At 39.0% G+C, this 72,089-nt stretch overlaps 1 protein-coding gene across 1 annotated transcript; it reads left to right on the forward strand.

The window, feature by feature from the left end:
• The first annotated feature begins 8,620 nt into the window (after positions 1 to 8,620).
• On the forward strand, positions 8,621 to 54,810 carry TMEM47 (transmembrane protein 47). Its single transcript, XM_014067951.2, has 3 exons — positions 8,621 to 9,096; positions 47,855 to 47,995; positions 52,726 to 54,810. Exons 1-3 carry the CDS (start codon positions 8,871 to 8,873, stop codon positions 52,902 to 52,904), a joined length of 546 nt encoding a protein of 181 aa, XP_013923426.1. The 5' UTR covers positions 8,621 to 8,870; the 3' UTR covers positions 52,905 to 54,810.
• The last annotated feature ends 17,279 nt before the right edge of the window (positions 54,811 to 72,089 follow it).

Raw genomic sequence — 72,089 nt, forward strand, 5'->3', positions numbered from 1 at the left:
TCCCACTGTATATATAGTTTTCTATAAAATCCATCTTGTTGTTGATTGGGAGCATATATTCCCAATATCAATGTCCTTTTCCCTTCTAATACCAGATCTATTGCAATATATCTTCCGTGGGGATCTGCTTCGATTAGTTCAGCTTTCATGTCTTTTCTTAAGTATATAACTATACCATTTTTCTTTTCCGTAGCAGAAGCTATAAAGTGTTGACCAAATCTTGTATTAATCAAATATTAAACAAATTATATTGGTTATAAAATCACACTAAAGATACTTAAGGAAAAAGCATAAGGAAAAAATAATTGAATCTGCCATTTGAAAGCCTGAGGCTGAAGTTTTCGCCTGTCTTGAAACAATGTTTCCTTTGTTCTTTTCTATTTGACTTCACTGACTTTGCAACAGAAGGGTTTGGAACATGTTTAAAACCTGATAAAGACTCAAGGGCATGATCAGTGTTTTGCTGGTGCTCTTGTAAAATATTTTGGTAAGAGAAGGAAAAGGAAAAAAAGAGACAAGAACCCTTCTACTTTGAAAACCACAAAAGAACATGTGTTTAAGACTGAAAATAAATATAGATATATTCTTCAAAAAATTTTTGACAGACTAGAGTTGTAGACTCCTCTTTCTTTTTCTTTTTCTTTACATTCCTTTGCATTTTAAAAAATGGATCAATATTCAGATGAATAAAACTTAATAATCCATTTTCTAATAATATAATCCATTTTATAATAATATAAAATCAATCCTAGAAAAGGATTGATGCCTATCAGAAAAGAAGGTAAAGTCATATTCTTCTGCATTTCTTTCTCGCCAGATATCTCTCAGTTCAAAGTCATCCATCATATCAAAAAAGGATTTAGGTAACTTTGCTCGCATCTGAGTATGTGGGCGAGAAACTTTCTTATCTCTCTTAGTATCTATTAACACCATTCCAGTCACCCAATAGTATGCAAGACCTATAATCCCACTGTACTAATTTAGCATGAAGATTTCTATAGAATCCATCTTGTTGTTGATTAGGAGCATAAATTCCCAAAATCAATGTCTTTTTCCCTTCCAGGATCAAATCTAACGCGATGTATCTTCCATAGGGATCTGCTTCAATTAATTCAGCTTTCATATCTTTTCTTAAGTATATAACTATACCATTTTTCTTTTCCATAGCAGAAGCTACAAAATGTTGACCAAATCTTGGGTTAATCAAATATTTCTGATCGGTTGATTTAATATGAGTTTCTTGCAAACAAATTATATCATTCTTGAACTGTTTAAGATAGTGAAATATTTTCTTTCTCTTCTGTGGAGAGTTCAATCCATTGACGTTCCATGTTAGAATCTTAATTGTCATCTTTGGTTTCCTGAAGCTTTTTTAGAGCCTCCTGCATAGCCTGTTTAACCTTTGGCCTGGCTCCTCCCACTGCTTCTGGACTGGTTGCTGTAGCTTCTTGACCGATGGCAGGTAATTGTTGGAGTTGTTGTGTTTTGGCTTATTGCTCCATTCATCTGGTAATCATACGGCTTGGTCTTTGTTCCATAACACCTTGCGCTTCTAGGAGAGAGAGATGATCCATCTTATCTGGTAATTGTGTGATTTGCTGTCTATCTTGTCCTTCTTGTGATCTTTCTCTGGGTCCAGATGGTGCAGGATGTCCAGCCTTCAAAATATTGTGGTAAAAATCTCGAGCTTTCCACACTGAGTTGAGACGGTATCTTTGCCTATCAAATGTGAGTATAATGCCGAATGGTGCGTCCCATCTGTACTGTATCTGATGATTTCTAAGCTCTTCAACCAAGAAAGCATAATCTCTCCTGGCTCTTAACATTTGAGGTGGTATCTCTTTCAAAACAGTCAGGTCTTGACCCCCAATTTGGAGCTTAGTTTTATAAGACTCTTGTAATATTGTGTTTCTGAGCTCTCTTGTGGTAAAATATATAACAATGTCTCGAGGGAGCTGCTTCTGCTTTGCCACCCAAGAATTAACGTGATAAGCTTTATCAATTTGCCAGTCAAACTTAGCCCCTGGTCTTCCCAACAGACTATCAAAGGCTTCTGAAAAGATCTGTTTCAGGTTTTCCTGCTTATCTTCACGCCACCCCCTTACTCTTAATGCCAGCTCCATTTGTCTGTACTGTATCATAATTTCTTTTTCAGCATTTTCAACTTTTTGTTGCACCACCTCTGTTTTCGATGTCACATTAATATTGGCTTCATTAAGATCCTCTAGACTATTTTCAATTCTGGAAACATGTTCTGTCAGTACATTTACAAGCCCCAGCATATCATCTTTGATTTTAGCAACCCTGGTATCAATTTTGTCATACAACTCCTCTTTAAGTTCTTTTATCTTCTCTTTTATCTCCTCTTTAAAATCTTTAAGTTTGTCTTCCACCTTAATTGTCTGAGTGTTAAAAGCCTCATTCAATTCCTTCAGGAAATATTCTTTCGTTAGTAGATCGCCAGTAGGGGGCGTAGGGAGCGGAGGCTGCAGCTTTGTGCCAGATATTGGCAATGTGCCAGCACTTCTGGGGGCTGAGGGGGGCATCTTCAAATTAAGATTTGGTTTTGAGGCCATTCCGAGTTTTATCTTCAATCAATTAGTAAAACTCTACTGGCCAGCTATACAGCTGTGGAAAGAGGCAATAAATCACCCTTTTCTTTTGAAATTTTTAAGGCTCCGTAGGGCTTTGCAAAAAGTTTCAAAAGATAAAGATTGTAATGAGACAGTTCAGTGTGCTCGTCGCCATTTTAAGTGTCTCTTTATTAGCTAGGTTAACAGAAGAAAGTCTTGTAAAAATGAAGCTAATTAGTAAAACTCTGCTGGCCGTCTGTGAGGCAAAGTAATAAATCACTCCCTTCCTTTGAAGTTTGAAACTCCGCAGAGCTTTACGAGGAGATTCAGAAAGTAAACATAGTTATGGAGCAATTCAGCAAGCTCGTCGCCATTTTAAGTGCCTCTTTAAGTAGCTAGATTAACGAAAGAAGATCTTGTAAAAATGAAGCTAAGATTTGAATAAGCAGTTAAAGTTCTCGCATACGAGTCCTGCTCGTGTTAAAATCAAATAAACACTTGTCCTCTTAAAGTGTCACTTTTGTCCTAAAGATTTTGCTTTACACTTCTGCAAAGCTCAAGGTTTTAATAGCATTTATATCCATCCTATAGTCAAAGAGGGTGCACAGCAACTATGTAAAATTCCAAACAAATCCACGCTTGATACCTCACTATTGGATCTTCTGTAGCCCTGTGCTCTGGCTGCTGCTGAATGCAAAGTTGGCTTATAACAAGACTGCTAATTTTTTATCATATCAAGTAATAGGGCATTTGATATTACTGCTTTGCAAGCCGGACTAGTTGCCAGTATGCAATTCAGTGTAATGGTTATCTTCCATAAAGCCCTACATGGCATGGGCACTAAATATATAAACATCCTTCTCCCATGGTTTATGCCCATATGGCGAGAGCCAACCAACTGATTATGCTCTGGGTCAGTTGATCAAACAGGGTAGGTCTCTTTCTGTCATCACAAGGAACAGTGTAGAATGCACTGAAAAGTAATGAAAAAACTGTTCAAGGAGTGCAGTAAGTTCAAATATACTCTACATTTAATCATGACTGATCTGTGTCCCTGTCTGTGTGATTCCATTGTTTCTCATTTCTGCTACGTTTTCTGTTGAGTTACAAATCTCTTTGTTGGGTCATTTGAAGGCTCATTATAAAGAGCTTTATAGATTTTGGAAGTCTTGTGCCTGGAATCATTAATGTTATTGGAGGTATTATTCCAAATATTTCTTCTTATTTCCATGTGGAAATGGCTGGAATTCATTCTTATCACCAATATAATATAATTCACCACAATTTTTATGTATCATCATTTTTTTTGTCCCTGAAATATCTCTTACTTTTTGGTAAAACTTTTTTATCTTCAGATTAGGTATAGCCAAAGTCATGCATTATATCTGATGCAAGAATACCAATCACAATATCTATATTTTTGTACTCCAAAAATACTTCATGTTTTTGAAAATACAAAGTAAGCACCATTGCGAGAATTGCACAGTGATCAGTTATTATTGTGTTGAGTATTATTTAACTATCTCTAATTTTCACTTTGGGAGAAAGATTGTTGAGAAGGTAGTAGGCTGCTGTTTCAAAGTGAATTATTTCAATCTCTTCAGCCAGATTTCAGGCCTGGGTTACATACCGAAATGACATTGATTGTATCTATTGGTCAGAGGAGGATGAATATTGTTTGTTTGTTTGTTTATTTATTAGTTTGTCAAACATATACAAAGTAGCAGGTATAAGTATGAACATGGATATGAACAAAGGAAATGAATACAAATAAATGGGGACATCAGGACAGGGGACTGTAGGTATGCTGGTGCACTTAATGCATGCTCCCTTTATGGACCTCTTAGGAATGGGGTGAGGTCCACATTAGACAGCTTCAGATTGAAGCTGTGAGGGTTTGAGGATGTAACAATAGAGTCAGGTAGAGCATTCCAGACATTGACCACTCTGTTGCTGAAGTCGCATTTTCTGCAATCAAGTTTGAAGCGGTTTACCTTGAGTTTGTATCTATTGTTTGCCCATGTATTATTGTGGTTGAAGCTGACAGGTAGAATGTTGTAACAATTTTGTGTACTATGCTTAGGTGCAACCACAGGGGGCACAGTTCCAGATTGTCCAAGTTCAAAATTTCAAGAGACTGTCAATCCATTAGTCATGGTATTCTTCTAGACTGAAGTTGGAAATTGCGTTGTGATGGTTCTCCTCCTTCCTCCAGAGCTGGTTCCAATTGATATGGTTGAAGGAAGAGAATCAACTCAAGACCCTTGGTTTGTGGGATATCTTGCAGGTCAATTCTCTCCCTGCTGTATTTAAGATCCATGTGAAACCTCTAGGTGAGGTTATCCATGGTGGAATTTAGGTATTATGAATATGCTGATTATACTCAGTTATATATATTTAACCCTAGGCTGCCTAAATGATATTCTTAAGATTCTGTCTTGGTATCTAAAACTTCTTGTGGGTTTTGGATTAGGCTCAACCTTAAGCAAGACTAGATGTTTGTGGAAATTGGAGCCACCTGGATCTGGAAACTTAACTTTGTGGATTGGGCACACTGCTCAAAACAGAATTTGTCACAATCTGGAGTCCTTCTTGACCAGGGGTATCAAACTCACAACATCATCATGTGACATATCGGGATTTTTCCCCCTTTGCTAAACCGGGCATGGGTCTGAGCAGCATGTAATGCATCTGGCCCTCAGGCCAGGAGTTTGATAGTCCTATTCTAGACTTATGGCTTCTGCTAAAAGAGTAGGTGGCAATCATATCTAGAAGAACCTTTGCACAAATCCTTTGCACCTATACCTGAATTTGGGAGCCCTTGTCATTGTCTCTCTTGCCGTCTCAACTTGTATCTTGGCCATACTGTGCACATTATCTATGTCTACTTTTGAAAATTATTTGGACACTACAACTAGTCCAGAATGAACTGATGCAAGCAGTTACAGGCTATGTGACACTGCTACTATTTTAACTCAACTAGTGGTTAGGTGGCTTCTGGCAATTCAAGGTGTTTGTGTTCGTGATAATTGATATGCTCTAATTTCATCACATAAGCAGTGTCATTTTGTAGAACCCAACAATTGTTTTTTCAGTTGCCACACCTACTATTTGGACATCATTCTCCTCAAATAGCTTTCACTCTGCTTTAAAAAGACGTTCAGTTCTTGATTCTTCCCTTCTTTCAGAAGGATAGGCAAGACTATTTAATCACCTGAATGTATGGAACTGTCTTTGTGTGACATCTTATAATGCTTTGTTTTATTTTCTGTTGTATTTAGTTTAGTAAATCTACTCTGATTTACATAGTAAGTTAGGGAGTTGTGTAAATCAAAATCACCATCTGATAGTAGCATACAGACTGCAGACTTTTGCACCATTCAAAAGTAAAAAAAAAGAATCCAAATTACAATGATTTCTTTTTTTAATTGAACATTTAAAAAAAGCTTTTACAAATATTTACCTCCCCTCCCCCACCCTCCCCACCCGAACCCAACTCCCCCCAACCTTCCCCCCCCCCGACTTCCCAGAGCAAATACAGGGTATAAATCTTTAACAAACATATTCTAGAATAAACTAAAAGAAAGTTAGTATAATCTTTCATTTGTGCTTTAACTCCTCTTTTGTTGGGCTAACTCTAAACAGATTATATCATTCCTCACTTTTTCAGTCATAAACTATCTGGAATTTCTTAGTCCCATATTTATTTTGAATATAGTCAATCCATCTTCTCCACTCCAGTTTATATTTCTCATCTGAGTGATCCTTAAGATATGCTGATATTTTAGCCATCTCTGCTAAGTTCGTTACTTTTAATGTCCATTCTTGAATAGTAGGCAAATCTTCCTTCTTCCAGTATTGTGCCACCAACAATCTTGCTGCCGTTGTTAGGTTCAGGATAAAATTAGTCTCTATAACAGTACAATCAGTAGTTATATCTAACAGGAATAACTGAGGTGTAAACTTTATCCTCTTTCTAAAAATATTTTGCATAATCCACCATATTTTTATCCAGAATGCTTTAACCTTTTTACAAGTCCACCATATATAGTAATATGTAGCATCAACACAATCACATCTCCAGCATTTAGGTTGTAAATTCTGATACATGCAAGCCAGCTTTTTAGGATCTAAATGCCATCTATAAAACATCTTATAAAAATTCTCTCTCAGATTTTGGGCTTGCTTACATTTTACATTTCTTACCCATATCTTTTCCCATGTATCCAGTATTATTGGTTCTTCAAAATTTTGTGCCCACTTTATCGCACAGTCTTTAACTAATTCTGTTTCAGAATCCATTTCTATTAATACATTATATAACCTTTCTATATGCATTGGACTCTGATCCCTAATTTGTTTTAGTAGATTGTCCTCATTTTGCATAATACCAATTTTCTGATCTTTTTTCCATCTGGCCTGTAACTGTCCATACGGAAACCATGTTTGGATTACCTTTTCCTCTTTTAGTACATTCAAGGGTTTTAGCTGTAATACACCTCTTTCTATAGTAAGAAGCTGTCTATATGTAGTTACATCCTGTTTTTGTGCTATACTTATGTTCTCTATTGCATGTCTGGGAATTGCCCACATAGATATCTTATCGTTTAGTTTATGTTGATATTTTTTCCAGACACGTAATAGAGCATTCCTTAAAATATGATTTTTAAAATTCTTATCCACCTTCTTGTCATATATCAGATAAGCATGCCAACCATATACCAAATCATGCCCTTCGATGTTAAGTATTCTATCCTCTGTTAAATTAATCCAGTCACTGATTATTGATAAAACTACCGCTTCATAGTATAGTTTTAAATTTGGCATTTTCAAGCCTCCTCTCTCACGTACATCTTGTATTATTTAAGTTTTATTCTTGGCTTTTTCCCTGCCCATACAAATTTGTTAATACCCTTCTGCCATTCAAGCAAATTTGCATCTTTTTAAAGTATTGGTATCATTTGAAAAAGAAATAGGAATTTAGGCAAAACATTCATTTTCACTGCTGCTATTCTTCCCAACAAAGATAATTGTAGTTTTTCCCAATTTTTCATCTCTGCCTGTATTGATTTCTTATTGCAAATAGATTTAATCTGTGATTGTAGAAATCCATGAGGACCTTGGTCTAAAATTCCTATTTTTGCCTCATACTTTGGCACAAAATTGTAAGGATTGTGTTTGTGGTTTCTTATTACACACAGCCAGCTAAACTCTGTAATATAATGGTGGTTTTATTTATACTATGTTTAGACTTCATTTGGATCTATACTGTGAGGTTCTGTGTCTCATATCTTCAGTCTTGTGTCTTTTGTTATTTGAATCTGTGTTTAAATGATGGATTCATGTGGACACTATATAAAACAGTGGGGAAAACAAGGGGATCAATGCCTTAAATCAGCACCATTCCCCAACCTTTAGGCACCAGGGACCAGTTCCATGGAGTTTGTTTTTTCTGTGGACCAGGGGGCATGGTTCACGTATATGGTCCTTTGATCCCATGTGTGCGGCCTGGCTTCTGGCAGGCTGCACACATGAACCAAGGATTGGGGACCACTGCCTTAAATCATTTTGTGTGTCATGGAAAATAAAAAAGATCATGATATTAAGCATGCACTTCATATTGACAAACACATGCTCTATTTTCAGATCTATTCTACCTAAAATTAATTTCAAGAAACAGAAGCACCAGATTAGCTTCCTTCCCTTTCCAGATGAGAGTTGCTTCCACAGAAGGTTGAACAGAATCCCGAGACTGAACTTCAGGGAGCATGTCAAGTGCTTCTAAATCCACCAAACTACATCCACTAGAAGAGCAGCACCGGGGAAAGTGATCGACGCTATCCTAGGCGCTCTTAGTCTCGCAGGAGCCAAGCGCAGCCAGGAATGCATTGCTGTCAAAAGTTGGGGATTGGCCAAATATCCTTGGGAAGAGCCCGAGGAGGGATCTTTTGGGAAGAAAAACCTAACTTCGCCATTCGAAGAAGATCCTGCTCGGGACTGGTAGAAGCTTCTCACCTTTTCTCTCCTGGAGGAAACCCTGGGAATGACGTCCACCGCTCGAGGCTGCCCTCGTGCCACTCGTCCCGCCCATTCCCCAGAGGGGGAGAAAAGATGGGAGGAGTGATGTGGTGGGTCGAGCCGGGCGGCGCGATCCACGAAGTGGCGACTAGAGAGAGTGGCCGCCTCCTTTTCTGCCGCCACCGTCGCCGCACCTGATCGGCTGGGGCTGGTGGAGCAGAAGCCGCCTCCTTTTATCTGGCTCCAGTAGGGCACCAGTCTCTCAGAATCGCTTCTCCCATGGCTTCAACCGGCAGTGGCGTGGAGGAGGTGCGCGTCTCGGTGTTGACCCCGCTCAAGTTGGTGGGGCTGGTATGCATCTTCCTGGCATTGTGTTTGGATCTGGGAGCCGTACTGAGCCCGGCCTGGGTGACGGCCGATCATCAGTCTTATCTGTCCCTCTGGGAGTCCTGCAACAAACTCGGCAACCCGGAGACATGGCGCTGCAAAACTACCTTGAACAGCGGTGAGAGAGGCCCCAATAAGTCCAGACTGCTTTGGGTGGTTCCCCATTCTTCCCCTTCCGCATCCCAAGCTTTCGGACCCCACCCAATGCAGCAGCGCTCTCCCTCCGACGCCTGGCCACGGTCACCTTTCCTGCTGCCGCTGCTCATAGCCCCGTCGCCCCACCCCGGCATCTTCGTTTTCTTCCCCTCTCTCCTTCCTTTTGCCTCCAATCCTTACCTCTGCGCTTGTCTTCCCCCAGGAACGATCCCCCCCCGCGCCTTTCTCGCAATTTCTTTCTCCCCAAGGAGCTGTTCCTCCCCCCTTTTAGTTCACGCCCAAGTTTTCCGGTGCTCAGATGGGCTTCCATAGCTTCGCTGGCTGTTATGACCCTCTGCAAGCTTCCTCTTTGCCCCGCCATTCGGCCAGCACTCGGTTGCCACCCTTACAAATTACCGGCGCAGCATCGCCTGTTTGGCGAGTCCTTCTTCATTGGGTAGCCACTTTAGAATTAGGTCTGACTTTGACACCAATACACCTTTCTTGACATTATGGCTGAAGTCTTGAGATTCTTCTCTCATCCCAGATTCTACATAGTATCCGCTCTTTATTCAATGATGCAATTATTGTATTATTAAACAATCTTACCTTATTTCCTAACCAACCTCCCTAAACTCAATTTTCTATTTTAATCCTCTAGTGCTTTCTTCTGGATTTAGGCTTTCTGTCTTCTTCCTATTTTTTCAGCAGTCCTCCCATTTTTGTAGCCCCAAGTGAAAGGGGGAAAACCTACATTTATTTAAAAAGAATGCTTTTGGAAAACATCTGTTTTAATAGATTTAATATAACATATAATCTAATAATATAGCATACTCTCTTTGTCTCAGAAATAAAAATGTTGGAGAGATTTAGAGGAGAAAAATAAAGTTTGCAAATCCTTTATATCAGGTGATCACTTGAGAGATTCCATTTGAATATGTAATTATGGAATGAGTTTGAATCATGTCTAATCAAGTGTGCAGGTGATTGAATCAATATTTGGATGTTGTTTCAATTCAGGTCAGTGTTTGTACCTAGCACCTGTTTAACAATCCCTAAACCAACTGATGGCAAAATTTGGCATTCAGCTTCCTTATGGAGCCAAAATAAAGTCACATTTTTTTTTTCTGTCCATGTATGACCTCTTCTATGCCTCATTTCTCATTTCTCTCTCTCCCTCCCCCCCCCATCCTTTGGCTGATTGGTATTTCTCTTATAGTATTTTCTCCAGGGTATCCATGGGTGGGGGGAGAAAGGGAACCTGTCCCAGTGTAAAATCTCTGTAGTTTCAAAGGGGGAGGTTGATTTTTTTCTTCCCTTCAACCAAGTACATGGTTTGCTCAGTCCGCAAACCTGTAGTTTGGATTGTTTTTAATTTTCCACTGTATACAACAATTTAGTAAGTTTAACTCGACTTACCTTAGGTCTAATTTTATTTCAAACCACATCATTATACAATAAAATATGGGTTTTCTATTGGTCCAAATGTGTATCTTACATTTTGTTCTGGCACAAATGGAAATTATTTGCATTGTTCTAAATAACTTTGCTTGGAACCTGTATTGGAAGTCATTTTCTTGTATTTATACCTGTCACTAGTCCCTGAAACATTTGGCCTGAGGTCTTTCTATTGGGTCCTTAAGAATATACATATATTTGAAAGAGACCTTGTACAGCTACTGGGGAGCCAACTTTGTATGAAACGTTTTTTTTCTTCTTTTCTTTCTTCTCTCTCTCCCCCTTATTCTCTTGCCCTACCCTACCCCAACACTGAAATTTATGTAGGAATGTTAGCCCAGACATCTCCTTAGCAACAGGGTTTCTTTGCCCCATTTCTTTCTCTCCTATATAATACCCCCTTGATTGCACAAAATCTTTCAAAAGAATTGGTTGCAAATGTGGGGGGATGAGTTTCAAATCTAGCATTCCTTTTCATCCCCCATATTCTTTTCTTATCTTTAAATAAATTAGTAAATGCTAAATAGTGATTAATAGAGAGTTAAATATTTCCTAACTGCTTCTGATAATTATCCACCTTTTTAGCTGAGGAACTGAAGGTGGTTGCTATGGGTGGCAGATACACTTATGGGCTCATTCCAATTTTCCAGACTCTGAAATTCTCTTAAATTATACTGTACAATCAGTTTACTTATTTTTGTTTTGTTTTTAAAGTATCCTAGGATTTACAAGTTATTAGGAATGAATGTTGAAGTTAATTGAACAAAATTATTCATTGTATTTTGGCTGAAAGTCTGGCTTTGATTGCTCTCTGCAATCTGTGAATCTGCTCATTTGACACATCCACATACGTATATGCTTACCCTTCAAGGACAGTAAGTCCTGTCTATGTACTGGTAAAGATTCTCATTGTGCTTGGTGAGTCCATTATGTGAGTCCATTTCAGGTCCATTATGCTTCATTAGGTTAGTTTACATTGATGCTTATTCTTTTTTATAACATCTTCTATTTTCTCATTCCCATTCCTGCAAAGCCTATTTTGCATAACAAACCTCTTTCCAGGAAGACATTGTAAGTTGTATAACAATTAGATGTGCTTGAAAGGAGAGAGGTTTTCTGTGAAAATGCTTTTTAACTAAGGCCCCAGAGCAAACAATATTGTGAGTGGAGAAACAGAACCACAAGCATAGGGCACTGCCTTAAAATATTTGCTTTGTTTTCTCTTGAAAAACAGCAGCACAAGGGACATTATAAAGGATAGGAATACACTAGAGCCTGCTAAAGCATATCAAAGCTTTAATTGAAAAAAACCCTCTCTCAATTAAACTTGAAGCCCCGATTGCTCACAGAGAGGGCAAATCCATTGTTTTGAATCAAAAATGGTCTTTCTCCAGGTTTGCAGTTCTCTAAGTAATAAACTCTGATCTTACAGGTTTTTTTTAAAATGCAGACTGAATATCAATATATCTCTATTAATACAGAAGAGGAAAAAATGATTTAAAAGTTTAGATGATTTAGAAAAGACCAGTTATAGTTTATTTTCCTGAGAGTAAAAATGATCTATAGCTGGCATCGGTGGGTAGGAATATTTGATAGATTAGTAAAAAATACAATCCCATTTCAATATACCATTTAAAACAAGAAAAATATATCAAAAGGTTTTAATGAAAATCATGTAACTTGTAAATCAGAACAGCCCCTTGATATCTATAACTGTAAATGAAAATCACTAATTAGGATTCGATGCAATTGAGAGCAATAAAATTGGCCACAGGATCCATTCCTATGTTACAACTGAATGCCTTTACACGTATGTTTTCTTTCTTGCAGCATTTAAAATGTACATAATGTAGTCTGGGTAGCATAATTGTACAACACTGTTAAATCCTATGTTCAGAATCCTACATTCCTGAGTGATCCAAACTTTGATGTACCAAGAATAACTACAATGACTAAATGTGGTCTTTCCAAAAAATGATTATTTTGGTGTAAACACATATAAAAAGTCTATGGTGTGCTAAACTGACAGCATAAAACATGCAATAATAAACATTAATAAATAGTATGATAACTTTTTATAATACATTATTATTATTTGGAGTTGGTTTCCTGGTGTTTTATTATATAATGTTTATGCAGCATTTAGATTTCTAAAGATACATTTCTTATTTTTAGAAGGTGTACTGTGCAAACATATATTAATGAATACTTTAAATGTGGCATTTAAAAAATCTTAATTATTTTGATTAATCATTGCAGCCAATTATTTCTTTAAAATAGTGGAATGTGAAATATTTCAGATTCAACTTTCATGAGTTATTATAATACAACATGAATTATACCTGTTGGTATAAGTTTCTGTAAGTTTCTGTTTGTGTGTGTATTCGTAGATTTTCACAGGTGTAGGTATGCTGGTCTTGTTGTATTTGGGTCTTTTCCTGTGTTAGATTGAGATTGTCTTCACAATTTTTCGGTGAGGTCTCACTCGCCATCCTCAGGCTGGAAGGTTGGCTACTGGCCAACCTCCCAGGATGTTGCAGCACAGGACTCAGGATATCACTACACTAGAGCTCAGGATGTCATCACACAGCCCATTACCCAGATCGTTACAACACAAAAGACTAATGCGCATACAGCTAGTAGCTCAGCCACACAGGATATTACGAAACAGCCGACTAATCTGCATACATCAACTCCATCAACTAATCAAGATGTAACAACACAGCCAACCAACCTGCTTACAGCAACAAAGCCATCACTCCACACACCCCCACCAATATTTATAGAAAGACGACAGCTCTGATCATGCTTTGCTCGCACAAGCACGAAGCCGAAGGCATCAGCCTGAAGATGGCGAGTGTGACCTCGTCGAAACGTCACCAAGATACTCTCAATCTTACATGGGAAAAGAACCGAATACGCCAAGACCTGCATACCTGTACCTGTGAAAATCTACGAAAACAAATGTATGTATTTTGTATGTATGTATATATGTATGTATGTATGTATGTATGTATGTATGTATGTATGTATGTATATACACTATATTGCCAAAAGTATTTGCTCACCCATCCACATAATCAGAAGCATTTGTGAGCGAATACATTTGGCAATATAGTGTATATTAAATACCTGATCTATTATATAGTAGGTATTTATACATCACTCTGATTTTTACATTCGTAGTTAGCAGAAGTGCATGTGTCAGCGTTCCAAAATATCATGCAGAATTAAATCAGAGTCAAAGGCAAAACTATCCTTAAAGTTCCCATTTAAGAAGGCAGGAATGTTGGCATTGTGTTATGGAATCCCAATTCTGGAAGTTACATCAGAATCCCACCCAGTTAAAAGTTCATGATCTTGTTCCCACAATCCATCACATAGTCAAATCTTCTTCTTCCACGCTAGCACCTACGCCCAACTGCTTCCGATCAGATGCCAAGGTGTAGAGACAAAAGATGACCGTGAGCTTCTAGAAAGGATTTTTTTATTTTGAAAACAACCCCTTGCTATTCCCCCCACACACACTTAATGAGAGTGTGACAGGCCAAAGATTCTTAAAGGAACTGCTGTAGGCCTGACAGGCGGCCTCTCTTCAAAAGAGAAACAGTTTCTGGAAAAGAAAATTAAAGAAAGGTTACTATATAGACCTAACCACCCCTTCCTCCCCGAGGGGGACCCTTTGGCTTATCAGGGAACTTCTCATGGAATTGTTTCACTAATTTATCTGCCTTTAAATCCCAACTTTTCACCCATGTAGCTTCAGACAAAGGGTACCCCTTCCAATACACCAAATATTGTAAGTGACCCCTATACGTCCTGGAATCTAAGATTTTTTTCACTTCATAATGTGTTTCCCCTTCTACCACTACAGAAGGAGGGGGAGCTTGGGTGGATGGCCTTATGCTAGACTCCATAACAGGTTTTAACAAGCTACAATGGAATACTGGGTAAATTTTCCCTAGAATTCTGGGTAGGCTGAGTCTAACTGTAACTGGGTTAATTATCTTTTCTATTGGGAAAGGACCTAGGAATTTTGGGCCCAATTTCTTGCTAGGCATCCTCAATCTTATGTATTTTGTAGATACAAAAACCTTGTCCCCCACCCGAAAGGGGGGTTGGAGGGAACGTTGTTTATCAGCTTGCTTCTTGTAGGCTTCTGCCGCATCGGTTAGAGCCTTCTTTGTATTTTCCCATCCCTCCTTTAGTGTGTCCATCCATTCATTCAGAGACATGGAGGAGGGAGGTTCTTTAGGCAGCTCAGGCATGGGAATGCACTCCATGCCACTGGTAATCTGAAATGGAGTTAAACCGGTACTGCTGTGGACTGCATTGTTGTATGCCACTTCAGTGAAGGGTAATAAGTCTGACCAGTTGTCTTGCTGATAGTCCACATAACACCGGAGGTATTTTTCCACCATCGCATTGGCCCTCTCTGCTGCGCCATTTGTGCTGGGATGAAATGCTGAGCTGAGTCCTTGTGTGGACCCAATTGATCTGAGGAACTCTCTCCAGAACTTGCCGGTGAACTGAACTCCGCGATCTGAAATGACCCTTTTTGGCCCGTGCAGGCGATAAATGTGTTTCACAAACATTTTTGATAATTTCTTTGCGGATGGCGATGAAATGTGCTTGCATGGAAAACAAATCAATAACTGTCCAGATTACTCTATTACCGCCACTGTCTGGAAGCTCGACGATGAAATCCATGGCGATCTCTTCCCATGGTCGGCTGGGGCTGGCCACTCGTTGTAGTAGTCCAGGGGGCTTTCCCGGCTGGGTTTTCATTGTGGCACAAGTAGCACAGCTTTTGACATAATCTTCCACCTTCGTTTTCATCTTTGACCACCAAAATTGACGTCTGGTGAGGTGGAGTGTTTTTAGGAATCCAAAGTGGCCTCCTGGTTTCGCATCATGACTCCGCTGTAGCACTTGCAACCTCATCCCTGCAGGAACGTACAGCTTGGACCCCTTCCAGGCTAAGCCATCGTTCACCGTTAGGATGTCCTTGTTGTTGTTGAACCACGGGTCCGTCCGGAGAGCTGCTTTCAGCTCGGTCGTCAGCTTATCTTGGCTTCGAGTGGTGACTTGAGCTGCTTTTTGGTGAGAGGGAGATATGATGGGGTGGATAACTTCTTCCTTCTTACTGTCATATTGCGGTTTTCTTGACAGAGCATCTGCTAACAAGGTCTTTCCTGCGGGGATATGTTTAATTTCGAATTTGAACCTTTGGAAGTATTGTGCGCAGCGAACTTGCTTAGGGGATAACCTCCGATGGGCTAAAAGAGCTTCGGGGTTTTTATGATCAGTCTAGACCTCAAATGGTATGTCCCCCCACCTCTAGGAGATGTCTCCAGGTGAGCATGATCCACCTGATCGCGAATGCCTCTTTCTTCCAAATGTGCCACCTTCTTTCAGTAGGGGTGAGTTTCTTGGAGATATAAGCGCATGGCAAGAGGTGGCTTTCTTTACTTTTTTACAGTAGTACTGCAGCTATCGCTACATCACTGGCATCCATCTGGATTATAAATAGTCGCTCTGGGTCAGGATGCTGCAATATGGGCTCTTGGGCAAAGACCCGTTTTAATTTCTCAAAGGCTTTTTGACAGTCCATTGTCCACTTTAGTGATTGGTTTGCTTTTGGCTTTGTTGGGGAACGACTCATCTTTAGTAGCTCAGTTAATGGTAGGGCAATTTCAGCGAAAGTCGGAACGAACTGCCTATAAAAATTCGCAAATCCAAGAAACCTTTGTAGTTGTTTGCAAGTACTTGGAGGTTTCCAATCCAACATCCCTTTTACTTTTCCTAGATCCATTTCTACTCCTTCGTTGGAGGTACGATACCCCAGGTAATCTAGCGAGGTCTTGTGGAACTCACACTTTGACAATTTTGCATAAAGTTTGGCAGCTAGAAGTTTTTTCAGAACTCGCCGCAGTTTCACATGTTCTTTTAGGGTCTCAGAGAAAATCAAGATGTCATCTAAATAAATGAGTACTCCGCGGTACAGGTGGTCATGTAGCACCTCATTTATGTACTGCATGAAGATTGCGGGTGCTCCTTGTAGTCCAAAAGGCATGACTTTGCTCTGGAAGCTTCCCAGGGGATTGTTAAGTGCGGTTTTCCACTCATCCCCTTTTCGGATTCGTATGCGGGAAAATGCCTCTCTCAAGTCCAGTTTGGTGAAGATTTTGCCTTTAGCCAAGTGGTTCAACATATCATTCATGAGGGGGAGGGGATAGGTGTTTTTTCTCATACTGCATTCAAGGCTCGCAGATCTACATAGAGGCGAACTCCACCATCTTTCTTTTCTCTGAAGAACACTGGGGCTGCTACTTTTGACTTTGCTGGTTCAATAAAACCCCTTTTTAAATTGGTGTCGATGTACTTCCTCAATTCAGTCATCTCCTTGGGAGTCATAGAGTACATTTTTGGCTTTGGTAAGGCTACCCCAGGTTTGAAGTCTATCGCACAATCTGTGGGGTGGTGAGGTAGAAGGTAGTTTCCGTCTTCCTCACTGAACACCCCCGCCAAGTCCCAGTAGACCTTTGGGACTCGTTGGATCCCCAGAGGTTTGGTGTCTGCTGCTGGGGCTGCAGGTTCCGGATGGTTTGGGCTGTTGGTTCTAATCGTTCCTGGGTGGCCTTTAGGCTCCACGGTTGCTAACGGCCCAAAATCAATGATCAATTTTCTAACACTGTCTTCCCACTTTAATAGTAGGTACTCACTTGTACAGCCATGCAAGTCCCAAGATAATTGACTCCTGCATTCTAGGAGCTACAATGAATCTGAGGAGCTCATAGTGGCGGCCTATCTTCAACTTGACTAATTCAGTGATCTTTCTGGCCAGAGCGCTCCCAATTAAGGTTCCATCTACTTGCTCAAACCGAATAGGGTGGGTCAGGGGACTTGTGCGTAAACCTAGCTGCTCCACTATTGACATGCTGATTAAGCATCTGGTGCAGCCGGTGTCTATGATTGCCCCAACTTCCCCTTCTACCCCCATTCTGGGCACTTGAAGTTGGGATTTTATCGTAAAGGAGGGAATAGGTGCACTCACCATTGGGTTGTCTTCAGCATTTTCAGCCTCCTCCTCCTCTGAGGCCTGGAGCTTCTTCAATAGCAGGGCTCCCCGCCTCCATTGGCTGCTGTAGTAAACAGGTCTTTTCTTGTGGCTTTCTAGGTTTTTTCTTCATTGCGCTGGCAGGTGGTTGGCACTGTTGTGGAACAGGAGCTGGAGCCAGGCATTCTGTTGCTCTGTGCCCCATCTGACCGCATCAGTAACACTTTATAAAGGCCCCACAAGGGGTTGGTGGAGGCTTTTCAGCTTGCTGCCTCTGCGTACGTTGGCCCAATGGTTTTTTGGCAGGGGTTCCAGTACCAGGCTTTTGATAAGTGTTAATCTCGTGGTCTAATATGATTGCAGTGGTGTACCAATCTTGGAGACGTTCTGGGATCCCCCTTACGGGACAAGCTTCTTTCAGTTTGGGATCTAAGGCCTTTTTGAATGTGTAGACCAAGAATCTTTCTGGCCAGTAGCATAGTCTCCCAGCTATTCTCCGGAACTCCCAAACTAATTCCTTCACGGGATGACCAGCCTGTCGCAATTCGTGGATCTGGTCTTCAGCATTCACATTTTGGGCCACATCGCTAAACCTAGCATGCATCAGTTGGATGAACCCATTTATATTATCTAGCTCAGGAGTCGCTTCCTCATGGAGCTCTGCTATCCACTACGCAGCCTCCTTCATTCATCCCCTCTGCTATTTCTTGGATCAACTCTCGATCAGACGGGGAATTGTGGCCCCACTACGCCCATACTCGATTCAGGAAATAAGCCAGTTTATCTGGGGTCCCATTGAATGTTGCATGAAACTGTGGGGGTGTGGGAGGAGGGGGTGCTGGTGGTTGAACAGGGGCAGCTTGTTGGTCTGCTGCTGGGGGTGGTAAGCCCCTCTGTTGACCCACACCCATCGGTTGGGCAAAAGCCTGTGGAGGCATTGCTGGGGGGGGGGGGGCTGGACCCAGTGGTGGTCCCATTCCCTGGGTTTGTCCAGGAGCAGTTATCTGGGAAGGTGCCATCTGCTGGGAGAGAGCAGGCATCCCTTGACATTGAGCCCATCCATGACCTGGGAAGAAAGCCCACCCTTGATTTGCTTGATTCATGGGTTTGGAGTCACCCCTTTGCAGCTGTGGGGAGGTGCATGTGTTTTAGGCCCCTTTCTGCCAACTGGATTGACCTCCCCTATTTGGAGGGAGGTCTGGTTGCATTCCAGAAGGAGGGAGGGGTGCTGATGTGACTGCTCTAGGCATTACCCCAGCAGCAAGGGTGTGGGTTGATTCATTAGTTACTGTATGGAAGGAGCCAACATCTCCACTCCACTGTGTAGAAATTTCTCTGCTAGGAAAGGAGAATGTGGGCGGTGCCAGATTCCACTGAGGGGTCCCTGAAGAGGGGAGTGTTTTTATTTCACTCACGTTTAGCCATAGGAAATGGTCTGGAAGGCCCATTAGAGAAGGGCTGCGGGTGGGTGACTGAGTTCTCCATTCATCAGATCTTCTGGTCATCGTCTAGTCGTCTGTTGGAGTTTCCCTGGCAACCCCTCTTGTTCTAGCAGGCATTCCTTAGAAGTCATAAATCTTGAGGCATCATCGCGGAACTCCTTTCCCCGGGCTCCCAATTGGTATTCCCTTTCCTTAATCTCTGCAGCTTCAACTATTTCTTTAGAAGGCACATATTGAGTCTCGGCCAATATAAGCAAGCCGTTATTTTTGGCTTTCTCAGCTGCATTTTTTTCTTCCTCCATCTTCACTGTATTTTCATACTGCCCAGTGTTGGGTCAGAACTGGGATTCAGTACCCCCTGACAGCTTCCCAGCTTGGGATGCTGATAACTTATCTTAAGGGAGAATTGGGATAATGTCAGCATTCCAAATATCATGCAGAATTAAATCAGAGTCAAAGGCAAAACTATCCTTAAAGTTCCAATTTAATAAGACAGGCATGTTTGGCATCCTGCTATGGAATCCCAATTCTGGAAGTTACATCAGAATCCCACCCAGTTAAAAGTTCATGATCTTGTCCCCACACCCACAGTCCATCACATGGTCCAATCTTCTTCTTCCACGCTAACACCTATGCCCAACTGCTTCCGATCAGGTGCCAAGGTGCGGAGACAAAAGATGACCTTGAGCTTCTAGAAAGGAATTTTTTATTTTGAAAACAAAACATTCTACCCCTTGCTATTCCCCTCCCCTTAATGAGAATGTGACAGGCCAAAGATTCTTAAAGGAACCGCTGCAGGCCTGACAGCATGTTTTACATGAGAACCATTACACAAAAGCAAAACTGACAATACAAAGCAGCTCTCTTCGTGATGCTTGTAGACCATAACTTTAAATGAACTGTGGCAATGGATATTTGCAAATAGCCCAGCAAGACTGGTAGTCACTCTATATTGCTCTTTCTTGTTTACTGTGAAAATCTTAAAGAATGTAAATTGAATTTTGTTAAGGCTAAAATATAATACCTAGGGGAAAAAAGTTAATATAAAAAATACCAAAGCAACCGCCATATTTAATTTTAATTTTTATAGATTTCTTTTTAAAGCTTTCTAGAGCATAACATATAAGTGTGTATTTCTGTGTGTGTGTACACATACATACAAATGCACAAACACACACACATTCACATATACATGCCTAAATCAAACAATTTAATGGTATGAAATATACTGTATAATGGTTTCAGTGCCGAAGGCCATGGACTGTAATCTATAATGCTGGTCCAGTGAGGTAGATTTTTCTCAGCTTCCCAGTCCAGGACTGAAGGAAAGTCAACAGCTCCAGTTTGTCCAGCCAGCTTCTGTATTTAAAGTAAGATTAGACTTGGTATCTCTCCATTTGTAGTCTAACAAAGAACTGCCAAACTATTGGTTCTTGTTAATGATATAGATATAGATAAAGAAGATAGATAGATAGATAGATAGATAGATAGATAGATAGATAGATAGATAGATAGATAGATAGATAGGTAGATAGATGATAGATAGATAGATAGATAGATAGATAGATAGATAGATAGATAGATAGATAATATACAGATGGATGGACAGACAAACCACCCTATGTTCAGAATATTAGATCAACTTTTTTAACAGAAGGATAATTTTTCTTTTAAGTGAAGACATTTAATGTCTTCATGTGATCAACTGCGTATATGGGCCTAGAAAAGAACTTGTGATTGCAAAAAATCCCAATTTTGTACCATGCACAAAATATTTATGTAACATTTGTAAGATTGTTTACACTGTTTAGTCCACAAAAGGTAAACTAAATATGGCTTTTGAATTGTTTTAACCTTTCAGTGCTAGTTGGATGTAAAGACTATATATAGCAGGAGTCCCCAACCTCTGGTCCATGGACTGGTACTAGTCCATGGAATGCCAGAAACTGGACAGCACAAACAAGCTAACCCCTATCTGTATGATGCATGTAGCACAAAAAACCATGTGCTCTCATGTCCATGGAAAAACCTTTCTCCATGGAACCAGTCCCTGGTGCCCAAAAGCATTGGGGGCCACTGATATATAGCATCTGGGGAAGAGATGTTGAGACTCTAGAAAGAGTACAGAAAAGAGCAACAAAGATGATTAGGGTCTGGAGGCTAAAACATATGAAGAACTGTTGCAGGAATTGGGTATGTCCAGTTTACTTAAAAGAAGGATTAGGGGTGTTCCAATATCCAAGGGGCTGTCATGAAGAAGGGGTCAATCTATTCTCCAAAGCACCAAAAGGCAGGACAAGAAGCAATGGATTGAAATTAATCAAGGAGAGAATCAACCTAGAACTAAGGAGAAATTTCTGACAATTAAAATAATTAATAAGTGGAACGACTGTCCTCCAAAAGTTGTAGGTGCTCCAACACTGGAGTTTTTAAGAAAAGATTGGACAACCATTTGTCTGAAATGGTATAGGGTTTTCTGCTTCAGTGGGGGTTGGACTAGAAGACCTCCAAAGTCTCTTCCAACTCTGTTTTTCTATTATGAAGTATCAGGATACTTCAGTTGTGTCATCAGTTAGGGGGAATTACTTGATGAGCTTAAAAAATGTTCAGAGGGAAAAAAAGAAGAAAAGTAATATCAATAGTTGTTATTATCTCTAGTCAAGGAAACCAAGGTTAGAAAACTCTAGAGTCAATGATTACTTGACTTTTATTGGTAAATTAAGGAATGTAGGTACTGATCAGCAGTTGTTGTAGTCCTGAATATCACTGTGAAATGTTATGCAATGACATGAGCAAATCATCCCTGTCATCATTAGGATCCTCATCATCTCCAATGCCCAAAGTTCATTTCAGCAAGATCTCTCAAGATTTTGTGCAAGTGTGCCAGAATCTTCCTATATACGATTATTATACATGGCTCATCAGATTTAGAAAACTCTGGTAATTTTTATTATTATTTGGGGGAACATCAGGTAGATGCCATAACATTCATGAGCACTATATTGCCGACTTCTGAAAAGTGGCATAACTCTATTTCTTGACCCAATGAATAAATACAGTATATACACATAGGAGTAAGAGATGCAGGAACTTGATATCTTTTCCTGTGGTTTTTTGCACTGAAAATCTTTAACATTAACTAAACTTCAGCATAATTTTGAGAGAATATAAGCAGTGCTTTGCTAGACTAGATCCCTGGTCTATCTATTCCAATAATCTGTTCTCACAGTGATTACCAATTAGTCCACTTGTCTCCCAGCAGAAGGTCTTCATAGTTAGTTACACTGCCATCAAGGTTATAGCCATTGATTCCCATGACACCCATGTACTGGTCCAACCCTTTCCTTGAAACCAATCAAACTAGAAGCTAACACTATATCTTGTGATAGCGAATTCCAAAATCCGTTTCATTGAGTGATCATTGGCTCTATTATCCTGGAAAGGGGGAAACAGTTTTTCCTTGTCTGCTTTATCCACATCATGCATTATTTTATATACCTCAAGCAATAGCAATAGCAATAGCAATAGCAGTTAGACTTATATACCGCTTCATAGGGCTTTCAGCCCTCTCTAAGCGGTTTACAGAGTCAGCATATTGCCCCCAACAACAATCCGGGTCCTCATTTTACCCACCTCGGAAGGATGGAAGGCTGAGTCAACCCTGAGCCGGTGAGATTTGAACAGCCGAACTGCAGAACTGCAGTCAGCTGAAGTAGCCTGCAGTGCTGCATTTAACCACTGCGCCACCTCGGCTCTATCATACAGCTTCTCATTCTACTCCTTTCTATAATAAAAATGCCCACAGTTGATACTTTCATTGAACTGTTAATATTTAATCCAAGATCTCATCACAATTTTTATCTAATGATTAAGAAGGAAGAATGAATAACGAATTACAACAATAGTACCTTCTTCAAATTAGTTAGAAGTTATTTTTACAGATTCAGTTCCTTAGAATGAACAGCATAGGAGCATCACTGCTCAGTCTGTCAGGGTTCAAAGCTATTCTTCATTTTCCCATTATAAAGAAAATTGCTCTCTCATAGCATTCATAAGAAAATGTACAACCATGGTTATTGTTATTTTATTATGAAAATAGTTTGGTTACACAAGCCTTTGAAGCAGTTCAGATTACAGTTTTAAGGGCCTTTCTCCAAGTATTCCAGTGGGCCTCCAACCATAAGATTGGAATCTTCATTAATTTTCCTAGGGTACAGTATGTGACTCTGCAGGTAAAAAGGTGCATCTGGTTATAGTTATCTAATAATGTTCTGATAACAGATTATCTCATTTTACACACAACTGCATGTTTTTTTTAGAATTAAGGGAACTTGACAGATATCAAATATTGTGACTTTTGATCTCATTGTCTAATCTTGCTTAGTTAAGAAAGAGATTGGTTAGATTTAAAACAATATGTTCAACATTTTGTGGTATTCTATGGGCCTGTTTGGGAGCTAATTTTACAGGAGAATGTTTAGGAAATATACTTTGCAATTCCATTAGTGAATTTTCATCCTTGCTTGATTTATTGTTTTGCATTTCTCAGTTTCAGAAGCAAGATTTCCAATGACTCCAATCCAAATATGACTGACCAAACTCCTTAGAGAAAATAGAAACAGTTTTTAATGCAACAGTTCTTGGGCAATGCCTTGTTGTCAGTGACGTGCGGTGAAGCTTCTGGCTGGTGAGGCAAAACGAAAGAAAGCGGCTCCCCCCCCCCGCAGCAGGCTGGAGCGAGAGCCGCGGTCTCCCAGCCAGCAGCCCCAGGAGGAAACGGTGAAGAGGGGTGGGGGGGTGTTCCAAGAAGCCCCCTCCCCTTTTGGCACTCCGCAAGGCCTGCCAGAGCTCTGGGAGAAAGCGGCGGGAGCGGAATGCTGTCATCTATTGCCAGAAAGTCCGGCGAGGGAAGCGGGGCTCGTGGAGACTCGCTCGCAGCCGGCTTCTCTGGAGTGGAGGGATCCGCTCCGCTTCTATCGCCCCCCCCTCCACTCCAGAGAAGCCGGCTGCGAGCGAGTCTCCACGAGCCCCGCTTCCCTCGCCGGACTTTCTGGCAATAGATGACAGCATTCCGCTCCCGCCGCTTTCTCCCAGAGCTCCGGCAGGCCTTGCAGAGTGCCAAAAAGGGGAGGGGGCTTCTTGGAACACCCCCCCACCCCTCTTCGCCCTTTCCTCCTGGGGCTGCTGGCTGGGAGATAGAACCAGGGCTGCAAACACCCTCCCCACCCCTCTTCGCCTTTCGCCTCCACGGTTACTCCTCGCCCCCCACCTCCTCCATCCCCAAGTCTGTGTCTGCTAGGCGTCTCGTGTTTATGCCCGCCATAAACATGAGACGCCTGGTGGACACAGCGGGGGGGATGGAGGAGGCGGGGGGGGCGAGGTGGCAGCCGGCAAAGAAAGGGGAGAGGAGGAGGAGGAAAGGAAGAGGGGAGCAGGATGGGGAGGGAGAGGGCTGCCCCTCTCTTCTCAAACAAACAAGGCTCCCCTCCCTGCGTCTGCTCCTTCCCTCTCTTCTCAAACAAACTCTCTCTCAAATTGAGAGAGAGTTTGTTTGAGTGAAGTTAAGAAACACACACACACACACAGAGAGAGAGAGACAATAAAAACAAATGACAATTACTTAAATTACAAATAAATTGAATTCCTCCCCCCTGCCCCCTCCCTCTGACCAACATACCTTCCAGCTACGCCAAAATTCCAGATTCGGTCTAGCCAGGCTCCAGGGCCAGGCAGGCTAGGATAGTGGCTCCTAGAGCCACCACGTGCCCTCTGCAGGAAGAGGCCCGAGAACTATGGGCCTCATTTGCATACTAATTTTTTTGCTTTTAACCCTTGGTTAACCCTTAAAAGGCAAAAAAATCCTTATGCAAAGGAGGCCCCGAGTTCTCTGGTCTCCTCCTATACTTAAACACTATGTACACTTCAAATCACTGTGAGTTGAAGTCTGGTAGCAACTAGCTTGGCCTTAATTATTTTAGAAAAAAATATTTAAAATTCCTTCCTTTTCCTGAGGAGACTGGTGAGGCCCTGCCTCCCCTGCCTCTAGTGAGTGCACGTCCCTGCTTGTTGTATTGTGTGCCCCATTGCAGTAACAGGATAAGGCAGAGTGATGAATGTAGAGGGGTGGAGGGTGGAGCTAATAGTGAGATGCTGTAATGCTAGTTTTGTCATTTTAACAAAGGCAACAAGAACCTATAAATAACTATCATACTGACTTAATAATTAGGCTTCGGATGTACAGGGATGATAGACTGGATGAAAAGTTGAGCTTCTTCCTTTTAGATGGCAGTTTGGCAAATATATTAAAAAAGAATTGCAAAATATCTTGTAGTTTCTACCACTACAGCATGATTGTCTAGCAATCTTGGATAATTTTTTTTATTTGACCCAATTTGCTTCCTCCCTACTTTTATTCATATCTTACTGTTTTAATACTCTTTGCTTTTTCCTAATTAGCAGCTACTCTTTTTTAATTATTTCAGACTATGTATCTCTTGTATATGTTGTACATCTCCTTGGATTGTTCATGTTTGGGCTGGTTTTTTTCAGAAACGATTAAACTACTTGAAAGCATATTTTTAACAAATAGAGGAATCTTCAGTGAAGTGTATACCACAATAATTTATTTTGTTGAAACTGCTGCTGTGTAGCAGTTAAAATTTTAATGCTTCCTACACATTTAAATACTTTTTAATTGGACTTCCAAAGTTTAAAAGATGCTTTTACTGCTAGTGATAATATAAGTAGACTAAATATTTTATGAGGTTTATATTTAGAATCAAGTAGATAGCAACCTTGAATCACATTGTGTTTATCTTTTGCAAAAAGATAATACAATAGGATTTCTATTCTATTAAGTCATAAAAGTGATTTGCAGCATCATATTATTTTATATGACTTTGCTTTCTTCAATAACATAACAGGTGACATTCTGCAGTAATCCCAACAACTTTTCATAAATGAATTTAATATCTAATCAATGCATATGCATTCAAAATGGCAGCAACAGAGGAAGCACAGTTACATTGCAGAGAGTTAAAAGAAGATAAAAGTTACTATTAAAGTAAGATAAATGATAGGAGGAGGGGTGGAGAGGGAAAGACAAATCATAGACTAAATCATAGAGAAAGAAAAAAAGAGGAGAAAGGAAAAGGAGAGGAAAGACTGGAGAAATAGGAGGAAAACAATCCACAGTGAACTTGACCTGTTGAGAGAAGCCCAGCTGCACCCAAGAGGCCTACCCAAGAGCCCTGAGGCTGGTGGAGAACAATGAGTTGAGCGGGTGAGCGAGTGGGGCCCAGCTGTGGAGCAGGGAGGAAAACCATCCATGAGGCAGAAAGGTAAGCCAACTGAAGGCAAAACAATGACCAGCAGAGAAGGAAAAGGTGAGTCGGTGAGAGAAGGAGAGCAGCAGGGAAGAAGAGATGAAAGGTGAACTTGCCATGGGCCATCCGGGCAATCCTGTTGCTGGGAGAAGCAGCAGAAACAGGAGCCACATGGCTGAGGAGCCAGGAGCAGTGGCAATGCAGCAGTAAGGAGCAACACAGTGAAGCAGATCCTGAGAGAAGTATGGAAAGCAATGGGAGAGCAAGCATTGATGCAACCGGAGGCTGCCACTGTGGTGGAGTATTTCAGCACAGCAGATCAGTGAAGCAGTGACTGAGAATGGCAGCAGAGCAGTGTGACAAACTAACAGGTGAGGGGAGGGGGAGAAAGCCAAAGACTGAAAAAAGCAGGGAGAGCTGAATACCCATTAGAATCAGGAGGAAAGCAAGTAGGAAAGGAGGATTAAAAGACAACACAGGACACAAGGCAAAAGAAAATCAAACGCAAGTAGACAGTAGCAAGTATGGAACATACTGAATAAAGGCAGAGAAATAAGAGAGAAATCAAGCTCATAAGAAAGCAGGGAAGGAAAGGATCACAAGAACAAATGGGCAATCAAAGAACATTCCAGTACAATGTTAAGAACAAACCTCTCACTAAAGCCCACTCAACACACACAAAAAAATTAAATTGGACAATCTAAATGATCTGTTAGAACCTTAGATTTTTAAACTAGACAAATTGAACCATAGAACTTTAAATCCTTAAAGTAGACATTCTTTAAATGTTAGAACCTTAAACTTTTATAGCTAGACTTAAGTTCCCCAAATTTTAAATTTTAAATGATTTGTTATAATATCTGTATTCCAAATTGGTCATTTTCCCCTTTTAAAAATATGTGGTAAAACCCTCTACACTTTCACTCTCATATTTTTTTAATCCACTCATGGAAGAAGAAACTGATATTATTGTGATCTGCAGAACATGTTCCATGTATATACTTATATCCATAGAATACCCAAGCTACATATGTACCAAATGTAAATTAATCAAGTTACTAGAAGAAAAAGGAAAGGGTCTACAGCAGTGTTGGCTAACCTTTTTATTGTTGGGTGCCAAAAATGTGAGGGTGTGCGCATGATTGCGTGCATGCCGGCACCCATAATGCAAAACACTCCCCCCCCACATACGTATGCACGCACAACCACCACCACCCCGCTCCCCCCCCCCCCGGCACGCTGCACTGCTCACCTCCAAGCTGACCTTGATATTTCCTCTGGAGGAGGCCGTTTTCGCCCTCCCCAGACTCCAGAGGCTTTCCTAAAGCCTGGGGAGGGTGAAAACTGCCTCCTCCAGTACTCTGAAAGGCCGAAAATCAGCTAGCCAGCAAGAAATCACTCTGGAGCTCACAGCTTGCATACAGGCAGATATGGCTCCGCATGCCATCTGTGGCATGCATGCCATAAGTTCGCCATCACGGGTCAAGAGAAAACTTTAACCACTCTGAAACTTGACCTACAAAATGAGAAACCCCAAAATTAATATGCCCAAATTGAACATAATAATGTCCAAACAACTTCTAAAAGAATGGACTCCTTAGAGGAAGAAGACGGATGGAAACATGTCACTCATAGAAAAAAAACCACAAGCCTAGTACAAAACCTATGTCCAAACCAACCCACTCTGATGCAGCCCCACTGGTGCTAAACAATCAATTTGATGGACTCTCACTAAAAGAAAACATGCAGACTAATAGAAAAGAAGCACCAACAAATGCTTCTGTGATAGATAGAAAAACACCCCAAACCTCCCTAGGAAAAAAAGGTGAGTGTTGGTGATAGGAGATTTAATTCTCAAGGTAACAGAACCAGCGTTCTCATGTTCTGGGGGGAGAAATTGAAACAGTTTATATCCAGGATGTGAGGAGTCTGTAGATATTTTCTCATCCTATTTCTGCTTCATGCAGCCTACAGATCCTCAGTAGAAGGCAGGCTGGTTCCAACTGTTTTTTCTGAGTCAAGGACGGGAGGCAACACATAAAGGGACTTGAGAACCAAAATCTTGAATATACTGTAAATATGATAATGGTAGTTCAGAATTCAAAGCTTTGTTACTCATATGTGACAACAGAAAGCTTGGGAAAGAGAAATCTGGTGGGTGAGATTCAGATGTTTCATAATCACAGCTTTTTGTATACTTTTTAAACAAATTAAAAGCAGTTCTTACACATTTTATGTTTTACCTGCACAGTAGCCCTCCACATACAATCACAATGAATCCAGAATTTCAATTGCCAAGAAAGACAGTTGATTTTGTCCAATTTTAGAATCTTTCTTGCCACAGCTGTTAAGTGAATCTCTGCAGTTATTAAGTTAGTAACACAGTTGTCAAATGAATCTGCTTTCCCCATTGAAGGTTGTTAGAAGGTTGCAAAAGATGATCACATGATAATGAGATGCTACAACAGTCATAAGGTTAGGTTAGGTTTATTGGTTTTTGTATGCCGCCCACTCCCGAAGGACTCCGGGCGGCTCACAATAAACAGGGGAGGGAATAAATAAGACAATACAATAAGTCACTACTTTTAGTGTTATTGTAACTTTGAATGGTCACTAAATGAATGGTTATAAGTTGAGAACTTTGCTAACTTGGCCATAGTTTTTTCTAACTTACAGAAACATAGGATATTCTTTTGTGGATTCCTACCTTATAACTCATTTGATCAAAGTCTTGGGATATAGTAAACAGCCTCACTATGTCAAGTAGAAAACAGCAGGTACCTAGACCTACATTCTGTTAATATTAAATGAAGAAGAATATAGATATAAGTAATAAAGATTAAGAAACTTTACTTATGTGTGGTAAACAGAACTTTAAAAAGACACACAAAAAGAAACTTCAAAATTAAATTCATCTGTCTTGCTTTTTAACAGTAATTTTGCCTGTTCAGATTTACTGATTAAGGTTTCACATCAAGCAAAAGACATATTCCGTTTAGAATAATATTGTGCTAAAAAGTTTTCTCTCTCCTCACCATCCTCATTTCAGTCTGTAAGAAAAGAAATCACTCTTTATTTTTATTTTTGTAAAGAAGAAAATTTTATGAAATTCGAATTAGTGAAGTATAAATAGAGCCAATGTATCTTTTCCCCTTCTCAGTTACAGTTAAATCTCAAAGAAAAAAATATGAACATATTCTTCTCAAATATTTATTTCAAATAAATATTTAAATATATATATATATTAAAAACATAAAAGTTAAGTTCATTTTAATTTCTATCTATTTCACTAAAATATCAGTTAGGAAAAGATGTCTATATTTGAATATGTGGAATAAGACACATGAAGGCTTCATTTTTCAGTAAATCAATATATCTGTTTAAAAGCAATATTATTCAAGGATAGATAATGTACTAGTAGATTTGACTTGCTGTAACTCCTTTCTTTGTATAATTGTAAGGTTACTTGTTCTTATGAATTGTGGAATAAATGCCCACTAAACAGTCATTGAACTTTGGAGCAATTTCCTGTACCTAGAACAGCCAATAATAATTTCATGTTGCATTCATTCTTTGTGTGAAGAATTATAGGCTACATAATTTGCTGCAGTGCTTTACTTCTCTTGTTAAATTGTTCTATAATTATGATATATACAAAAACATTATTTCATTGCACAAAGATTGTAAATATTTTAAAAATTTTCAAATGTTGTCACTTGCCTATTATTTAGGTCATTTTTATGTCTACATCCTCAGATTAAGTTGGACTTCAATATCAAATGGTATATATGTATAGAGATACATTTTCAGATTATATGCAATCAGTTATTGACTACTCTGCATATCTATCTATCTATCTATCTATCTATCTATCTATCTATCTATCTATCTATCTATCTATCTATCTATCTATCTATCTAAGAGCCAAGGTGGCGCAGTGGTTAAATGCAGCACTGCAGGCTACTGCTAGATCAGCAGGTCAGCGGTTCAAATCTCACCGGCTCAGGGTTGACTCAGCCTTCCATCCTTCCGAGGTGGGTAAAATGAGGACCCGGATTGTTGGGGGCAATATGCTGACTCTCTGTAAACCGCTTAGAGAGGCCTGAAAGGCCTATGAAGCGGTATATAAGTCTACTGCTATTGCTATTGCTATTGCTATTGCTATCTATCTACAGTGGGGCAAAAAAGTATTTAGTCAGCCACCAATTGTGCAAGTTCTCCCACTTAAAAAGATGAGAGAGGCCTGTAATTGACATCGTAGGTAGACCTCAACCATGAGAGACAAAATGAGAAAACAAATCCAGACAATCACATTGTCTGATTTGGAAAGAATTTTTTTGCAAACTATGGTCGAAAATAAGTATTTGGTCAATATCAAAAGTTCATCTCAATACTTTGTTATATATCCTTCGTTGGCAATGACAGAGGTCAAACGTTTTCTGTAAGTCTTCACAAGGTTGGCACACACTGTTGCTGGTATGTTGGCCCATTCCTCCATGCAGATCTCCTCTAGAGCAGTTTTGGGGCTTTCGCTGGGCAACACGGACTTTCAACTCCCTCCAAAGATTTTCTATGGGGTTATGTTGGTCCCACCTCTCTGCAGGTCATTCACTAGGTCCCCCCATGTGGTTCTGGGATTTTTGCTTATCGTTCTTGTGATCATTTTGATCCCACGGGATGAGATCTTGTGTGGAGCCCCAGATCGAAGGAGATTATCAGTGGTTTTGTATGTCTTCCATTTTCTAATTATTGCTCCCACAGTTGATTTCTTCACACCAAGCTGCTTGCCTATTGCATATTCAGTCTTCCCAGCCTGGTGCAGGTCTACAATTTTGTTTCTGGTGTCCTTCGACAGCTCTTTGGTCTTCACCATAGTGGAGTTTGGAGTGTGACTGTTTGAGGTTGTGGACAGGTGTCTTTTATACTGCTAACAAGTTCAAACAGGTGCCATTAATACAGGTAATGAGTGGAGGACAGAGGAGCCTCTTAAAGAAGAAGTTACAGGTCTGTGAGGGCCAGAAATCTTGCTTGTTTGTAGGTGACCAAATACTTATTTTCCACCATAATTTGCAAAAAAATTATTTCCAAATTAGACAATGTGATTGTTTGGATTTGTTTTCTCATTTTGTCTCTCATAGTTGAAGTCTACCTATGATGTCAATTACAGGCCTCTCTCATCTTTTTAAGTGGGAGAACTTGCACAATTGGTGTCTGACTAAATACTTTTTTGCCCCACTGTATCTATCTATTAAAGAATATCTCTATTTAAGAATAACATGATAATTTCTTCCAATACTTTTCACACTATGCTTCACACTTCACACAACTCAAACCTGGTTAGCAAAGATAACTATTAGGCAGATTTTTTTAAATTTTAATGTTTTTATTCCCCAGTCCCATTTAGGATTGTGTTATATGAAATGTAACTTCTAAAAACACTGTTTTGCTTTAATGCAATGGAATAAAAAGTAATGGCTTATTATAGAAAGTATCCATATGAAAAATAGAATAGAACAATTCATGCTTTTAAGAAAAATCCATAATGCATGTTACTCTAAGAAATGTTGAAACTGTGGAAAGATAAGAGACGAACAATTTAAGTTTCTTAAAGGGAAGAAAGGTCATTACTGAAGCACTGATAAACCAAAGCTTTAAAATAGAACAGGAGCAGATTGATTTGATCAGTCTTACAAAAACGATTCTGAAAATGTAAAGCTAAACTTCAAGAATAAAAGTCATCAAGATGGTTAAATATTGAGCAATGTTAATTTGCATGTTATCAAAAATACTCAAAAAATTATCTGTGAAACACATTAGTTTACAGTTAAATCAAACATGCAGAACAATGTGTGCATTGAAATAGTGGGATTTAAAGTAATCACTTTCCTGATTAAGTCTGATCAGTAGCACCTTTGAATATTTGAAAATAATTTGAAAAGGAGCACTGAGTCTTAATGCAGTGTCTTCCAAGTATTAACTAGGTATAAATCTACTTGAAATAGTGTTCAAATGTGTTCTAGAAGATTCAGTTTATAAGTGTAGTCCCCAACTTTTGAGACCAAAATGTGCAAGGAAGATCTACATATTACATCTACAACTGTTCTTCCTGTTTTTTAAAAAAGTGTTTAAAATCTTTCCAACATTTCAGCTGTGAAAATGTGAAATTAAATGAGCTCACCTACACACACTAAACTCGATTCTTCTTCCTTGTGAGGCTCCTCTTGGTGCATTTACACTTGTGAGTAGCATCTGGAATGCCTCTCTGAAGCACCCAACAGTAGTCTGCCATCATTGTAATGCTCCATTTTCCCTGATATCTCCTTTCCATCTCTTCAATGTCTTGGTGGAATCGTTCACCTTGATCTCACTCACAGCTCCCAAATTTTCAGGAAAGTAGTCAAGGTGGGACTGGAGGAAATGCACTTTCAAACTCATCAGGCAACCTAAAGCTTGAAATGCTTTCAGCATTCTTCCGATGATCTTTTTGTAGTAAGGCTCTTTGTTATTTCCTAAAAATTTCTGTACGACTTCTTTAAATGCAATCCACCCTTCATTTTCAGCATCCATCATGGTATTGACAAACTCTTGATCAATTATAAGCCTTCTAATGTCTAGTCCGACGAACACACATTCCTTCAATTTTGCCTCCGACAGGCATGGAAACTTGGTGACCAAGTATTTGAAGCATTCTCCATCTCTTGGAAATGATTTTACAAATTGCTTCATCAATCCCAATTTTATGTGGAGAGGTGGTAGAAGAACTTTATGGGAAGGTACCAAAGTTTCTCAGATGTAATGGAGGGAGCTCCTGTTACTTGTCCTAGCTTCTGCCAACCTACCAGTTCGAAAGCCTATAAAAATGCAAGTAGAAAAATAGGAACAACCTTTGGTGGGAAGGAGACAGCACTCGGTGCACCTTCGGCATTTAGTCATGCCAGCCACATGACCATGGAGATTTCTTCGGACAGTGCTGGCTCTTCGGCTTTGAAACAGAGACGAGCACCGTCCCCTAGAGTTGGAAACGACTAGCACATATATGTGAGGGGAACTGTTACCTTTTTATAACATATTAACTGCCCCTTATTCTATGAATATTCATTGAGGTGTACTATAAATATTGAACTGAATTTTTATTTGTTCATTTAAAAAAAACAAAAGTCAATTAAATAGTTCCCAAATCTTGATTTTGATCTAAGCTAGCTTTAAAAAAGTGTATAAATCTAGAATGTACTTACAGGTCAGTAGAAAACCTGGCAGATGATTTATTAACTGCTATGTTTTTTTTAAAAAAAGAAGAAGAATCATTCAGCTAATTTAGATAAAGGTATTTGATTCAGGCCAGTGTTTTTCAAACTTGTCAACTTTTAAGATATCCATGACATGCAGGCAGGGGAGGCAGGGCCTCATCACTGTCATCATGAAAAGAAAAAAAATTAAAAGGAAAAAGGCTGAGGTACTTGCTGCCAGAGTCACAGTGGATGACTCTGCTTAGTGCTTAACTGTTTAAAAAAGCCTTTTTAAAAAGTGCCGTCTGCAGGAGGAGGCGAGAGAACCACGTGCCTCATTTAGTCTATTTTTATGATCACTTGAACAGAGTTAAGCAAGGGTTAAAAGCCGAAAAATTCCTTATGTAGATGAGGCACGCAGACATAGAGTGGGATGGCGGACAGGGCAACAGGGCTTTAAAGTCCCGGCGCCGTGTCCACCATACAGCAGGACGCGTCCTGCTCTATGGCGGACATGGCGCTGGGACTTTAAAGCCCTGCCGCCATGTCCGCCATAGAGTGGCTTTTGCCCGCTTGACTCACCAGCCATAAACCTCACCGCACCTCACTGTAAGATATATAGATTTCAACTTCCAGAATTCCCAAGCCAGCTGTTCTGAAAGTTGAAATTCATACATCTTAAAGTTGCCTAGTTTGAAAAACACTGATTTATATTGAACTGTGTTAGTCACCTCTCTTTTGCAGAATCAATCCATCTATATTCATTCAATTCATTGTATGTATGTATGTGTGTGTGTGTGTGTGTGTGTGTGTGTGTGTGTGTGTGTTCCAGAATAACTCTGGAACACCTAGAGCAATTTCAACCAAACTTGGTACACAGATGACTTACTCTCTGGAAAAAAATACTGTGGGGTAAGACACCCCTAACTGTTAAGACACAGCCTGTTGTGCCCTAAAATGGCTTCTAATGTACTGCTGTAAAATGGATTCTAATGTACAGAGCAGTGGAGTTGCCATGGTAATGGATTCACAGTAATCCACAAGGGGGCTCCCTCTGGTAAGGGGAAAAACCCAACATTAGAAATTACATTTGATCTGGATATTTCCCCCCTATAAATAAATACTCGGGCAATGCCGGGTTATCAGCTAGTTGAGGTATAAAAACTATTAACATATGTTTTTGGGATAGTAGTCTTGCCATATTTTGATCATGGGACAAAACATGAAAAGAAAAAACATTTCACAGAAGAGATCATTTGTTTTTAATCTTAGAAAAGAAAACCTACCTGCAAGAGAAGCCCAGAAGTTCAGACTTCCTCTCTTATATTCATATTTAACAAGGGCATATTGGGCAGCTTAGATTTTATGCAGGAAGAAGCACTGAGGTTAGCCAACAATCCTTGAACTTCTTTGTATGAATAATGCATGTTGTTGTTGTTGTTGTTGCTATCATCTATACATTAGAAATGACTCTTGAATTGGGCCTTTAGAATTACACAGAACATTAATTTGTACATACAGACTGGGAAAAATTGACTCAGCATCACTTGACCATAGCTACGTTAGTATAGGTCAGTAAGAATTGTAGTTTTAAGAATAGAATGGGCATCTTAATATGGGCAATGAATCGATGTCAAAGGGAATGTTTAAAAGACGGAAATGTCCTCTGTTACCACTTGGAAAGACTTTCAGAGGCAAAATTCTGTAGCTACCTTGATTCCCCTTTCCCCCTAAAATTCATAAAGGGCACTCCTTACAACTCAGAATACCCAATTCCTTCTCTCAATTTATTGAACATCATATGAAAGCATAATCCTAACTATATAGGTCATTGATGGCAAACCTTTTCAGCACTGAGTGCCCAAACTGGAACACATGCATGTGCTGAAGCACTAGAAACCCAAACTTAGATCTACAGATTGTAAATTATTTGAAGTAGTTTCAATTGCTCTTGACTTGTCATTTCATGGTAAGAATTTTATATTGCATTTAGAGAAATGAGCTAGCAATGTTTATTTTCCAAGAGTTTCAATTAAGATGCTGTTCAGACATTCCCCTTGCATTTTCAATCCAATACAGAAATGGTGAGCAGTCCATTCCTTCTTCTAATCATACTCGTGTTGGAAGAAATATCCAGGTTCAATTCCAAGCCGGGAGAAATTCAGGTTGGTTTCTGGCTCCCTTAAGATTTATTTCCATTTCTTCTTTAGGGGAAATATACTATCCTGCCTTTTTAAAAAATATTTCCCAAAATATTTCAATCTTCTGGGGTGTGGGGTTTCCCACAATAGTGGGAACAATAATCTCCTTGATTAGAACATAATTATTTGCAACAGAAAGCTATACAAAAAAACTTTGATAGTGGAGAAGGTCAATCTCTGTTGTAAGCAGAGGTATTTTGTAATATCAATTATCAAGGCAGCTAAAACTTAAGAAAACTATTCTGTGCCCCTGTATTAACTTGAATAGGTAAAGGTAATGTCTGAAAAAAAAATCTACTATCCAGAGCACTTAAGACTCACAATCTGAAGTGCAGTGATGGCTAAACTTTTTGCCATCACATACCAAAAGCAGAGGGAGCGTAGGTGGGTGTGCGTGTGCATGCCCATATCCATAATTCTATGTGCACAAACCCCCATGCATGCGTGCACGATCCCCTGTGCTCCCCCTGCTTTTGGCACACAATGGCACGGTGGACCTATTTTTCACCCTCCCCAGGCTCCAGACTCTTTCTAGGAGCAATTTTTGAAAGGATTTAAAAAAAGGAAATATGCAAAAATAGTGTCCTTTTAAAGGTACTGAAAACAGTTTTCCTTTGCCCACCAGATCTCCAAACCTGTCAGAGACTGCTATCTTGCAATCTGCTTCTAAGAAGTAGCCATCTGGAGCATTTATGGCAATCTCCCCTACTTATCTGGAGAGGAATTATTGAAAACCCAGTCTATCCACCGCCTCTTCATTCTGCTGTGGTTCTCGGGTCCATTTTTGCAGAGCCATCTTCAGTCTGCCATTTCTTCCCTGGAAGTCTTCTGAATAATTCTAGATCTCACTAATATTAGAAAAAGTATTTTCAACTATAAAAAGGCAGTTACCATTGGAATATACCTGGTAAAATTAGAACAGAATATGAAATAAAATTTGGATGAAATATTTGAATTTCAAAACATTTTATAAATGTTTAAAATAGTATTTCCTTTTTAAAGGAAATAAGATTATAAATATTCAGAAGTACATGTAAATTAAATCAAGGAAAAAATTCAGTTTATCAGTCTGACAGATACTGTTAAAATCTAATTGATTATATTCCATCAAGACCTTTTTTTACTATCAACAATCATATGTTTTCCATGATGTCAATATTTACCAGTCCTCAGACAATTATTTTGCTGAAGCTATTTTTAATTGGAAGGATATTTCTAGTGTTGGCCATAGGAACCTACTACCCAGAACTAAGGGAAAGATGGAAGAACATTTTCTTTGTGAAGCACAATAATAACTTTCAATGTATAATATGCCTAGCAGTGGTGGGTTGCCAATTTTGTTTCTACCAGTTCAGGCATGCTCCATGCGCAGAAGCATCTGGGGAGGTGGGCGGATCCTCCCACTGTCACTACTACAGGTTTGGCCAATTCCAGGCCAAACCGGCAGTGACTCACCTCTGATGCCTAGTAATTATCAATCTTTGCTCTATTTCCATTGTTAAATCATTTTTTTCAATAGAAAATCACTTAAATTGTTATTATATGTTGGTCCAATTCTTTCTATAGAAATTGAAATCCCCAGCCAACAACACCTATAATACAAGGTGGCGCAGTGGTTAAATGCAGCACTGCAGGCTACTGCTAGATCAGCAGGTCAGCGGTTCAAATCTCACCGGCTCAGGGTTGACTCAGCCTTCCATCCTTCCGAGGTGGGTAAAATGAGGACCCAGATTGTTGGGGGCAATATGCTGACTCTCTGTAAACCGCTTAGAGAGGCCTGAAAGGCCTATGAAGCGGTATATAAGTCTACTGCTATTGCTATTGCTATTGCTACAAATAGTAAAAATGACACAAAATAGTGGATAAAACTGTCAAGTAAAGGCTGGTAAATCTGCTGACAGCTTCAGAAGTGAAAGTGCAGGAGAGAGTGTGTCGTTTATGGTGAGATTTTTACCCTTTTTTCCGATTTATAAGAACACCCTAAATGAAGAGAACTAATTTAAAATAAAGACTGATGAGAGAGAGCAAGCGGCGAAAATAAGGCTACAGTCAAAGTGAAAGTTTTTACTTTTTTTCTCCTTTTTATTGTCGGAAGCCTGACTGGACTTTCTATTCAGCGCAGTGTTAAATGGAGCGGGTTTTTTTCCTTTCGTTTTCCTGTCTTTTACTTTTTGGACTGTTTGATAATTAAGTTCTACTGTTCCACTGTTTAAGATATATATATATATATATATATATATATATATATATATATATATATATGTATATGTATATGTATATGTATATGTATATGTATATGTATATGTATATGTATATGTATATGTATATGTATATGTATATGTATATGTATATGTATATGTATATGTATATGTATATGTATATGTATATGTATATGTATATGTATATGTATATGTATATGTATATGTATATGTATATATATGCCTATATATATATATATAAGCCTATATATATATATATATATATATATAAGCCTATATATATATATATATATATATATATATATATATATATATATATATATATATATATATATATATATATATAATATATATATATATATATATATATATATATATATATATATACATTATATATATATATATATATATATATATATATATATATATATATATATATATATACATACATACATACATACATACACACACACACTTAAAGTTCATTGTACTATTTTCTTTTTCCTTATTTGGCTTTTTACTACTTTTTTTCTCTTAATAAGGCAGAGAATGCAATACAGAGAAGGAAAGTTTTGGTTAAGTAACACTGCTACCTAGAGGCTTTGAAATTTTGTTTCTGTTTTGTGTTTGAATGAACAGTTTGGAAAAAGTTGCTCTCCAAGGTTACTGGCTCAGTCAGGACTGATAGGAGAAGAGTTATTTATACAGGTACTCACTCTGAAATTTTCAGTCCTTGAAATTCTGCCTGGAGAGAATAGCTAACAACTGTAAAAACAAGCCTGAAGTGATCGTGAAAGGCTTTTATTTTATAAAAGCTTTGAATTTATTTTCCTTTTGCTTGGAAAGCTTTAATTCTAAAAGAAGCCTTGAAACTATCTCTCTTTCTTTCTTTTTTTGCTGGTGGCAGTATTTACTTCTCTTTGCTGTGAAGTTGGGTCCCTTATTTGGTTTTTTTGTCTCTTTTCAATTGGATGATGGCATAGAAAAGATTGAAGATTTTTATTCTCTTTTATGAGTTTTTGTTTTCTTTTTTCTTCTCACATCTTTTTATTCTCTTTTATGAGTTTTTGTTTTCTTTTTTCTTCCCACATCTTTGTCAGTAGATTTATCTACTGTCTCCATTTTGCCTTCTTGTTTTATTTTATTTTTTTAAGATTTTTATTAACAAACATGTAAAATACACACACAGAGAATTTAGACGTATACCACATTTATACAATACAATAGGAACAGGAACTTCCTGTTCTTTATAATAGCAATTATCAATTGATACTGCTCACCTTATATTATTTCCCCTTCTATTGTATTTCATTTGGATTTCACCATTCTTAACCCTCTTATTTTACTCATAACTATTATTTTTTTGAGTTTTGTTATATTCCTTCATTGATTTTTGTTTCTTTCCTCCATCTACCTATACCATTTATCCCATATCTGGTAGAATTCTGATTCTTCTTTTCCCTGGGTTTCTTTAGTTAGTTTGTCCATTTTGGCACAGTCCATAACCTTTCTTATTATTTCATCTTCGCTTGGAATTAATTTGTTTTTCCATTTCTGGGCAAAGGCAATCCTTGCCGCCGTAATTATATGTAGTATTAAATACTGGATTTCTTTTGTATTTCGCAGACATTATTCCTAATAAAAAAACTTCAGGTTTCCATTCTATTTTAACCCTTGTTATTGCCTTCAGCCAATTTTTGATCCTTTTCCAAAAAATTTTAGCCTCCTCACAGGTCCACCATAAATGGTAATATGTTCCGTGTATTGATTCGTATTTCCAACGTTTTGGGGAGGTATTTGTTAAGATTTTAGCTAAGCCATCTGTACAACATTTTGTACTGGTTTTTCTTGTATGGAACTGATAGTGTCATATTTAAGTTTATTCCCCAAATTTTTTCCCATTTGTCTAATTTAATATTATAGCCAAAGTTCTGCATCCATTTTATCATTTGTTCTTTTACAATTTCCTCTTCCATTTTATACTTCAGGAGGAATTTATATATTCTCCCTATCATCTTTCTTTCTGAGCTTTGAATAATTTGATTCAATTCATGTGGTTCTGTTTCGATGTCATATAATTTAGTATCTTTATTGTATTTAGTTTTGATTTGGAGGTAAGTTAGCCAGTCAAAATTTCCGTCTTAGTGTTGTATTCCCCCTTCCCTGGTTTTCTGTGAGCCGCCCTGAGTCCCCTCAGGGAAAAGGGCGGCCTACAAATAAAATCAATTCTAATTCTAAAAAAAATAAAAAAAATAAAAATCAATTCTAATTCAACTTTCATGTTCTGATCTGCCAATTCTTCAATTGTTTTTAAATTTCCCTGTCTATCAATTAAGTCTCTGTATCTTAGGATTTTGTTCAAATCTATAAAATGTGGGTGAGTTGTCCTTTCTGTCGGTGATAGCCAATTCAGGATTTTCACATAGTGGATTTTTTTGATTTTGAACCATTTTTGCAATAACGCTCTTCTGATTAAATGATTTTGAAAGTATTTATGTGTTTTATTTTTGTCATCCCATAGGAATGTATGCCAGCCTGCTTGCAGATCATGGCTTTCTAAGGTCAACATTCTTTTATTCTTTAGCTCTATCCAGTCCTTCACCAATGTTATTGTTACTGCTGATGCGTATAAATTCCAATTTGGTAATGCTAAGCTTCCCCTCTCCTTGCTGTCTTGCACTGACTTTAATTTAATCCTCGATTTTCATCCCTGCCAAATGAACCTAGCGGTTATTTTATTTAATTCTTGAAAGAATTTTTTACCCGGATTAATAGGTGCAGCTTGCAACAGGAATAGGATTCTTGGTAAGATATTCATTTTAATTGTCATTATACATCCCATGAGTGATAACTGAATATTTTTCCAATTTTCTAAATCTTTCTTTATTTGTATCACTAATTTATTATGATTATCGTCTTTAATTGTGGAACATTTTGCCGACACCCAGATCCCCAAGTATTTCACTTTCTTAGTTGTTTGCATTCTGGATGCTACTTCCAGTTCCTCTTCTTGCTTTTTTGTCATGTTCTTGGTTATCATTTTTGTTTTGTCTTTATTGATCTTTAGTCCTGCCATTTTGCCATATTCATCTAATTTTTGAATTAATTTCAGGCTGGATTCTAATGGGTCCTCTAGAACAAATACTAAGTCATCGGCATAGGCTTGGGCCTTATATTCTTCATTTTTGAGTCTTAAACCTTTTATTCCCTGGTCTTTCCGAATTTCATTTAGTAAAATTTCCAAAGTTAATATAAACAGCAAAGGAGAGAGTGGGCATCCCTGTCTGACTCCTTTTTTATTTCAATCTTTTCTGTTAGATCTCCATTCATCAGAACCTTGGCTGTCTGAGTGTTATAAAATCCTCCTATCATTTTTATAAATTTTTCTCAGAATTTCATCTTATCCAATAGTGTTATTATAAATTTCCAGATTACGTTGTCAAATGCTTTTTGTGCATCAAAGAAAACCAGTACCATTTGCTTTTCTGGATGCGCCTCGTAATACTCTATTATGTCTAGGATGACTCCTGTATTATTTTTAAAGTGTCTGTAGGGTAAAAATCCATTTTGATCCGGATGTATTCCTTCATTTAAAATCTGTTTAATTCTTCCTGCCATAATTGCTGCAAATATTTTATAATCAGAGTTTAATAATAAAATTGGCCTGTAATTTTGAATTTCTTGTAGATTGGTTTCTTCTTTTGGGATTAGCGATATTATTGCTTCTGTCCATGATTCAGGTATCTTGGCTTTTCCTAAAACTTCATTAAAGATTTCCACTCCTAGCTCTTCCAATATTATTGCCATCTTGTTTTAATCTTGGCTTTTTTCCTGCAGAATTTTCTTCCCTTTTTTTGGCCTTTTTGTTTTCTTTTTCATCTATCTTTTTACTTTTTTTACCTTAGTCCACTTCATGGTCAATTTGGGATTATAATTGACTTTTTTTCTTTCCTTTTTTTAACCTTGATCACCTTATGTGCATTTGGGATTACAATTGATCTTTATACCAAGTGGACTATAATACAGAAAAATTTGAAGATGAGTAAAAGAATAATAACCACTGGCTCTGCAACAACAACACCCTCCTCCTCACCAGCAGGAGGACAAAGATCAATACAGACAATGTTGCAACAGGAAAAAGAAAAGGGAGAGAAGGCAGTTACCTTAGAGATAATTATGCAAGGAATTCAGAATTTGCAAGCAAAAACAGATAACATAGAAAAGAGAATAGAAAACATGGAAAAAAGAATTGAGACAATAGAACAACAAACAGGGAACATAGAACAAAAAGCAATTAAAACAAATGAAAAAATTGATAGTATTCAACAAATGGTGATGAAATATGGAGATAGACTACACAAAAATGAAGAAAAAGGTGACCAAAGAGAGAAGAAAATTGGGGAGATTGATAATTGACTGAGTGCAGTCAAAAAAGATAATTTTGGAATACTGCATTGGGAGATGGAAAGGTCAGAATTTTTTCTAAGATTCCAAAACATAGAAGAAAAAGGTGAAAACCTGTTACAAATAATGATATAAATTGTGACAAATGTCCTCGAGTTAACCCAAGAGAAGATGGCTGATGCTATAGATGAAGCATTTTGAGTTTATACAAGATATGCAGCGAGAAATGAACTGCCAAGGGAAGTTCATGTAAGATTTACCAAGAAAGCAATTAGGATGCAAATACTTCAAAAAGCAAGAGATAGAAAACTGGAGTACAAAGGCAAGGAGATTGTAGTTTTGAAGCAAATACCAAGAAAAGTGAGAGAATCGAGAAGAGAATATCAATTTTTCACTAAAATCTTACTCAAAAAAAGGTATTAATTACAGATGGTTGATACCAGAAGGTTTAATGTTTGTATGGCAAGGACAAAGATACAGAATAGATGCATTCAAAAAAGCAAAAGCATTTTTTGAAGAACACTTTGGAGGGAAGGCTGAGGAGACTGGACATAAAGAATCTTTGACAGAACCACGAGCGGTGACTTCAGCTTCAACTGAAAAAGATGAAGGAGCAGTAGGCGGGATCGAGATAGAAGAAGGTACTGTAGGTGGCATGGATATTAGAGAACCACGAGAATCTAAAGCCACCACAGCAATAAATCCTATGTATAAAACATAAATATGGAAGAAAAGAAAATGATTTCAATTAACATAAATGGACTTAATTCAGCAAATAAAAGAAAGAAAATATTTCACAAATTAGGGAAACTAAAATTGGATATAATTTGTCTATAAGAAGTGCATATTCAAAAGCAACATGAACACTTATTAAGGCAACCAAAACTGGGGAAAATGTTTACCTCATTGGCAACCTGTAAGAAAAGAGGAGTGATCCTTTACATCAAAGATATTATCTCAGTGAAACAAATTTATACAGATGATGATGGAAGAATTTTGATGGTGGAAATTATGGACAAAAATAAGAAAATGCTCCTAATAGCAATTTATGCACCTAATGATAAACAATATGAATTTTACAGAAAATTACACAGGAAAATAATGGATTTGGACTACTTAAATATTTGTAGAATAGGAGATTTTAATGGAATCGTAGATAAAAATATGGACTATAACTCACAAAAAACAACAAAGTTTAATAGAAAGATACTCCCTAAATCCTTTTTTAAAATGATCGATGAGATGGGTTTAAAGGATGCTTGGAGAGAGAGAAATCCCACTAAAAAAAAGTATACTTTTTATTCAAACAGACATTTATCTTACTCTAGAATCAATGTGATTTGGGTAGCGATTGAATTGGCCTATAATATACAGGAAATTGAGATTGAAACAAGTATTTGGGTATACCACAACCCAATGATAATTAAATGTAAAGAACAAAGAAAAAGATCTAGGTGGACATTAAACAACACTGTATTAAAAGAAAAAGACTATACAGAAAATTGAAAAGGAATTGGCCTTTTTCTTTAAAGAAAATAGAAAAGAGGAGACATCAATGCAGAACCTTTGGGATACAATGAAGTCCTATACCAGAGGTCTAATAATTGACTACACAAGGAAGAGAAATATTTTAAAAAAGATAAACACTTAAAGGACTTGACAATGAATATAAGGGTCTTGAAAAAGATCTACAGAACTCCACACAAAAGGACATTAAAGTAAGAATGGATATGAGGTTCCACCACAAAACCGCGGTAGACAATTGTGCGCTCGACAAAAGCGCGTACGTGACGTCATCACAGCGCGACGAAAACATCGCGCTGTGAGCGGTAAATTTAAAATTAAAGCGAAAACCTTACCCTAACCCCCCCAAACCTAACCCTAACCCTAACCCTAACCCTAAACCTAACCCTTAACCTAACCCTAAACCTAACCCTAAACCTAACCCTTAATCTAACGCTAAACCTAACGGTAACCCTTAACCTAACGCTAAACCTAACCCTAATGCTTAACGTAACCCTAAACCTAACCCTAACCCTTAACCTAACCCTAACCCTAACCCTTAACCTAACCCTAACCCTAACCCTAAACCTAACTCTTACCTTTATGTGAATCGGCTTGCTTTAATTTTATTTTAATTTTAATTTTATTTATTTTTTAATTTTTTTCGTCGCGCTGCTGATGACGTCAGGTACGCGCTTTCGTCGAGCGCGGTTTTGTCGACCGCGGTTTTGACGGGTCACGGGATATGATTAGACACAAAATAGGGTTAATGGAAAAAGAGGAATTAGCCCCAAAATTAGGGGTGCTAAACAGAATTACTTTGAAAATGCTAATAAACCTGGCAGATGGTTGGCATACAAACTGAGAAAAGAGAGATACTACGATCAAGGGAAAACCTGTTATGGGAATGAAGAGAAGAAAAAAATTATACAAGACTACTACTGTAAACTATATGATCATGAGAATACAGATGAGGCAGGAGTGAAACAATACTTACAGGAAGCCAACTGACCCCAGATACCCAAAGAAACTGCAACAATGCTAGAAGGCAAAATAACTATGATGGAGCTAACTGAAACACTTAAAAAACAAAAGAACAGGAAGGCCCTCGGCCCAGATGGACTACCAGCGGAATTTTATAAGACCCTGCAGGAATCCCTTCCATTATTAGAAACTATGAATGAGGTGATGCCAGAGAGGAGAATTACCAAATTATGGTCCGAAGCATATATTACACTTTTACCAAAGGAGGAGGCCGATTTATTACAAATTAAGAATTATAGACCAATCTTCCTGTTAAATTCGGATTATAAGTTTTTCGCCTCAATATTGGCAGAATGACTTAAAAATACTTAAATAGTTTCATCCACTCTGATCAAAATGAGTTTCTGCCAAATTAAAGATAATATGAGGATAATTTTAGATACTTTGGAATATTATGAGGCACACCCTGAAAAACAATTGGCATTGATGTTTTTGGATGCTCAGAAGGCAGTTGACAACATGAATTGGCACTTTATGCTGTTACAACTGGAACAGATGGGCTTTGGTGAGAAATTTATTCAAATCATACAAACTATATATTATAAACAAACAGCTAAAATAATAATAAATGGAGATTTGACAGAGTCTATTGAAATAAAGAAAGGGATGAGACAAGGCTGCCCACTATCACCATTACTTTTTGTCTTAACATTAGAAGTCTTAAATAGAAATGTCAGAGAAGGAAAACAAATAAAGGGAATGAAAATCAAAAAAGGAAGAATACAAGCTACATGCATTCACAGATGACTTGGTCTTCATCCTAGAGGATCCATTAGAAACAGCACCTAAATTGATAGAAAGAATAGAAGAATATGGAAAAGTAGCAGGATTAAAAATAAATAAAGACAAAATGAAGCTCCTGAAAAAGAATATGTCAACAAGACAAAAAGAAGAGTTGGCAGAAACTTTGGAGATGCAAGTCACGAACAAGGTTAAATATTTGGGGATATATTTAACAGCAAGATGTAGCGTTCTTAAAGACAACTATAATAAACTCAAACAACAGATCGCGATGGATCTGAAGAAATGGGAAAATCTACAACTTTCGATGATAGGGAGAATATCTACAATTAAAATGAACATTTTACCTAGAATTTTATATCTGTTCCAGATGATTTCAATTAGACTAAGGAAGGAATATTTTGATGACTTAAATAAAATAGTGTTGAAGTACATATGGCGGGGGGGGGGGGGAAGCAAGAATAAAAATAAAATTGTTACAGGATGCAAGAATAAGAGGAGGATTGAGCCTGCCCAATTGGGAACTATATCACCAGGCAGCAAGTTTGATGTGGGTTAAAGAATGGATAACACTAAGGAATACCAGACTATTGACCCTTGAAGGACATGACCTGTTGTTGGGATGGCATGCCTTTTTATGGTACAAGGGAACTAAAACACAGGGGTATTTTAGAAGACATTACCTACTTGCTACTAAATTGGGAGAAGATTAAAAGACAATATTATTTAAAAATTCCAGTCTGGCTATCAACTATTGAAGCCTTTTCATACACAATAATATACAAAAAGGAACAAGCAGTTATATATGGTGAAATATTGAATGCAGAGGGTGAATTTAAATATATGCAAGAACTGGAAAAGGAAGATATAAAGATTAACTAGTTTCCATATGTGCAAGTACAATGTAGATATGACAAGGATCGTAAAGAGGAAGGTTTTTATGATAAAATTACTGAGTTAGATAAACTTTTGATGGGTATTGATGAAAAAGTAATTAAAAACCTTTATGGACACTTACTAGAGGTTAAGTTAAAAGAAGAACAAGTTAAAGGAACTATAATAGCTTGAGGGGGACGGATTTTGGGTATGGGATTGAATTAGAGATGTGGCAGAAATTGTGGTCTCAAAATTATAAAATGACAGTCAACTACATATAAAGAAAATTTGTATAAGATGTTTTACAGGTGGCATCTACCCCTGACAAGAATAGCAAGAATGTTCAAGAATAAATCAGAAAAGTGTTGGAAATGTCATCAGACTTCAGGTTCATATTACCATATGTGGTGGACTTGAGCAGAAGCTAAAAGATATTGGACAAAGATTCATACGTGGTTGGAGAAAATGACACAAAAACATATAGACTTAAAACCAGAGATTTTTTTTATTGGGAATTATACCAGAAATATATAATAGAGATTTGAACTATTTGATTGTAAATGTTTTAACAGCAGCTAGAATTGTATTTGCAAAAAATTGGAAAAATGAGAAAATACTAATGCAGGAGGAAATTATTCAAAAAATTATGGAATGTAAGGAAATGAGTAAATTGACATTTGAAATTAGAGAACAAGAAGATGAACAATTTTACAAGGTTTGGGATTTGTTTTATCAATGGTTAGATAAAAAATCATGGTAATGGGAAAAGTGGGAGAACTTTTTATATTTTAAGAATAATAGAATGATACATGCAATACTATAAGGGTTTAGCATTGATAAACAGATTAGAATGATGTAATGGAAGTATGATTTTAATATATAGAATATTCTGTTTAAAATGTAGGAATAATAATTGGAGTTGAATTATTGATGCAAAATGATGTTGTATGTATGGATTCAATATTTAGAATACTTTGTTTAAAATTAAGGAATAATAGTTATAGTTGAAAAATTGTCATATAACATTAATGCATCTATGTTTACCAAATGAACAATTTGTGACTCGATATATAATTGCAAGTGGTGACCATGGAAAGGATGCACAAAATCTTGTAACTAAACGATACGCTATATGAAATGGAAGAAGGATGTATGTGTTTTACATTTTTGTTTGTTCTGGTTTGTTTAAAAATATTTTTTTAAAAATAAATAAATTCCCATCTTGTTACTTTTTCTTTATAGATTGGCAGATTGCTACTCTTTCTATGCTGTTGGGTGGTGCTGCCATAATTCTTATAGCTTTTTTGGTTGGACTAATTTCTATTTGTGTGGGATCACGGAGGAGGTTCTACAGGCCTGTTGCTGTCATGCTGTTTGCAGCAGGTAAGTTAACAGCTGCTCTGAAATATGTACATTAAATAGCTGTTACTTTCTCAAGAGTAAAGATAAAACATCTCTGATAATCAAAAAATAATTTCTTCATTTCAGATTGTTCAGCTTTTGTTTGGCCAAGAAATCCCAAGATTTTCCTTCCAGGCCAACTCTTTTTACCATTTAAAGTTTGAAGAGCATTCTTTATCAGCAGGCCAAAATCCCAGTGGCAACTAAATGAAGGAGTGCTTCTGCACCTATTTTTTCAGCCTAGATGTCATCCCTTCAATCTTAAGCATTATAAGAAATACAGCATACAGTAGTAACATAATCTCCTCTGGCATTGCTTGCTTGCCATTTTTAAAACACACTGTAAGTTATTATAATAGATACCATTTCAGGTCTTTGTAGAAATTTAAGGGACTTTATCGTTCAAGGTACAGTGTCAGTGTTTATAAGCATTAGTTTTGTAAATCATTCATATAAAAATAAATAAGATTAAACTCAAATGTGTTTGATATGCTTCACAGAAAGCCTTACTTTCATTGCATCAGCTTTGCCTTTTATTATTTATTTCAATAGCCTTCATAGTATATAAATCCCTTATTTTTCAAAGGGATTATATGAAGAAATTATTTTTAAGGCTCATATGAAAACTCAAGGGTGTTTTTTAGTGGAATATACTGTATAACAAAATCACCATTTGATATGGATTTGAATAGCCATCAAGTTAACTAATGATATAGTTTTCCCTTCCTTCTTGCTAAGTTTTCCAGCTGCAGCTTCATTTCTGTCAATCATGTTTTTGCTAGCACTGAAATAGTAAACTTGTCTGATATACCATAATAGAGAGAATGACAGAACTATCTAGTCTGCTAGGTGGATTTTTAAAAATCAATTTAAAAGGATGTAGAATCCAGATTCTTAGTATTTCAAGGATGAATATAATTATAAGGAAAAGAATCCTACTGCCCTCTTCAGTTTCCATTATTTTAGTTAGATCATTTTAGAGGGAAAGGAATACTTTAAGGTATTGTTATATTAAAGCTGTACCTTTCCAATTTTCAAAACTATTTGCAAAGATTGTTTTGATCTTTGTTCCATTCACTGGAAAAAACAGGAAGAATTGTTTGTTGAAAACATTTTATTTTAGTTGTTTTACTTAAACATCTATAGTTCTTCAGCTGTTTTTATTCAAGCTGTTGCATCTCATGTGCTTTGAAAAAAGCTTCAGTTACTCTATCTGACAGAACAAGGAGCATGAGAAAGATTATACTAGAGCAGAGGTGTCAAACTGGTGACTCACGGGTCAGATGCGTCATGCACAGGGTATGCCTACCCTGGCTCCACAAAGGCAAAAAAAATCAAGTCACGATACATCGCAATACAAATAGTATTTGTAGACTTCCCTTAAGCATTTGATTGATAACACAAATAATTCTAAACATTCAACAACTATAAAACTTGTAGTAAACAATGCTGCAGAAGCTAGAAAATAAAATAAATCATTTAGTATCACATATTTGTTAAGAGTGAAAAGAGTGTGAGACAGAAATTGTTCCAGTGATGCCAAGAATACATCAGAACAGAAGTTAGATTGCTCTTTTCTCTTGGTTTAGAAGTGCTACAGAAATAAATGAGACTGCCATTAACAATAGACATTTGTTAACAATAAAAAATGCTTCAGTGCCTTGAGATAATTGGGTTTCTGCTAATATTTATTCAAATGTCTAAATTTGCATTTACCATCAAAGTGTTAGTATAAACCTAAAAGATCAGGAATCCTTCCAATACACTAACTTTCATTACACAAAGGCTGCATTTTATAAATCAAGAGAATAATTTTTTTCTCCTGCAAAAAAAACTGTCTAGAAAAAATATATACATTTGTGTATTGTGATGTTTTAGAAAAAATAACTGACTACTGCTGTGAAGGAAATCAAATGAATTACAGATATAGAATTAAATAATTTGAAAAGACAATTTAAGTCATTAATTCCCTATTCAGTGCAGGGATCAGAATTAAATTATCCTCAAGAGATTGTTGTTCAGCCTTTGACTGTGCTCACTCAGAAAGAGAAGTTCCTTCATAAACTAATAAATTGTCCAAATGCTGTTTCCACTAGGAAGTGTTTCCTAATATTTATTTATTTCTATTCTATGTTCCTAGTATTGTACTTAATAATACTTTTCTGTATCATGCATTATGATGATAAGAGAAGAACTGTTGACATCTTCCTGCTCCACCTACTCCTTTTCTCCTCCCCCTCTTCTGCCCCCTCTTCCTCCTCCACCTGTATATATAATTACACCCAAAATTGCATTTGCTTTTCTAGCAGCTACACTATTATTGTAATAAGCTTTTTATTTTAGTATCCTTTTCACAGTTACATCTTATTTCTTTTTCATAAGTGAAGGACTTTGTATTTCTCTGCATTAATTTATCTTTTCAAACCTATCAATATCTTTTTGGATTTTGTTTTATTTATATGATAGGAAATGTTACAATATTTAAATATTTATATAAATATATAAATATTTATTTAATTCAAATCATAATGGTAATTCTGCAGCACCTCATTCAATACACATATATCCACCCAATCATTTGAATACTGTTCAAGAATACTGTTCAAGTACAATGTTTTGTTTAATGAACCTGCCATCTAGTCAGTGACGTGCGGTGAGGTTTATGGCTGGTGAGGCAAGCGGGCAAAAGCCGCTCTATGGTGGACATGGCAGCAGGGCTTTAAATTCCTGGTGCCGTGTCCGCCATACAGTGGGACGCATCCTGCTCGATGGCGCTTGTCTTCCGGACACCTGGAGCCAAGACTGCCTGGGCCGCAGGGTGTTCGGAGGGAGAAGGCGGGATCGGAGATGCAGGAGGTGGAAGAGCCGGCAAAGGTCCTCTGGCACAGTCGAGCGAGCAACGGGCCCTTCCAAAAAGCACTAGGAGAACCCGAGGCTGGCGCTGTGTTATATTAAACAAATAAAAGTGGCGGCTTCGGGAACAGTCAGATCAGCTGCTTTTATCTACGGTAGAGGCAAAAGCCGCCCTGCCGCTATGTCCAAATTAAAGCCCTGGCCTGCTGCTATGTCCAAAAGCCCTGCTGGCCACTATGTCCCACATAAAAAATAAAGTGCCAGTCCGCGTGCCAGCAGAGGCAGGTAAAACACACACACACAAATTACTTACTATATACATATATACATATATACATATATACATATATACATATATACATATATACATATATACATATATACATATATACATATATACATATATACATATATACATATATACATATATACATATATACATATATACATACATACATACATACATACATACATACATACATACATACATACATACATATATATATATATATATATATATATATATATATTGTTATTCGCTGATAACAGATAAGAGCCTGTGGCCTAATGGCTAAGAAGTCTGGCTAGTATGTAATATAGCCCAGGTTCAAATCCCAGTAAGGGTATGGCTAGCTGATGAGAGCTAAATAGCTTGAAATAGATCTATACTAGTCTCCCTTTATTTATTTATCAGCACAAACACAACAAAATGGAACAAAAAGGCAACAGTAAAAATATTGGGTTTCTGCCTGGATGGTCTCTTGTAACGAGCCGAAGGACAGAGAATGGAAGTAGTGATCTTCCTCCCATATTTGGGCATACCGGGGGTTGTAAAAAAAATCATATATATATATATATATATATATATATATATATATATATATATATATATATATATATATATATATATATATATATATATATATATATATATATATATATATATATATATATATATATATATCTCCAGGGTTGGTATTACTTTATGGTATCATATCATAAATTTGGTTAACTGAGATGGGAATATACTGTAACAACAGCCAATGCTGGAGCTTTTGTAAACAATTTAATGTCAGACAAGTCGTAGAAATTTCCCTCTTGCTGTTTATGTACAAACGTGCCCTAAATGTTTGTCCTAAATGTAAGTCCTAAAGAAGTTTACAAGACAAGGAGGGTGAATCAAAATTCCCCTTTGGAATAATCAGTGAAAATGCAGTAAAAGTGTTTTAGCATATAGGAATTTTAGATTGATAATTAGTCTGCATTACTATTAGTATTATTAGCATTAATTGAGAAAATAATTACTATCTTTAATTTGTTAGTGAAAACAGAAAAAGTAGCATGTATAAGAATAAAACTGCAGTTCCTATGATTCATTAGGATTTTTTAATATTAATATTTAGGATTTTCAAATTATGTATTGCTCTAGTCCTCAGTACTCTTCAATAATCAGAGTTGTGCACTTTTGTATCAAGCAGGCATAACTTCTCATGCCATATGAATTTTTATATAGTTCTACTATGTATTAGAATTTTTTATATTCAACATTCCCTAAATGCATTCTTTTCTGCAATCCTTTCCAATTATAACTGATTTAATACACAAATATTACAAATATATGAAGTTTTATAAATGATTTTCAACTAAGAATGTCATTTTATTGCTGTTGATAAAAACAACTTTGCTGGCTTTGTAAAAAGAAAATTTCTAATTCGGAACATTGAAATACATGGTTTCTAATCTAGGAAGGGGCATATGTTAATTTTAAAATATGTCCTGAAGATTTTGTGTTGAATTTGTATTAGATAATTGAGGCATGTTATATCTGACTCCTTCTCCCCCTCTTCTTTTTTTTCCAGTGGTTCTTCAGGTATGCAGTCTTGTCCTTTACCCAATCAAGTTCATTGAAACTGTCAACTTAAGAATATACCATGAGTTCAACTGGGGCTATGGCCTGGCTTGGGGTGCAACTATATTTTCATTTGGGGGTGCTATCCTTTATTGTCTGAACCCTAAGAACTATGAAGACTACTATTAAAGGAAACTTCTTCTTTTGTAAGGAAAGGAATAAAACAAGGATTGGCCTGTCTTTTATAAGTGTTTTTAGTACTTTTGTAGAGTGTCAAGCTGTCTACTCCATTGATTTATTAGCCAATTCTTTTTGGCTATAACTACTGCAAATAGCTTTTCAACCTCTCTTTTAAAAAAAACCTGATATATTACATCTGCTACATCTGTAGTGAAATAAAAGAAGTGGCAGCTATAGTATAATGCATATGAGAAAAAAGCAGTTGTATTTGTTATAGTCTGTTAGCACAAAATGCGCAATTCCCTCTTTATATCATACATGATGATATATGCTGAAATATGCTGAAGTTTACCAACTTAGACTCCTGTCTTGTATTGGTCCTGAGACTCTTACATAAAATAAATGACTGAATGACTAGATACTGAGAGAAGACAACTGATTAGTACCTGCATTCAGCAATTCTCAAACAAGATGAGTTTGTACATTTTTCAGCCACCTGTGGTATGTCAATAAGACAAAACTTAGAACATATTCTTCATTTTATGTGTTTGGACATTCAGCCTCAGCTGTAACCAAGTTCTAGAAATAATGTGGAGAATGACACAAATCTATTGAGAATTTTTAAAGGTGGGGGAGCAGGGGAAATATGCACGAGCTGCTATTATCTTGATGCCATTTCATTTCTAAGCACCACAGTAAAGTTTTCAAATAAGAGCTTGAAATGGGATGAGATATCTTCATCATAGTCATCACAATAAATCATGAATTATTATGTGGCAAATGAGACACAATGAATTTCAGGTATGCATGGTACCAAGTTTCCATGTTTTTCTCTGGCATGATTATATAAGAGGATATATATGGGGATTTTCCCCCTTTAGGATTAATTGCAGCTTCCTATTTTATCCAAACTTGATAAAACTGTGGTAAATTTTAACAATTAACTAATTTAAAATTATGGATTCTGAAACTTGTTTTTGCAAACAAATTTTAGTTAATGTAAACTACATTTTTTCAACAATAAATATTTAATTTAGATAAGTGTGACATTACTTTGGCTTTAAGTAAAAGGTTCTAATATAATCTGAGCAACACTATAGGAAGATTGAGATGTCTGTAAGAATTTAAGCATCTCACCTAGCTTAGCTCTTAAGATGATAAATAATAGTTTGCCACAATGCCTAAAGTGGCCGAGTGTTTGTTTGCCTTAAATACAATTATTTTGCAGATAAAAACAAACATTTTAAATGGAAACATCCTTAAAAATTAAGGCAATATTAATATAAATATATGTATAAATTTCTGAGAGCAGCTGTTAATCTAAAAAGATATGGTCAGTCTTTAATGATATATTTTGTAACATATATGACCATGGCTATAAAGCCATACTGATAAATATATTTCATTAAGGAGTGGTAAATAATATTACTATTAAACTCACTTGAGATAAAACTAGAAAAAAGAATTATAACACAATTTAGACATTCTATTTGAAAAAAGTGTTAATGTGACAAATCCCTCTTTGGAAATATATATAACCAAAATTAATTTGGGATGGGAAATTGAAATTGATTTACCCAGAATAACATTTATTTTTATTTAAAAATGTCTTATTTGGATATTTTTTAATTGTGAAAATATTTTTATACAATGTATATGGTTCTAATACAAATTTTAAAACAATTATTTTTGTTATATGTAAATTAGAATGTACCCTACTCTGGCTCTTCTTTAAAATGTAATACTTTAAACAATGGAGATACTGATCTGTGTTATTGCTCTGTAATGCAGAATTTCTAAATTTGAAAACCTCAAAGTAATAGACAATTATTGCAAATGACAAAAAGAAAAATGGAGTATCCTGCAAAATATAAATATATTAATAAATATGTTTAAATGTATAATCATTAACAAACAGATATGTTTTTTTAAAAGATTTGAAGTATAATTTTTTGCTCCAGTCTAGAACTTTTTTATGCTTTACACTTTCTGGGCAACCTCCAATCATCCACCCTATTTCACTGAAGCTTTAAAAAGCTTTATATGCTGGTGGAAGGAAGTAACAGCCTGCATATTCAGGAACAGGAACAACTGCCATGCCTTTGTACTCCATGTAAAACAAATCATTGGTGTTATCTGCTTTCATTTATTTTCTACCCTAAAACATATGCTAACTGGGCTGGTAAGCAGCTGAGAAACAAAAGGAATATTTCATTGGAATTCCATTTTGAACTGTTGTATGTTGAATGTTAAGAAGTAAAGTGTGAATGACTCAATGCTTTCCATATGTGACAAAATGTAACTAGCAGACTGAAAACCAAAATGTTCCAAGCTACCAATGATGAAGGTTAAAGAAACCAAAGTATTGTGAAGAGCAATAGCAATAGCAATAGCAATAGCAGTAGACTTATATACCGCTTCATAGGCCTTTCAGGCCTCTCTAAGTGGTTTACAGAGAGTCAGCATATTGCCCCCAACAATCTGGGTCCTCATTTTACCCACCTCGGAAGGATGGAAGGCTGAGTCAACCCTGAGCCGGTGAGATTTGAACTGCTGACCTGCTGATCTAGCAGTAGCCTGCAGTGCTGCATTTAACCACTGCGCCACCTTGGCTCTGAAGAGGTTATGTGTAATAGTAGTCCACTATTAGAAAAGAAGAAATAGCATTCCAGGATTGTAGAGATGATGGCATGCAATTTGAAGTAGAAATCAATATTTATTTCCATGTTGCCTAATATTTTCCAGAAGTGGATATGCCCACACTGTAAGCTAGAGCCATTTTAATGCACATTTCTGAAATTGCTGAATGGTAGTGAAGAAAAACCCAGATTAAGTTACTTGCAGAATTCCCTGAAAATGATGGAAAAGAAATCAGTTTGATAGCTTGGAGACTTGCTCCCAGAACTGATATTGCTAGGCTAAGTATATCAAAGATCTGATTTGATATCATGCAACTTTCGTTTCTTTATGTACAGCCATCTCTGAGTGTGTATCATTTTGTTTTTGACTTTCTAATCCAGGGGTGTCAAACTGTCAGCCCGTGTGCCAGATGCATCATGTGCAGGCCACACCCACTCCCTCTCCACAAAGGCAAAAACGTCATGTATAATTACCTGCCTCTCCTCCTTTCCCAAGAAAGTATAGACTCTTGAAACATGGTATTTCAAAGGGAACCTTTTATTGAGAAGTGATAGCAGGACAGGCGAAGCATATTCTAAATTCTCTCCCAAACTATATAGTTAGAAATAGGGCTTTAGAACACCTCCCTCTAGTCCAAATGTAGATTTAGCCAATCCACAGGTATGAAGATGTTTATTGTAACGGCCGTCTTGAGAAACAGATAAGGAGCCATTCCCAGGATCTTCTTCCGCTCTCAGCAAACTGAAACAATCCACATGGCTCTCCCTCCTTATTACATTTCAAAGAAGGTGAGAATACTGCAGGGTGTTAGATGCCAGGAAAAAGGTTATAACAATACATCTTATCCCCATGCTCCCCCCCTCTTCATTTGAATGGCAGTATCACATTAGGGATATGACATACTGCCCTTCTTAGAAAAAAAGATAGATCCACCTATAAGAGATAAAGACAAAAAAGATCCATTATAATACTTTAGCAAGGTTTGTGATGTGTTTTTTGTCCGCCCACTCATTTTTGGAAGGGAGTAGCATGTTTCCATGCTACTAGGTATTGGGTTTTCCCTCAATGGATTCTAGAAACAAAGATGTCTTTGATTTCAAAATGTTGCTCACCTTCATTATGGGTGTGGGTCAGAAGTGGGTTTCAGCCGGTCCTGTCTGGTATGTGTGTACCGGTTGAAAGAATTTAACATGCCTTCCTGTACTGGGGCTTCCGGGGGCCCTATACTGGAACAGTCCCTCCCTTGGCTTGCCCACCACTCACCCACCAGCAGAAGCCTTCTTGGAGGTTTTGGTTGGCAGATACACAGAGGGAGCTCCAAGCCTTTTTGCCTTCAGGCAGAGCTGATTCTGTGCATTCTACGTTTTCCTGGGAGCTGAAGGAAAAGCCCCGGGGAGATATTGGATATTTTAAATTCATTGATTGGCTTACTAAATTAAAAGGATTGAGGCAGCTGTAGAGGGGGCTGTCTAACATTAGCCACCCCATGAGGGGCCAGATCGCCAGTCCTGCATTACAATTGAACTCTCTGCTAAGTGTAGCAAAATAGATAGGTAAGGAGCGGTTGGCATCTGGGAGCGATCAACAAGTACTGCGTGGCTCACACAGAACCTGGTCCATTCTATCGGAAAGTCACTGCTCAGCTTTTAGCGCAGATTACAGCTGTTGGGGAGTGAGCCAGCCAGCCGCTGCTACATGAGCCAAGCTGCCGCGTTGACGCTGATTTTCTGCACTTATCTCTGTTCCGATCGGCACTTGAATCAGCTGTAGCCGCTTGACAGGATAATTACTGGCCGCACTGTGAGGCAATTGACTTTGTATCCCTGGGGCTTTTCCTTCGGCTGGCAGGAGGAGAGTGAAGCCGCTTTGGCCACTCTCTTCCAGAAGCCCAGTTGGGACCGAAAAGGCACTCTTTTGGCCAGGAAGAGATCAGCTGCAGATGTGGAACCATGCGTAAGCTGAGCAAAGGAACAGCCCTTCCCCACTCCAGACCAATTTATGTAAGGCAAGACAGGCGGGTGGGCGGGCTAGTACATGACTGCCCAGGAAAATGTAGAAGGTGCAGAATCAGCTCTGCCTGCAGGCGAGATGGCTCATAGCTCCCCCACCCCCGCTCACCTGCCAGCAAAAGCCTTCTGGGAGGTTTTGGCTGGCAGGCATGTGGGGGGGGGAGCTCCAAGCCTTTTGGGGTGGATATTCCTGCAGTCTGTCCTTTCTTTGGGATCGCAGCACAGATGCCCCCTCCCAGGATTGCAAGGCTGAAGGCTTTGGATTGAGCCTTTTGGGTGTGTGTGTGTGTGTGTGTGTGTGTGCCTGTTCCTTCTTTGGTGGTTGGAAAAGCCCACGTGGCACGTGCTCCCTTCTCTTTGACAGCCACCTGGTTTCCAATGAAGGGGTGGAAATCCATGCACAGGGAGGAAAAACATGGATTCCTTCCCCTCACCCCATTGGAAACCAGATGGCTGTCAAAGAGAATGGAGAAAGGACAACTGAAGGAAAATCCACCCCCCTTCTCCTGCCAATCATTCTTTATTGGAATTGGAGTACAGACACCCCCACCCCCACAAAAAGGCTCAATCCAAAGCTTTCAGTTTTGCAATCCTGGGAGGGAGTGTCTGTACTGCGATCCCAAAGAAAGGACAGGCTGCAGGAAAATCCACCCCCTTTTCCTGCCAATCTTTATTGGGATTGCAGCACCACAAACACATCCCCAAAAGGCTCAATCCAAAGCCTTCAGCCTTGCGATCCTGGGAGGGGCATCTGTGCTGGGATCCCAAAGAAAAAATGGTGTGTGTGTGTGAGAGAGAGAGTGAGTGAGAGAGAGGGGGGGAGGGAGGGAGAGAGAGGGGGGAGGGAGGGAGAGAGAGGGGGGAGTTAACCAGGGCTGGCAGCAATGCTCCATCTCCCCCCTCTCACAAACAAATACACGTGGGTCCCTCACCCCCCCTCCCAAGGCAGCCACATCCCTTCACTAACCTGCTTACCTCCTCCATTCTCAACTGACATGTGCAAGGCAAAAAAATAGTCTGTGGGACTACTTCTAACTTTGTGAGACTTTTTTTGTGAGAAGTTGGAAGGTCTGAATTTCTGGTATTTTTTTTACCATGGTCGCACAGACTAACTTTCTTGTCCTGAATGCACAATGGAGAACAGAACTGGAAAGCAGGTTAGTGAAGGGATGTGGCTCCCCTGGGGAGGGGGGAAGGCTTGGCATGGATGGCCTGGCTAAAGGGCCTTCAGGTAAGCCAGTGTGGGGCCTTGGGGCAGCTCTGCAGCCACTGCTTTGCTTTGTTCTCCAGCCCACCCACCACCACCTAGCTCCATTCTTTGCAACATGCAGCCTTACAGTAACAAGAATTGCAGGCAATTCCCATGACTGCCTGAGTCTCAACCAGCTGGCTGCATGGTATGAGGGAGCTTCCTGTCCACTTGAAAGAAAGGTGGGTTGCATAAATGAGCTCCCCCCCAAGCCCCTCTCAAGCACTGGGCTGCAGGCTCCACCCCAGGGAGCCTCAATTGGGGCCAAGCTCTTGGCAACCGATTGAGATAAGACCGTTCTTGAAGGTGGCACGAGGCGCATGGGGCCTCCTGCTTTTGCAGCCTCAATCAGCTGCAAAAGAAGCCACGATTCTTGCCGTCTCTTCTCCCCCCTTGCCAGGCCCGGCAGGGCTTCCTGCCCCTTGCCCCCTTTATGGATGCAACTTGGGGGTGGCAGGTGGGGCAGGGTGGGGTGTGGGAGAAGACGGAGCATTGATGGAGCTGGAAGTCAGGTAATACGTTATCTTGGTCTTCAAATCAGAGCTGCGAGTAATGTAGTTCAACTTTCTACTCACAGCAGGATTTACTACAACATCTCTACTGAATAAACATGAACTTCTTGGCCAAGCCAAGTCCCATTCCTTGCTTCTGCTTTTCATTTTCCCTACCCAGATGCAGGGGTCTATATTTCTTCTGGTTATTTCAATCATTACCCAAACCTCTTTAGAGTTTAAAAATATTATTTCTCCCGCAAAGAGAAAACCTGTATCTCTCAGTTTTGCATCATTTATAGACTTGATAAGCAACTTCTGAACTATCTCATCAAAGTCACTGATAGAAATGCTGAACAATTGCCATTAACTCTGGTTGTTGTTTCTCAGCTAACTGTGCTACCTAATCTATATTGTATAATTTTACTAAGGGGAATATTACAAACACCTTGAAAATTAGCTGAAGTCCAAATTCACTATATCTAAATGTTCTCCCGTGTCTCCCCCTCCCCACCTGTCACCTACAAGTTGCACCCCAAAATAGCAAGTTCTCCTGGAAAATAATACCAAATGCTTATTTCGGGGTTCAAAAACAAATGACAAGATCTTATTTTCATGGAAACATGGTAGGATTTATTGGGCACCAGTTTTAGTTCATATAATATATCTATGAATATAATTGGAAGGGATGTGTGTATGTGAAAGAGAGAAAGAGCGGGGGAGAGAGAGAAAAAAGAGAAATGGAAGGAAGGAAGGAAGGAAGGAAGGAAGAGGGAGAGATACACACAAGAAAGAAAGGAAGGAAGGAATGGGGAGAGAATGAGAAAAGATAGAAAGAGAAAGAGTCTGGTATTTGGGAGGGGAATCATGATGTGCTGGAGGAAGATTCTAGACGCTGACCTGACCATCTTACTGCGCATGTGGAGGAAGGGAGTTTCCCGCCAAGGTTAACTGTCCGGCATTCCATCCTGGTGATGTCTTTTGAAGTTATCTCCCACCTGACAGTTGGGTGCATTATAATTGGACTATGGACTGGGGTGCCAAGGGGAGGGGATTGAATTATACATGATATTCTTTGCTTTCGCGCCTAATTAACCAGATTCAGCTGATCTTTGCTACTGTTCGTTTATAATTAGTAAAAGTACACTTGATTTCAAACAAATGGAGTTGAGCAGTTTCTTTCCTGATTATTAAATGAAGTCACAGCTGACAATAAGCTGAATCTCAATCGCACCCATCCCGGAGCAAACAACTACCGAGGGGGGTGCCCTCACAAGAAGAAAAGAAAATGTCTTTGCATGAAAGTGACCAGGAGGAAGAAGTGGGGGCAGCGGCGGGACCATCTCTAACAGAAAGACTAGCCGAACTAAGAGTAGAAGAACCTGCCGTCCGTCCCAGATGGACTTGGGGTGTGGGACAGAAAGAGGAACCTGAGGAATTACAAGCTGGAGTCACAAGAAGGAAGCCAAAGAAAAAACCAGCGGCTGACTGGAGTGGCACTGGAGAAGAAGACTACAAAATCTCCCACGCCATGAGGCTCCTTGAAGAGGCATGGACTGAACGTCGAATTCGAGAGAGAGATGTGGAAAGGGAACCAACAGAGGAACAGGAGAGAAGGTATTTACTGCCAGGCTTAAGGGAACCTGGAGGGGCCGGAGGGGGATGTGCACAAGAAAACCCAGAACCAGCCTCCCCCACTGCGGCTAAAGACATTCCAAGAGCGGGGGAGCAGGTGACGCCGGATGGCTAAGGTCCCACCCTTAAGCGTAAAATATGATGGAGACCCCAGAGGCCTCGGGTTGTTTATTATTCAGGTCTGGAATTATATGGAAATATATGGGCCTGATTTAGAGACAGATGAAATTAAAGTGAGAATGGTGTTAATGGCCTTGGAGAAGAAAACAGCTGACTGGATGGTTGGGCTACATAAATGCAATTCCCCTCGCCTGAGAAATTTTGATGAATTTATGGCAGCCACGAGAAGAAGGTTCGATGATCCTTTGACCGAGCATCGTGCTAGGCTGAAATTTACGGCCCTTAAACAGGGAAAGAAAAATGTGCCTGACTATGTGCAAGAATTTCAGGAATTGTCAGCCTATATGAGGGGGTGGTCAGAAGAGGCCTTGCTGGATCAATTCGCTGATGGCTTGGATAAAGATGTTTACCAGCAATGCATAAACAGACGCCTTCCCGGTCATTTAGCAACTTGGTATGAAAATGCGGCAGACGTGGAATTGGATTTAATCAGGCTGCATTGCATGAGAGAGGGAGAAGTTGAGAAATCCCCCCCAGCACTTCCTAAACCCCCCCCCCCGCCCCAGGAGTGAAGGCAGGGGAGGTTTTGCAGGCAAAGCCAAGCCTTTCACTTGTTTCCGCTGTGGAAAGGAGGGACATCGTGCTTTGAATTGCCGCATCAAACTGACTCAACCTGCTGCACCCCCCCCCCCCGGAGGTAGGGGAAGCCAGAGAGGACTCCAAGCAAGAGGAAGGAGGCTGCTTTCGCTGCTGAGAATGTGTCTTGACGCTTCGAGCCAGAGGAGGAGGGAGATGGAAGCCCCAGCTCGTCTGACGAATCTGATGATGAGAATTCCCATCACTGGGTAAGTTCATGAGCTGGCCCTATGCTTATCCCAATTGAGCTTAGAGTGCCCTCTTCTGGTGCAACAGAGAAACTTTTAGCTCTATTAGACTCAGGTGTTCCCACTGCATGATAAGCACTGAGATGGTGGAGAAACTGGGCTTAAAATTAAAGACTTTAAAAGTCCCTATTGCTTTTTGCCAAATTGATGGTTCTATTGCAGGAGGCGGCCCTGCTCATTTTTCCACTGAACTCATCGAGATGTGGATGGGCACCCACTAGGAGTTGATAACTTTTATTGTGTGCACCTGGGATGGACCGGCCCCTTATTTTGGGACTCCCCTGGCTCCGTAGATGGAACCCACGCATTAACTGGAGAGAGGGGTGGTTACGTATTCGGACAACCACACCCCCTGAGGGGAAAGTTGAAACTCCGGAGTCTGATACTGCTACCCCCACACTGGCAGCCAGGGGACAGGAGAAAATTGAGGGGGAGGAAAGAATTCTGAAGGAATATTGGGACCTCAAAGATGTTTTTAGGAGAAATCTTCTGATAAATTGCCCCCTCACAGACCCACAGATTGCACTATTGATATTTTACCTGGAGTAAAGCTTCCAAAGCCCCAAATATATTCAATGTCCCCTAGAGAAATGGAGGAAATGAGGAAGTTCATTGATAAAAACTTGGAAAGGGGTTTCATTGAGCCAGCAAGACCCAAGGTAGCAGCGCCAGTATTGTTCAGGGAAAAGAAAGATGGCTCCCTGAGATTGTGTGTGAACTTCAAAAACCTGAACTGCATCTCAGCTCAAAACCTGTACCCATTGTCACTGATGAAGGACATGCTTGCCCAACTGGGGAAGGGCCGTATTTTCACTAAGTTGGACTTAAGAGAAGCGTACTATAGAGTCAGAATTAAAAAGGGGACGAATGGAAAACTGCTTTCAACCGCCCTCTTGGTTGTTTCCAGTTTCGAGTGATGCCGTTTGGCCTACAGGGGGCGCCAGCAGTTTTCATGCAGCTGATTAATGAGGTTTTACATGACCATCTTTACAAAGGAGTTATCGTCTATTTAGATGATATCTTTATTTACACGGAAACACATGAAGAACACGTGAGACTTGTTCACACAGTGCTAAAAAAATTCCAGGCGGCTGAACTCTACGCCAAGTTATCCAAGTGCGAATTCCATCAGGAGAAGGTTGATTACCTGGGCTATCGCATCTCACACAGGGGTATTGAAATGGACCCCGCTAAGGTCAAAGTGGTCACTGAGTGGGAGGCCCCTCGTACACGTAAGCAATTGCAAAAGTTTTTGGGGTTTGCTAATTTCTACCGTCAATTTATTCCTTCCTTTGCTAAGATAGCTCTCCCAATAACTAACCTCCTTAAGTCCAAGGGAGGGGCCAAACCCAAACCTAGCAAGCCGCTGGAATGGACTATGGACTGTCAAGCTGCTTTCGAGACGTTAAAGTGCCTTTTTGCAGAGGAACCAGTTCTCAAACACCCGGACATGGACGAACCTTTTGTAGTCCAAGCTGATGCCAGTGACGTGGCTGAGGGTGCTGTACTACTTCAAGCTAATAGCCAAGGTAAATTACAACCCTGCGCTTACACCTCTCTCAAACTGACCGAGATGGAGAGACATTGGGCCATTTGGGAGAAAGAAGCTTTTGCTGTTCGATGGGCTTTGTCTACGTGGCGCCATTTTCTGGAGGGTGCTAAACATCCTTTCGAGGTGTGGACTGACCATAAAAACTTGGAAGCTTTGAGGACACCCAGAAAACTTTCTCCTAAGCAGATGCGCTGGGCTCAGCATTTCAATAGATTCAATTTTACCTTGAAATACATTCCGGGGGGGGGGGGATTTTATGGCTGATGCTTTGTCCAGACTCCCTCAGTACAACTGTTCTAAACTCAGTGTGGTCCAGCCTGTCTTTCCCGTGAAGAGCCTCGCTGCTCCTGTTGTTACTAGACATCAAGCGACTTCTAAGGTGGAGGTCGCTCAGGACTTTCTTTCTGAACTAAAAAAGGCCCTTACTGGAGATGACTGGTTCCAACAGCACATGAATGAATGCATTATGAAAGATGAATTGCCTTGGATTGGGGCAAAGTTATATGTTCCTCTGTCCATTAGACCCATTGTTCTTCAACGGGCTCATGACTCCCGGATGGCTGGGTATTTTGGATTCGTCAAGACTCTACACCTCGTCAAGCGGCAATTTTGGTGGCCCTCGTTGAAAAAGGACATTGAGGCATATGTTGCCAGTTGTCCCATTTGTGCTGCTCCTAAATGCCCCCCTGGTAAGCCCCAGGGGTTACTCCAGGCAGTGGCTTGCCCAGTGGCCCCATGGAAGGAGATCTCCATGGATTTCATTGTTGAACTTCCTGAGAGTCAGGGACACACTGTTATATGGGTTGTTACGGACTTATTCTCCAAACAAGTCCATTTCATCCCTTGCTCCAAGATCCCCTCTGCTAAATCTCTCGCTAAGATGTTCATCTCTCATATTTATCGCTTGCATGGGGTGCCCAACCACATCATTTCGGACAGGGGTGTTCAGTTCACCTCCCTCTTCTGGAAAGACTTTCTGAAGTGGATTGGCTCCGCCCAGGGGCTAAGCTCCTCCCACCACCTCAGACTAATGGGGCTTGTGAAAGGACTAATTCCGTACTAGAACAATATTTACGTTGTTTCATCAACTACCAGCAGATAATTGGGTGGATTTGTTGCCTCACGCTGAGGTCGCTTACAATAATTCCGTGCACAGTAGCACTGGCTTTACCCCTTTTCGTGTGGTGTTCGGCCAGGATTTTGTACACATTCCTGAGATTCCTCATGAGCAACCGCAAGTGCCATTGCTGTCCGAGTGGAATGACCGGCTTTGGGACATTTGGCCTTTGGCTCTCCGGTCTCTGGATGCTGCGCACTGCGCTCATAAAAAACAGCCTGATAAGAAACGGTCTAAGCCCTATGAGTACAAACTGGTGATCAAGTTTATTTGTCTATCATATTTCTTCAAACACCCCAGAAGTTGAAGAAATTGGGGGCCAAATATGTTGGCCCGTTTCCCATTTTCAAGATCATCAACCTGTTTCTGTCCGACTCCAGTTGCCTAAGCATCTCAGCCGGGTTTACCCTGTTTTTCATGTTAATCTCCTGAAGCCTCTCTGCACTTCTGCTTTGAAACCACCTCTCCCTCTTCCACCCGCTCCGCTTTTGATTGAGGGTGAGCAACATTTCAAGATCCGTGAGATTCTGGACTCTCGTAAACGGCGAAACCGTGTTCAGTACCTGGTGGCTTGGAAGCATTTTCCCCCATCTCACACTGAATGGGTTGACGGGTCCCATGTTCGAGCGCCTTGTCTGCTCTGTAAGTTCTACTCTGCCTACCCTGACAAACCCTGATTGTTGGACAATCTCCTAATTTTTCTTTTCTTTTGTTTTTTGGTTTTTTTCTCTCCCTTCCCCTTTCTCTCTTTTGTGTATTGTTGTGTGTCTGTTTGTTTGTGTTCTTTTTGTTTCTGCAGGTCTGACCGCCTTTTTTTGGAGGAGAGCCGGATGTCAGCCTCTGTTTTGCTGCTGCTTCGGCTGCCATTGTAACGGGAAGGGGGGGCTGGTATTTGGGAGGGGAATCATGATGTGCTGGAGGAAGATTCTAGACGCTGACCTGACCATCTTACTGCGCATGTGTAGGAAGGGAGTTTCCCGCCAAGGTTAACTGTCCAGCATTCCATCCTGGTGATGACTTTTGAAGTTATCTCCCACCTGACAGTTGAGTGAATTATAATTGGACTATGGACTGGGGTGCCAAGGGGAGGGGATTGAATTATACATGATATTCTTTGCTTTCACACCTAATTAACCAGATTCAGCTTAGCTTTGCTACTGTTCATTTATAATTAGTAAAAGTACACTTGATTTCAAACAAATGGAGTTGAGTGGTTTCTTTCCTGATTATTAAATGAAGTCGCAGCTGACAAAGAGAGAAAGAAAGAAAAAAGAAAGAAAAAGAAAGTAGGAGAGAGATTAAAAAAGAAAGAAAGAAAGAAAGAAAGAAAGAAAGAAAGAAAGAAAAAGAAAGCAAACTTATGACCACAATTGAGCCCAAAATTTTGGTTGCGAAGCAAAAGTGTTGTTAAGTGAGTTTCACCACATTTTCCAAGTTGGCCACACTCACTCAGTCACATGACTGCCAAGCCACTCCCACCTGGTCACATGACCGCCAAGACACTTCCACAAAATAGGCCACACCTACAGAATAGGTTCTAAAAAAATTGAAACCCACCACTAGTGTGGGTGGTGTATGGGTTTGAGGTCTAATTGAGAATATGACTTCTCTTTTTAATAGGCTAATGTGAAAGACTGGGTGTACTTGTTTGAGTGTTTTGTGGAGTGCTAATTCTACTGTTACTGGGTTGATGATCCTAGTGATTTGGAATGGACCCATTTCCCATTTTGGCCCTAATTTATTTGAGGGCTGCAGTGTTTGTAAAAATTTTGTGAATAAGTATACTCTGTCACCTATTCGGAAAGGTTTTGGTTGTGTTCTCTTCTTGTCTGCTTAGAGTTTAAATATTTCTCTAGCATCCTTTAGTGCTAATTTAACTACTGGCCAAGTGTTTTGTAGGGTTTCCATCCATTCATTCAGGGAGGGTATGGTGGGTGTTTCTGTTGGTAGTTCTGGCATAGGGGTGAAATCTTGGCCTTTAGCTACTTTAAAAAGGGTGTAGCCTGTGCTGGAGTGTATGGAATTGTTGAATGCCACCTCTGCAAAAGGTAATAGTTCAGTCCAGTTATCTTGTTGATAATTAATAAAACACCTTAAATATTGCTTTAACATTACATTTGGTTTTTTTTCAAATTGGATATTGGTCATCGGGTGATGAGATGGGCGGTGCCAAGTAGTGTTAGGAGCACCCTCCAAAATTTTGATGGGAATTGAATGCCCCTATCAGAAATGATCCTGTGTGGAGCTTTATGTAAATGATAAATCAGGAATAATTTTGCTAAGGCTTTGGCTGTTGGGATCTTTTGACAAGGAATAAAATGAGTTTGTTTAGAAAATAGGTCTGCTATGACCCAAATAACAGTGTTCCCTGTGCTCTCTGGCAATTCTTCTATAAAGTCCACATAGCTCTCTCACTCCAGGGTGCTGAAGGTTCAGCTACTATTTGTAACAGTCCTGGGGTTTTCCCTTGCCATCTTTTTGCAGCAGCGCAAATAGGACAGCTAGCCACAAAGTTTTCAATTTCTTTTTTCAATGATGGCCACCAGAATTGTCTTTTAATGAGGTGCAATGTTTTGACAAATCCAAAATGACCAGCCAGTTTACAGCCGTGGCAGCATTTCATAAGGTCCAATCTTTGGCTGGCTAGTACATATAACTTTCCTTCCACCCATGCTAAGTTCTCTTTGATGAGGCAGAGGTTTTTGTGGTTTAAGAACCACTCGTCATTGCTTAAGGCTTGCTTAAACACATTTGTGTGGTTGCGTTATTGGTAGTTCCTTGTTTGGTCTGTGATCTAGTAATTACTTAAGCTTCTACTTGATTATCCTGAAGGATTGGTCTGATTACTTCAGGCTTTGTGCTGTTGTATTGTGGTTTCCTTGATAGGACATATTCTAAGAAGTCTTTTTCCCCAGGGAGATACTTAAAGGTAAAATCAAAACGCTTGAAATATTGAGCCAACCTGACTTGTTTTAGGGAGAGTTTCCTAGGGGTTTTTAGAGCTTCAAAATTCTTGTGATCAGTCCAGACTTTTAAAAGGATCTTACTGCCCTCTAAGAATTGTCTCCACATGAGAAGTGCCCAGCAAACTGCATAAACTTCCTTTTCCCAGATACCTACTTTTGCTCAGTTTCTATTAGTTTTTTGGATGTATAGGCACAGGGTTGCAGCTGTCCCTGCTCATTTGTTTGCAATAGCACTGCCCCTGTTGCCACATCACTTGCATCCGCTTGTATTACAATTGGTTTCTATGTGTTGGGGTGTTTTAAAACTGGTTCAGCTGAAAAAAGCCACTTGAGTTTCTCAAATGCAGCTTGGCATTCCATTATCCAGTTCAAGGTCTATTTAGGTTTTGATCTCCCCACTCCTTTTGTTTTTAGGAGGTTGGTTATAGAAAGGGCTATTTGAGCAAATGCAGGAATAAATTGGCAGTAAAAGTTAGTAAATCCCAGGAAACATTGTAGTTGCTTGCATGTGTCAATTACTGCTTGGACCTTTTGGGGATCCATTTCTATTTCTTGATGTGAGGTGTGATATCTCAGGTAGTCAATCTTTTCCTGGTGGAATTCGCATTTGACTTAGAACTTTGTTGTGCTGAGTTTATTTAGAACCACCCTGAGTAGTTTTACATGTTCTTCTTTTGTCTCCGTATAGATTAAAATGTCACCAGGTAAACCAGGACCACTTTATATAAATGTTCATAGAGCACTGGGGCTCCTTGCAATCCAAAAGGAAGTGCCTTAAATTGGTAGCAGCCCTGTGGTTTGTTAAATGCTGTTTTCCACTCGTTTTCTTACCTTATTCTTATTCGATAATATGCCTATCTCAAATCCAGCTTTGAAAAGATTTTTTCTTGTGAGAAGTGTGCCAACATGTCCTTGATAAGGGGGAGGGGGTACATGTTTTGCATACTTACTGTATTTAAATTCCTATAATCTATGCATAATCTCATAGAGGCATCTTTTTTTTCTCTGAAAAGTACTAGGGCTGCGATTTTTGGGCGTGCTGGTTCAATAAACCCCCTTTTCAGGTTTTTGTCAATGAAAGCTCTTAATTATATCAGTTCTCTAGGGGACATGCACTACATCTTTGGTTTGGGAACTTTTGCCAAGGTGGCGCAGTGGTTAAATGCAGTACTGCAGGCTACTGCTAGATCAGCAGGTCAGCGGTTCAAATCTCACCGGCTCAGGGTTGACTCAGCCTTCCATCCTTCCGAGGTGGGTAAAATGAGGACCCAGATTGTTGGGGGCAATATGCTGACTCTCTGTAAACCGCTTAGAGAGGCCTGAAAGGCCTATGAAGCGGTATATAAGTCTACTGCTATTGCTATTGCTCCTGGCAGGATTTTGATTGTGCAGTCGGTGGCACAGGGGGAGGGGAGTTCATTGGATGCCTTTTTGCTGAAAACTTCAGCTAGGTCTCTGTATTCCTTTGGTATATCCCAGTTTGGTGTTCCCCAACTGGGCATCACCATTTTTCAGTCACCCCACCTTTCCAGTTTCCCTTTTTATCATCAGCAAAAGTTACCCCTAACTGAAATCTGATCAACCCTTGTCTCCAGTTAATTTTGGGATTCCATTTTCTCAGCCATACTAACACCAATACTAATGGCCATTCCATGCCTGGTGCCACCACAAATGTCACTGTCTCTTTGTGATTTTACATAGTTATTTGTAGGGACTTGGTGGCAAACATGGCAGGTTCTCCCCCAGATATTTATCTGTCTAATTGACAAAATTCAATTGGAGTCTTTAGTCTCCTTAGATTTATTCCCAGGTTCCCTACTAGGGTGGGACTTATCAGGCAACTTGTGCATCCTGAGACTAGAAAAGCAGAGTTTTACTTCTGTCTTGACTGGGTATAAACAGTCTAAGGGTGAGGGTAAGTGGTTCAATTGGATTGTTTATCAGAAGTTCTTCTTCTGGGTTGCTTTCTGTGAAAGTTGGTTCCTCTGGTTGGATTTCTGGAGTTTCGGTCCCCAAGAGGTGGTGGTCCAGGAACTCAATGGTTACCTTGCCTCACAGGGCATTTCCTTCCCTTGGGGGGTTAGCTTTGTGGGGTTTCCCCAACAGGTGGTCTGCTTTCCTCACCGGCACTCTGCAGCTCAGTGCCCCCCCTTCCCGCACTTAAAATAAGCCGGCGACCTCAGGGCAAAGAGTGGGTGGCAAATAGAATTGTTCTCTTTTCCCCTGGGGTGAGGATCTCTTCCTCGAACCGGTGACACAGTGCCATCATGGATCTGTCAAAGTTTCTTTTTTTTATTTCAGAATTATTTTATTTTTCATTTTTCATTTTCATACACTCACATGTATACACCATACTGTATTAAACAATAATTGCATCAATTCCTCTTGTCAAGAATGCCCCAGAAAACAAAAGCCCAATATACCTCTTCCATTTTCCATTAACCTCTTTCTTCCACCACCCTCCAACTTTCTATCTTCCCTCCATCATCCCCCTCTACCCTACTTCCCCTCCCCCTCTACCACTCCTCTCTCCAGATCCGCTCCCCCCTTCCTTTTCGCCTTCCCCCCCACCCTCTCTCCCATCCCTCTCTACCCATCCTTCTTCTTTCCTACTCCTCCTCCCCTTGGTGTATTTCCAGTATATGTTAATGTACTTGGCTTATCCTATTTTTAAAGAAAAATTAAAGAAAAGCAGTATACATGTGAAGTGACATTGCATTGAAATCTAACACATCGTGTCTAGCCTAATATATATCCCTCCCTCCCCCCACCCTCCACCCCTCCCCCCACCTCCTCCCCCCCCCCGACTTCCCAGAACCCGTACACGGTATAGATTTTTAACAAACACAGTCTAAAATCTGAGAAAAAAGAAATAAAAAAATTAATAACATCTCTACATTGATCTTAGCTTCTTCTTGCTAAGCTAACTTTAAACAATTTCAATCATTCCTGATCTTAAGCATAGGCTAACTGGAATTTCTTAGTCCCGTATTTATTTTGTATATAATCAATCCATTTTTTCCAGTCTCGTTTACATCTCTCATTTGAGTGATCTTTAAGATATGCCGATATTTTAGCCACCTCGGCTAAATTTGTAACTTTCAATGTCCATTCTTGAGTTGTAGGCAGGTCTTCCTTCTTCCAGTATTGCGCCACCAACAGTCTTGCTGCCGTTATTAAGTGCAGGATCAAGTTAGTCTTTATCGCTGTAAAGTCAGTACTTATACCTAGCAAAAATAACTGAGGAGTAAACTTTATCCTTCCTTTAAAGATATTTTGCATAATCCACCATATTTTTATCCAAAATACCTTAACCTTTTGGCAAGTCCACCATATATGGAAATAGGTAGCATCGAGAGAACCACATCTCCAACATTTGGGTTGTAAATTCGGATACATAGAAGCCAGCTTTTTAGGGTCTAAATGCCATCTATAGAACATCTTGTAAAAATTTTCTCTCACGTTTTGAGCTTGTGTAAATTTCACATTTCTTACCCAAAGTTTTTCCCATGTATCCAACATTATTGGTTCTTCAATATTTTGAGCCCACTTTACCATACAATCTTTAACTAACTCTGTTTCCGAATCTATCTGTATGAATACATTATATATCCTCTTTATATGCATTAAACTTTGATCTCTTATTTGTTTAAAAAAGTTGTCCTCAATTTGGACAAAACCAATTTTTTGATCTATTTTCCACCTGGCCTGTAATTGCCCATACTGGAACCATGTTTGAACTGCCTTCTCCTCTTTTAATACCTCTAAGGATTTTAATTGTAGTGCCCCTCCTTCCAAAATAAGAAGCTGTCTATAAGTAATTCTATCCTGTTTTTGTGCTGTATTTATATTTTCAATTGCATGTCTAGGAATTGCCCACATAGGTATCTTATCATTTAATTTATGTTGATATTTTTTCCAAACCCACAGTAAAGCATTTCTTAAAATATGACTTTTAAAGTTTTTGTCCAGTTTTTTGTTAAATAACAAGTAAGCATGCCAACCATATACCAGATCATATCCCTCAAGGTTCAGTATCCTATCATTAGTTAAATTGATCCAATCACTAATTACGGACAACACCACTGCATCATAATATAGTTTTAAATTGGGTAGTTTCAAGCCTTCCCTCTCACGTATATCTTGCATTATTTTCAGCTTTACTCTCGGCTTCTTTCCTGCCCATACAAATTTATTGATACCCTTCTGCCATTCTAAAAGATTCGCATCTTTTTTAAGTATAGGTAAAATTTGGAAAAGAAATAAAATTTTTGGTAAGATATTCATTTTCACTGCCGCGATTCTTCCCAGCAAAGATAAGTGTAACTTCTCCCATTTTTTCATCTCTATCTGTATTCTATGCCAGAGTGGTTCATAATTATACTTATATAATTTCCCATTTGAGATTGAAATATTAACTCCAAGATATTTAACCTTGACTACCTCACATCCTAACATTCCTTCTAATTCCTCCTTTTGTTTAGTATTCATATTTATGGCTAATATTAAAATCCCAATTTGATATGTTGAT

This window comes from Thamnophis sirtalis, unplaced genomic scaffold, assembly GCF_051295495.1.
Source record: "Thamnophis sirtalis isolate CommonGarterSnake01/CBP01778 unplaced genomic scaffold, rThaSir2_p1.2 scaffold_8, whole genome shotgun sequence".
NCBI classification, from domain to species: Eukaryota; Metazoa; Chordata; class Lepidosauria; order Squamata; family Natricidae; genus Thamnophis; species Thamnophis sirtalis.

What these genes read in the sequence shown, in the direction of transcription:
- TMEM47 (XM_014067951.2), top strand. Translation starts at nt 8,871, where the DNA reads ATGGCTTCAACCGGCAGTGGCGTGGAGGAGGTGCGCGTCTCGGTGTTG. An exon ending in CAAAACTACCTTGAACAGCG is followed by an intron (nt 9,097 to 47,854) that starts GTGAGAGAGGCC and finishes TTTTCTTTATAG; the next exon opens with ATTGGCAGATTGCTACTCTT. An exon ending in TGTCATGCTGTTTGCAGCAG is followed by an intron (nt 47,996 to 52,725) that starts GTAAGTTAACAG and finishes TTTTTTTTCCAG; the next exon opens with TGGTTCTTCAGGTATGCAGT.